The following is a 71,681-nucleotide window of genomic DNA, read 5'->3' as shown; positions in this document are numbered from 1 at the left end:
CATGGTGAGCAGGAACTTGACCAAGCCATTCCAGACTTAGGCGGACCCATGACAATATCTCGAGTGAAGGTAGGTTTGATGGGAAGACATTCTGTTACGATGTCACAAAATCTTAGTATAACAATCGCACAAAATCTTCCTCCTTGGAGTGCACTATCTTAACAACATGGTCGCCAGGGTACCAACTCATGTACCAACATCATGGGGCCCTTATGTCACTGTAGGCGCTCTAACCTTTACGTATCATGCATGCAACCTACCCCTGAAAACCCTAACACTCTTGGGCCTAGGCATCTCTAATGGGCTTTTACTTGTGCTAGACCTAAATGTACTATACACACCACATGCACTTTCGCTGGTTAGGCCTTATGGGTTTCAACCCTCGCATTCTTAGGCCCACTTACGTGGCTCATTATCTCGACCAGACCACTGAGTTGACCTGCTCCACACAGGTGCCGATGTCGGATCACCTGAACACTGAACCCAACACTCTGGTCCAGTACAAAAATATTCACATTAAATCAATAAAATATTTAAAGGTGTTTTTAGAAATATTTAACAAAACACATTGTATTTAATTATTTTAATGATTATATAATTTGATACTCACATTATAAGAGGAATGTCACTTTTGTGTATCAACATTTTGTAACAATAAATAATGTTACCAAATGGTGTAAGAACTTGGTTAATTGTTTAAGATTTAAAAATTGTTTAGCTAAGATTAATTATAAATATTTTATAATTTAAGTAAAAAATTTATAATTATGAAAGTTAATTATTCAAACTTCACTCCATAAAAACTATAATCTCTATAAAACACCTTGTTTTGAAAGGCCCAAGAGACTTTGCAGCACAAGGTGGCTAATATTTTGGAGGCCCAGTTGTTGAATTGCCCACAATTTAGAAAGACTTTGCTGATTACATGCACAACATGTTTGGTGAACTTTGATCTGTGAAAGGATGAATAACTACTTCATAAATTTAGAAAGAAGACAAAACAAGGTGTTTTATAGAGATTATAGTTTTTATGGAGTGAAGTTTGAATAATTAACTTTCATAATTATAATTATTTTACTTAAATTATAAAATATTTATAATTAATCTTAGCTAAACAATTTTTAAATCTTAAACAATTAACCAAGTTCTTACACCATTTGGTAACATTATTTATTGTTACAAAATGTTGATACACAAAAGTGACATTCCTCTTATAATGTGAGTATCAAATTATATAATCATTAAAATAATTAAATACAATGTGTTTTGTTAAATATTTCTAAAAACACCTTTAAATATTTTATTGATTTAATGTGAATATTTTTGTACTGGACCAGAGTGTTGGGTTCAGTGTTCAGGTGATCCGACATCGGCACCTGTGTGGAGCAGGTCAGCTCAGTGGTCTGGTCGAGATAATGGGCCACGTAAGTGGGCTCTAAGAATGTGAGGGTTGAAACCCATAAGGCCTAACCAGCGAAAGTGCATGTGGTGTGTATAGTACATTTGGATCTAGCACAAGTAAAAGCCCATTAGAGATGCCTAGGCCCAAGAGTGTTAGGGTTTTCAGGGGTAGGTTGCACGCATGATACGTAAAGGTTAGAGCGCCTACAGTGACATATGGGCCCCATGATGTTGGTACATGAGTTGGTACCCTGGCGACCATGTTGTTAAGATAGTGCACTCCAAGGAGGAAGATTCTGTGCGGTTGTTATACTAAGATTCTGTGACATCGTAACAGAATGTTTTCCCATCAAACCTACCTTCACTCGAGATAAGGTTCTCGTGAGGGAAGGGTTGTGATATGATTCCAATAACATGATAGGGATATGATATGAACATGTTATGGATTCAACAAGAGTTGGAATATGATTAGGCACTTTTTAAGAATTGGATCAATGTTCTTAACATTCAAGAACTCACCAAAACATAAGTAACCAAGCAAAACTCATATAGAAACCCATATTATGTCATATGAACCGATTAAAACAAGAAAGAACACAAATGAACCGATTAAAACACAAGGAAACACAACCAAAACCACAACAACAACAGACGAAAAGAAACTACCGAATAAAAACACAAAATAAACTAGTTCTATCGATTGAAAAGACAAGAAACATCAAAGACATGTTTTAGAGTTTGTTTTGGAATGGAAATGGATGAAGAAGATGAAAAGAACTAGGAAACATATGTGGTTGGAGCTCTTGGAGATGTGCACGCCACTTGAAGGATGAAAGGCTTCAAGATGAGTGTAATTGCCGCCACTTGAGAGTCCAAGAATGCACTCAAGATAAGACTAGAAGAGAAGAAGACACAAGTCTTTCTCAATTCACTCACCAATTTGGGAGAGGTTCTTTACTCACAAAATCAATTCTATTATTTCAAGGACCCAAGCCTTCCTTTTATAGGGAGGAGGATCGGTCACCTATTACAAAAGAAGCTTACAAGAGAAGCTTTATAAGGTAGCCTTCTAACTCTTCCAATTCTAGCTCCTAAATGGAGAGTGAAGAGGTACCTTCTAGATTTTTCCTAAAACTAACGCATATAGATGTTATACACAAGAGGTGTCTTAGGTTTCCCTCTTTAGCACCTTCCTAAACACTACTCTATGTATTTTAAATTTTATACAAAAGAAACTACAAAAAGAGAAAACATTTGAAGCCTACTTCCTAACTCTTTAGCTTTGCTCCTTGTAATCCTTTGATGTAAAAAGGATGATGAGCTAATATGTCTTTGAGCATCTTCAACTTCAACCTTATTCTCTTTTTCTTCTTGATCTCCATCATACTACCCGAGTTGGAGAGAATTCGACCACGAATTCTAAAGACCTATAGAAAAAGGAGTTAGATCACTAATATTAAAGGTATGACTACCAAAAAACGTATTAGGTATATCTAACTCATAAGCATTATCATTAATCCTCTTTAGGACTTGAAAAGGTCCATCACCACGAGGCATAAGTTTGGACTTCCTTTGATTAGGAAAACGATCCTTTCTCAAGTGAAGCCAAACCCAATCACCAACATCAAACAATAATGCTTTTCTCCTTTTGTTGGCCTGATCAACATACTTGCCAACTTTCTTCTCAATTCGTAACTTGATGTCATTATGCAAATCTTTTATAAAAGAAGCCTTTTCAAAACCATCCTTGCATAATACATCATCAAGTATAGAAATAGGAAGAAGATCAAGAGGTGTTAGGGGGTTGAACCCATAGACAACCTCAAAAGGAAAATGGGATATGGTAGAATTTACTACTCTATTATAAGCAAACTCAACATGTGGTAGTAAATTCTCCCAAACCCTTGGATTCCCGGAAATAAAGCATCACAACATTTGGCCCAAAGTTGACCACTTCAGTTTGACCATCAGTTTGGGGGTGGCAAGTAGTAGAAAATAAAAGTTTAGTGCCAAGTTTCCCCCACAAGGTCTTCCAAAAGTGACTCAAAGAACTTGGAATCCCTATCAGATACTATACTTCTAGGAAGTCCATGTAAACGAACACCTTCCTGAAAGAAGAGATTTGCAATATGACACGCATCATCCACTTTGTGGCAAGGAATAAAATGAGCCATTTTTTAAAAACGATCCACTACCACAAAGATGGAATCCTTACCCTTTGATGTCTTGGGTAATCCTAAGATGAAATCCATAGAAATATCAACCCAAGGCATTGTAGGGATAGGAAGAGGGGTATATAAACCATGGGGTTGCACTCTAGATTTAGCCTTATGACATGCAATACATTTATCACACAAGTTATGAACGAATTTTTGCATATGAGGCCAAAAGAAATGCTCATGTAAAACATCTAAAGTTTTGGCTACCCCAAAATGTCCCATTAATCCACCCTCATGTGCTTCTCTAACAAGAGATTGTCTAATAGAGCTTTGGGGCACACAAAGTCTTTTACCTTTAAAAAGAAATCCATCTTGTATAAAAAAATCTTTGTGTCCTCCCTTAACACACTCTTGATAGATAAGAGAAAAATCAAGGTCATCATGATAAAGTTCCTTGATGTGATCAAACCCAAGATATTGGGTACCTAAAATATTTAGCAAGGTATAGCGTCTAGAAAGTGCATCGGCCACAATATTAATTTTGCCTTGCTTGTGTTTGATCACATAAGGAAATTGCTCAAGGAATTCCACCCACTTAGCATGCCTCTTATTGAGTTTGTTTTGGCTTTTCAAATATTTGAGAGATTCATGATCACTATGAATCACAAATTCTTTAGGAAAAAGATAATGTTGCCAAGTATACAAAGCTCTAACAAGTGCATATAATTCTTTATCATAAGTGGAATAATTGAGATGACTACCTTTCAATTTCTCACTAAAATAAGCTATGGGGTGGCCCTCTTGAAGGAGAACAACCCCAATGCTTATATTCGAAGCATCACATTCTATCTCAAATGTTTTAGTAAAATTAGGAAGGGCTAAGATGGAAGCATTAGTTAATTTTTCTTTCAAAACGTCAAAAGCTTTTTGTTGCTCTTCTCCCCATTTAAAAACCACATCCTTTTTTACTATATCATTGAGAGGTGCGACAATTGTACCAAAGATAGGATTGTGAGAAACTATTACCTTGTTGACTGCCTGGCTAGATATAAGAAGGGCCTTCTTAGAGCTTTCTGTATTTTCACTCTCCCTCTTTTTCTTCATAAGAATTTGGTCCTCGTGGACTTCTCTTGGAGAGAGAGATTTTAATATGACCTTGTGTCCATGGAAGTCAAAAGAAAGTTTATTGGTAAAGCCATCATGAAAAACTTTTCTATCAAATTGACATGGCCTACCCAAAAGAACATGTGTAGCTTCCATTGGAACAACATCACACAAGACCTCATCTTTGTATTTACCAATAGAGAAATTTATGAGGACTTGTTTGTTAACAATGATCTCACCTACTTCACTTAACCATTGTAATTTGTAGGGCTTTGTATGAGAGATAGTAGACAATCCAAGCTTATCTACTACTCTTGTACTAGCCACATTGGCACAACTACCCCCATCCACTATCAAAGAACAAATGTTGTTTTGAATGAGACATCTTGTATGAAAAATATTTTCTCTTTGACTTTCATCAAAGGGTTGTAAAACTTGACCAAGAAGACGTCTCACAACCAACAAATCTCCTTCAAGTGGACTTTCGCTCTCATGCTCACTAACTACTATGCCATTATGCACATACATATTCCTTTTAGAAGGACAATTAGAAGCAATGTGACCATATCCCAAACATTTAAAGCATTTCTTACTAGACGATTTGATTCGTGATTTAGGAGTAGAAGTAGAAGGCTTAGACTCCTTAGGTTTGAAAGAAGAATCCTTAGAAGGAAGTTTTGAAAAAGATTTTTTATTTTTCCAAGAGTTGTTGTAGAAACCATAATTGGGAAAGTTTTTGAAAGCATTTTTCTTTGCAAATTGGGATTCAACCTTCATTGCAAGGTGAACCAAAGATCCCAAAAGATGAATACTCTTGAAGTTCAACAACATCTTGAATATCCCTTCTTAGACCACTCACAAACCTAGTTATCTTAGCTTTCTCACTCTCATCCATGTCTACTTTAAGTAAAAGTGTTTCTAACTCCTTAAAGTAAGCATCCACACTTAGCGTGCCTTGTTGAAACCATTGGAGCTTCAACAATAGGTCTTTCCTAAAGTGTGGTGGCACGAATCTAAGGCGCATACACTCTTTTAAATCGTTCCAAGAAACCACGGGAGGTCTCTTGTTGTATATAATGTCCATTACAAGTCTATGCCACCATTGCATGGCATAATCTATGAATTCTAAAGAGGCTATTTTCACCTTTTGGTCATCATTGACCTCATAGGCTAGGAAAATTTGTTCACATTTAACCTCCCAATCTAAATACACATTAGGATCACTATCACCACTAAAGCTAGGTACTTTTACAAAAGGACATTGAGGCTTGGCTTCTTAGTGATGTCTTTGGTCACGGTGATGACTATCTCCATGAGAATGATGGTGATGGCGCCTTCTTCTATGTTCGTCCCCATGGCCGTGAGCATTAGAAAAACCTTTGGAAGAATGTCTAGGAGAATGGTGTCTTCCATGGATAGTATGTGAGGACTTTTCTTGCTTCAATTCAACTTTTGCTAATCTTTCTTCCAACTTTTGCATAGTTTCATCTTTGATTTCTAATCTTTCTTCCAGCTTTTGCATAGCTTCATTTTTTAGAGCAAGGGCTCGTTTTGCCTCTTTTAATTCATTAAGAAAATAAGCTTTATGAGTAGAATGTGGTTTGGAAGATTCAGCACTTGAATATGTATCCATTGGACAAAGAAACTAGCAAATACAATAACAAACAATATTAAGAAAAACAAGGTTAGCAAATGGAACAATTATAGTGATGTACTGAAAATTAAAAGTCACTCAAGTCACTCCAAAAAAAGAATAATTCCCTCAACCAATCTTCTCTTGAGGTCTTGGTAACTCTCAAATGAAATATGTCAAAGCAAAAGCACTCTTTCTCAAAGCCAATACACCACAAAACTTAAAGAACAATAAAAGACAAGCAAGAAAAGGTGTAAACAAGAAAGGCTATATCAAAAGGAATACAAGATATAAGACAAACACAGAATAGTGAAGAAAAGACAATCAAGAAAATTAAGGTACTCAATTAAAGGATGGCACACAAAAGAAACCTAGAGAAAAGCACTAGAATAGATGAAGAAAACAAAAACAGAACTACTGAAAAAAAAAATTCTTATAAACTGTGTGTGACCTTACAGATTTATCTGGAACTGTATAATGCAAACTGGATTATGAAATTTAAACTACAAAAAGTTCAAGATCTTATCTCAACAATGGCACTCGAATTACACAAAAACAGTAAACCAATTAATTGTGATAAATTTTGCAAAATCACTGCCAGATTACCGTATTTTTTTGTGCCAGAATTACACACTGGGCGTATTTCATTTATCATTTTTTTTGTAGTTGGAATTTTGATGTACTTCTTTTTTATAATTTTTTATAACACTTTCAAGAATTCAAATCCAGAATTTCAGAAATTTCCAGTAAGCAAAGAAATTGCAATAAATCGAAACAGTCAGCACGTTTTCAAGAAAACAGCGGAAACCTAACTGGAATGAAAAACAAAATTAAGAACTTCAAAAGACATAATAGAAGTGATGTTTAAGAACTTGTATAGGTCTATTACACAAGTATGAACGCAAAACTAAAAAGAAAAAGCACCAAAGGATCAAGAAAACAAACACATAAAACTGTACTCAAAACAAAATCAAGAAACAAAAATTATCAACAAAAGGACTACATAGAATTGATAACATTTTTGGAGAAACATGACTTTGGCAAAACTTATAAGGATTAAAAAATCAAAATAACAGAAACACAATGTAATAAGAACAAGAAAATAGCAAGAAAACTCAAAAAACAAACCTAAAACAGAAAGGTAACAACAAGAATGTAAAGTTCTTGAATTAAAAGTGCCAAAACAACTCAAACACACATAAGAACAAACCTAAGACTCATGATACCACATGATATGATTCCAATAACATGATAGGGATATGATATGAACATGTTATGGATTCAATAAGAGTTGGAATATGATTAGGCACTTTTTAAGAATTGGATCAATGTTCTTAACATTCAAGAACTCACCAAAACATAAGTAATCAAGCCAAACTCATATAGAAACCCATATTATGGCATATGAACCGATTAAAACAAGAAAGAACACAAATGAACCGATTAAAACACAAGGAAACACAACCAAAACCACAAGAACAGCAAACTAAAAGAAACTACCGAATAAAAACACAAAACAAACTAGTTCTACCGATTGAAAAGACAAGAAACATCAAAGACATGTTTTAGAGTTTGTTTTGGAATGGAAATGGATGAAGAAGATGAAAAGAACTAGGAAACATATGTGGTTGGAGCTCTTGGAGATGTGCACGCCACTTGAAGGATGAAAGGCTTCAAGATGAGTGTAGTTGCCGCCACTTCAAGATGATGAATAGAACACTTTGGTTCAGCCTTTCCTGTAAATCAGGCCTGCACACTTATTACTTAATTATACAAATCCATAATTTCAATCCCTACATCTCAGTCCAACCTCCAGAAACTCGCATGCCCTTCTTCAATGCAAGCCGACAAGTGGTGACAGTGATGGCAATGTCCGGGGCCCTTCCAACTCCATCTATTACTCCAGCAAGGCAATACTTCCACTTTTCCAAGATAAACTTTCCTCCAGCACTGCATAACCTCTTCCATTGTGCATAAAACCAGATACACTTGCCCCTAGCTGGACCATATAGACATCTTTCACAGTCTCATTTAGCATATAGATTCTGTAACTACCATAAGACAGAGGAATCCGAGCCGACACCATAAGCACAAGTACAATCAGCAAACCATCCAGAGCCAAAAGCACTAGTAGCATTCACAGAACTTGCCAGACTCAGATTTATTACTCCTTCGTCTCTACTTCCCTCAACCACTACACCTAGACTCAGCCATGTCCTTCTTCCTCCAGTGACAGAAACTAGTGTACTAAGCACCCCTGCACCTGCAACAAAACTATGCCTACTTATAACCTCTAATGCATAGCATTGGGTTAAAAACCCAGTCGACATATGAGTAGGTAAAGGAATACACGTTATATTTTATCCAGAGCCAAGATTTAAGTTGTGCCTTCTGAAACACCTCTTCCGCATCAACTACCCCTTGCTTGAAGATAATGAGATTCCTTTGATCCCAAATACATCTAATGATAATTGCCCATACACCTTTCCATACCAGATTTTGCTTATTACTGGTTTGGCTCAGACAAAAGCTAGTGAAGTGCAGATTTAAGACATTTTGTTGAACAAAAGATATACCTATCCACTTGAGGCACAACAACCAGACCCTTTGAGCATGTTTGCACTCTAGAAAAAGATGTTGGCATGACTCCTCCTTTGACTGACACATTGCACAAAGCGTGGTATTCACCGTGACACCTCTCCTACTCAAATTCATCCTTGTTGGGCTTCTACCCAGCAACACCCTCCAAGCAGTCGTCACCACATTTGGGAATGCCTTAGCCTTCCAAAGGAGTTTGAAGACTTCTAAGCAAGGGCCTCTAGATTGCGGATGATGGAAGAGGCCCAAGCACAAGCCCACATGCAAGCCCACCAAAGGGTAGATTTGGGCCAACCATAGAGTTATGGCCAAGAGGATCCAAGAAGACGTTCTTTTACATGTTCAAATGCCATAAACTCTAGTGTAGAGTAGACTTTAATTTCTTGTCAAAATTAGCATAGGAACTTTATTTGTAATTTTCTTAGAATTAATTTTGGCACCTAAAACACCAACCTAGGCAAACTTATAGTTTCTAAAAAAACCTCTAAATTTACCAAGGCCGGTCTAGAAAGCTCATGGAGGGGGTGAGCATAAAAACTAGACACACCCCTCCCCATGTGCTCATTTGTGCACCCATGTGCCATGTGCACCCATGTGCTTCACATTTACATTTCATTTGGCTAGCATTAGGGTTGCATTATGGTCCTCCTTAGCCTATAAAAGGAGGAGCCTACACCTTGTATTTTCAAGTTTATTGTGAGTAAAGTTATGCTGCCATTTTGTGCCAAGCTTTGCTTCTCCCTAGAACTCTAGGCTCTAAACTTCACATCCTTCACCTTTCCTTGGGCTGGCCGAACCTCCCTATGTTCATACCTATCATGCACCTTCAATATCAACATCACTCTTAGGAGGATCTTGCACACACTCATACATAGCTTCCGCACCATATTTTACATGATTCAAGAAGACCTTCATGAAATTTGCCATCATTTGGTATCATGAGCTTGGGTTCTTCAAGATGAGTTGCTTTTGGACTTTTCATTTTTAGTGCTTCTTTATTTCATGTTGTTCATCTTATTTCCATAATTGTCTTGCTGTTTTTTACATTTTAATTTGTTTTGGTGTGCTACTTGGAAGATCCAAACGGTGCACTTTTGTTCAATTGATCTTGAACAATTTCTTGTGCAAATTGTGATAGGATTCCATACACCTTGAGTTGTTGTTTTTCTTTTAGGAATTTGAGTCTTTATTGCTTTCTTATTTTGGTTCATATTATGCTTTTGAGTCTTTAATTTCTGAATCCATATATGTTTTGTCAAGTCATGTTCATCCACAATGTCAACAATTCTTAGTAGTCCTTTATTTGGCTTGATTGTTTCTTGATTTTGGGTATCTTTAATTGCTTTGAATCTGCTGTTCTTTGATCTTTTGGTGCCTTTTTAATTTTAGTTTGAGTTCATATTGTGTTTAGATCCTACACAATTCTATTTCACAAATTCCATTGTGTTTAAATTTTGGTATCTTGCTGTTTTTTGTTTCCAGTTTCCAGAATCCCCTGTTTCACATTTTCTGTGCTGGCTGTTTTGTTCCAAAAAAATATTTTCACTCATAGGAAAATTTTGATTCTCTGTAATATGCAAGTTTGAAGTGTTATAGAAAGGACAAAAAAAGAATTATTCCAAAAGAATCAACAGAAAAAAAATGATAAATCTTTTAAAATCAGTGTGCAAATCTGAGGCGCTACAGCTGGCGTAACCGAACACCAAAATTGCAAAATTTATTAAAAAATTTGGTGCATGCGTTTTGAGTGATTCCAAAGCCAGATTTTAGCTAAGATCTTGAATATCTTGCATATCAAATTTCAGAATCATATCTTAAAAACACAGCTCAGCATAAATTGGGGAAAAACACGTTTCTGGCCCACAACATTTTCCAGTGGTGCTGTTTTTTTTATTTGGTCATCTAATTCTAGTGTTATTCTTAGGATTCTTTTGTGTGCCTACCTTTATTTTGGTACCTTTTATTTGCTTGCTTAATATTTCTTGGACCTCTTTCTAGTTGTCATAATCTAACTCCTTTTGGTGGTACTGTTTTATTCAATTAAATTGTTTCTTGCTTTTGTTCTTTGACCTCTAATTTGGTGCTGGAATTTATTTCTCCTTTGGTGCTTAATTGAATGGAAACTTGACTTGGGTAAGGTCTAGTCTTTTGATAGGTGCTGGAATTGGAGAATTAAAACCTTCATTCTAACGGGGAAACAAAGCCAAGGTCGAAACAAGCTTTCTTGAAAAACACTACAAACACTTGGAGGGCCAACAAGCAAAGACAACAAGGAAGTGCATTTAGCAAAAAGAGGATCAAAAAAGGGAGTTTTCTTAATTTCCTTGCAACTTAATTTGTGTTAATTACCTCTTAATTACGATTTAGATGGTGAGTGTGTCTTGAAGGGCTCAAAGTGTCCAAGAAGCCTCACCTAGGGCCGACTAGTATAGAATTCTTAATTAGCAATTGTTAATTGTTTGTAATTGTTTTTCTATTGCTTAGTTAGTGACGCTTTGCATGGTTATTTTGTTAAGTTTGTGTTAAACCGACTAGCTTTGTTGATTAGTAGCTTGCATTGTTTTCTTTCATTGAAAATTTGATTTCTCAACTTAATTGTGTTCTAAGTGGTTTACTAAGAGAAAGTTTTGTGTGAAGACATTGAGGGATAGTTTTTGGCTAAGGCAAAGGCTTGGTATTTAAGTAGTCCTTTGTGACTCACCTCCCTTACCTGGAAAACTACCTTCTTTGACTTTCCTAAATTTTCTCAAGGTAAAATACTTGTATACACAAAGCTTTAGCCATGTCTTCTTCTTCTCATTCTACAAAGTCTATTGGAAGTGAATTAAAATCTTTAAAAACTCTTTTGAAAGAAGTTTCACAAACTGTGCAATCAATTGCTTATAGACAATTGGAGAGTGAGACTAAACTTAATGTTTTGACTAAAGCAAAGAATGAGAAGTCTCAATTTTCAAAAAAATTACATTCTCATGCATCTAACTCTAAACATCATGATTATCTTGGGGAAGAAAGTCTTAGAAAAAATGAATATCATCAACAATTCCCTAGGAGAGCTAGGAAAGAGAGACAAGAAAACCTAACCAAGCATATCTCTCACACTCAAGCTAGAGAAATTCCATGTTTAGAATACCTTGGCAATGATCAATTAGCATCTCAATGTTTCAATGAAAGATCTATGATCTTAAGGGACAAAGATGAGAATAGTAGCCAAGAAAAAGAAGCTAGTGAGAGTGAAGAAAATGTAAAAATAGAAAACCAAGAGAAAACCCTTGGGAAACAAAAGACGTGGGAGAAGAGTGTTCCTTCCCACAAGGTCATTCAACAAGAAGGAAAAGTTGAAAATACATTTGAAAATATACCTCTTGTTGAACAACCTAGCCTTACCTTTTGTAAAGGAACACTTGGAAGCCTAGAAAAAAAAGAAGAATCCTTAAAAAAGGCTTGCATAGATAAAAATATAGTAGATTATTTTACATACATGCCGAGATATCACCAAGTGAAGGTCAAGTCATCTATAGGCATCTACAAAGACAATTTTTTATGTGAAGTAGTGCCTAAAGAAACTTGTCATGTCTTATTGAGACAACCTTTGCAAAGAATTGAAATTTCCATGAACAAAGGTTGTATCAACGAGACTACCTTCACACATAAAAGAGAAATTCTTCATGAAGGAGAACTCATGGGTCAAATTAGAGTTGATAAAATACTAGAGCTTTTAAAAGGAAAATTATTGTCACCCATGAGAAAAGATGTTCAAAGACATTACCCTAGATACATTCCGTGTTTTAAAAATACATCTAAGGCGATGTCTCATGAACTCTATACTCCTTCACCTTTTGCAAATGATCCTTGGGAAGACATAAGCCTAAATTTCATATTAGATCTTCCTAGGACAACAAAAGGTTTTGATTCCATTTTCATGGACATGGATAAACTCTTCCTTAAAGAAGTGACAAGTCTTCATGATTTCTGTTCAAACTTAGTGTTGGATAGAGCTCCAAAATTTGAAAACCATCATTTGAGGATTCTCTTGGAAAAACTTGCAACTAAGTTGTCCTTTTCAAATTCTTATCATCCTCAAAAGAATGGTCAAAATAAAATTGAAAACATAGCTCTTGTTACTATGCCTAGAGAAATCATGAAAGACAACCACAATTCTTGGGATGAGTATCCTTTTTCTATTGAGCATGCATACAATAGAGTAGTCCACAAGACTACTAATATTTCTACATTTGAAGTTGTATGTGAACATAGTCTTCTTTCTCTTTTTGCGTTGTTACCACTTCCTAAAGGAATTATGCCTAAGGAACAAGTAACCACTATTGAAAATTTTACAAAGCATGAGAGGATTAGAGAACACATGCAACCATCAAAAGAGAAATATTGTAAAAAGTTGCCAAAAACAAAAGAAAAACAAAAATGGCAACTTCATAAAATTGATTTGTATATAACTGCTTCAACTAACTCATTTGCTTTATTTGATAATTCCCCTAAGTGGACGTTTGATCCGGGAGGGCAAGCATAGTTGAAGAAGCAAGAGGCTGCTATCCGAGATCAAATCTCTAGATCTGAGGATAGATCTTCTCAAGGAAAAGGAGATGATGGACACCATCCAGCCACATCCATTCCCCTAGCCATGAAGAAGAAGAAGCAATGGATTTGAGGACAAATCCTTTTCAAGAGGGAGGGGATGATGGAAGAGGCCCAAGCACAAGCCCACATGCAAGCCCACCAAAGGGTAGATTTGGGCAAACCATAGAGTTATGGCCAAGAGGATCCAAGAAGACGTCTTTTACATGTTCAAATGCCATAAACTCTAGTGTAGAGTAGACTTTAATTTCTTGTCAAAATTAGCATAGGAACTTTATTTGTAATTTTCTTAGAATTAATTTTGGCACCTAAAACACCAACCTAGGTAAACTTAGAGTTTCTAAAAAAACCTCTAAATTTACCAAGGCCGGTCTAGAAAGCCCATGGAGGGGGTGAGCATAAAAACTAGACACACCCCTCCCCATGTGCTCATTTGTGCACCCATGTGCCATGTGCACCCATGTGCTTCACATTTACATTTCATTTGGCTAGCATTAGGGTTGCATTATGGTCCTCCTTAGCCTATAAAAGGAGGAGCCTACACCTTGTATTTTCAAGTTTATTGTGAGTAAAGTTATGCTGCCATTTTGTGCCAAGCTTTGCTTCTCCCTAGAATTCTAGGCTCTAAACTTCATCTCCTTCACCTCTCCTTGGGTTGGTCGAACCTCCCTAGCTTCATACACATCATGCACCTTCAAGATCAACACCACTCTTAGGAAGATCTTGCTCACACACCTTCATAGCTTCCGCACCATTTTCTTACATGATTCAAGAAGACCTTCATGAAAAATGCCATCGTTCTCCATGAAGTTGGGCTCGCTGCCTTCAACCACAGGAAGCACGACCGCCAAGGGTGTTGCTTTGACCGGCGGTGTTGGAGCTGGGGGAGAGGGCGGTGTTGGAGCTGGGGGAGAGGGCGGTGTTGGTGTTGGGAGAGCGGGTGGTGAAGAAGGTGCCACCCTTTTCCTTTTGGTGACAAGACCGTCCTCAGCTTGGCACAAAATGGCAGCATAACTTTACTCACAATAAACTTGAAAATACAAGGTGTAGGCTCCTCCTTTTATAGGCTAAGGAGGACCATAATGCAACCCTAATGCTAGCCAAATGAAATGTAAATGTGAAGCACATGGGTGCACATGGCACATGGGTGCACAAATGAGCACATGGGGAGGGGTGTGTCTAGTTTTTATGCTCACCTCATCCATTGCTTCCGCCCCTTTGCTCTACTTTGATTCAAGAAGAACTTCATGAAATGCCATCAAACTCTGTGCACCTTTCTCCCCGCTGTGACAACTGAGATGACCACGGGGTCATTGTCGTGCGGCACCACGTCTCGGAGATCCCCTCTCGTGAATACGATGTCCGACTCCCACGGCGCACCCGAGATTCTTTCTTCGATCGAGTTGACCCCCCTCGCGTATTTCTTTCGCTGGTAGGCGGTGGGTCCTCCGCCGGAAAATCCTCCAGCTATGGTTTGGACCTCGCCGAGAACCGGCGTCTCGTGTGCTTGTTCTTCCGCTGGCGGCGGCAAGGTGGCGGTCGTTGTGGGCTCCGCGACATAATCCTTCAAAAACCCGGTTCTCACCAGCTCATCCAGCTGGTAACCCAACGACAGACAGTTATCAATGTGGTGACCGAAAGCCTCGTGGAACTCACACCAAGAGTCTTTCTGAGGCCCCAACACCTTATCGGACTTCGCTGGTCGCCTCAATCTCTCAGTTATATTAGGCACGACGATCAGGTCCTTCAATTCCACCACAAAATTGTATCTCGCTGGCCTCGTTCTTTCTATGACCGGGCGATCGCCTCCTGCTGGACCCGGGGGCTGGGGCTTTCTGGCCTCGTAGGGGCGTCTCCCATCGGGCTTCTTCCTTCCCGTCGTGGTCTCATTGACCCTGGCGAGTTGAGCTCGCGCCGGTCCCCTCGTGCGTGAGGGTACGACGCTGGTGCGCTTCACGCACACCTCTCCTTTAGAAGCGATATGTTCTACCGCCCGACGGCGTAGCTCAGCAAAAGTCCTAGGGCGGTTGCGAATGATGGATTCTCCAAAAGGACCGGGGCATACGCCTTTCACGAACGCGTACACGATCATTGGTTCCTCTGTCGTACCAACCTTTACTACCTGGGCCCCGAAGCGATTGATGTACTCCTTTAGGGTCTCCCCTTGATACTGTTTCACATCAAACAAATCGTAGGAGACCGGCGGCGGGGCCTTGTTTGCTAGGTATTGTTCCCTGAACAATCGTGATAGTTGTCGGAAAGAGGTGATATGACCGTCCGGGAGGCTGATGAACCAGTCCATAGCCATCCCAGTTAAGGTGCTCATAAAGAGCTTGCACTTGGCAGCGTCAGAGCCGCCTACCAGGACCATCTGTGTGTGAAATGCAGCGAGGTGCGTCTCAGGGTCCTCCATCCCGGTGAAGATCACCTTGGGCCCCGCGAACGTGTTCGGGATCACTTCATCCAGAATCTCCTGCGAGAAGGGAGTGGAAAACTCCCTTGGCGGGGAATGGTTCTCCATCTCGTCATGTTCACGTTGCCCCCGATTATTTCGCAGGCCTCGGCGCAACTCCTCATTTACACGACGGAGCTCTTCATTCCTCTCATGTGAGGCTTCGAGATCTGCTTGCATGCGTTCCTGTTCCAGTTTCGACTCCGCCATGTCCTCCTGCAGCCCCCGCATTATCTCCAGGACCTATTGCATGGATAGTTCTGCTGGGGCCGCGCGTGCAGTACCCTGTCTTGTGGTGGTCATTGTCACGGTCTTTTCAAACCTCTTCCAACGTTACTATAACTTGGTAGATCTTCTCAAACTTGTGATGGGACTGATGTTTTATATCGGCCCCACGGTGGGCGCCAAATGTTCCGTCCGGTTGACCTGGGACGTCTTCGTGCGCGACCTCAACCGTCAGCTAGGGACTCCTTCCCACTGGTTACCTGTGGATTCCTGCAAAGAAGAAGGACAAAGGGCGCCCTAGCGGCCGTTTGCACTCCGACGCTCAAGTCAGCCAGCAAGAAACACCAAAAACTATGCACCTCTGTATCGGAGCGCCGCGTGTGGCACTCTGAAGGTGGTAAAAAGGAACTGTGTCTGGTGTATATTTTCTCGTTCTGGCCAAAATCCTTCCCTAGTCCCTTGTGCAAAACCTCAAGGCTCGAGCAAGCAACTAGAGTGTTTCTGGAAAATTAGCCAAAAGTCTGAACCCTGTTTCCAACATTCTCAGCGCTATTTAAACTACCCAAGCATTTAAAGCGCCTTAAAGCGCTTTTAATCATAAAACGTAACGCACTTAATTAGTGCGTCTAATTAGAAAACGTAGCGCATTTAAGACGTTGAAACGCTTGAGAGTCTTTATAGTACCTTAAACGCTCGAAACAGAAACTGTATTAAATAACTTTAATTACCTGGTACCTGACTAAATGGTGTTTCTATTCTGACCTGGCTGTCATACACGTGGAGGGCCTCACAGCGCCATGACCCCATCTGGGGACGTTTCTGCCCATCTGGGGACGTTTCTACGTGTGAGTCCTCCTGCTTGGGAGTGCTACTGCGCAAGGGGTGACTTTTTTGGGTGCCAACTCTAGTGTAGAGTAGACTTTAATTTCTTGTCAAAATTAGCATAGGAACTTTATTTGTAATTTTCTTAGAATTAATTTTGGCACCTAAAACACCAACCTAGGTAAACTTAGAGTTTCTAAAAAAACCTCTAAATTTACCAAGGCCGGTCTAGAAAGCCCATGGAGGGGGTGAGCATAAAAACTAGACACACCCCTCCCCATGTGCTCATTTGTGCACCCATGTGCCATGTGCACCCATGTGCTTCACATTTACATTTCATTTGGCTAGCATTAGGGTTGCATTATGGTCCTCCTTAGCCTATAAAAGGAGGAGCCTACACCTTGTATTTTCAAGTTTATTGTGAGTAAAGTTATGCTGCCATTTTGTGCCAAGCTTTGCTTCTCCCTAGAATTCTAGGCTCTAAACTTCATTTCCTTCACATCTCCTTGGGCTGGCCGAACCTCCCTATAATCATACCTTTCATGCACCTTTAAGATCAACACCACTCTTAGGAGGATCTTGCTCACACACCTTCATAGCTTCCGCACCACTTTTCTTACATGATTCAAGAAGACCTTCATGAAATGCCATCAGCTTGTCTAAGCATTCATAAGCATAATTCACTTAAAATAACCCTATTACTTCCTTCCCCCACACCTGTACATCCTTGACATTCTCTTTCATAATAGCCCCATTTAGAAGCATAAGAAGATCTGCTTCCTTTGCGGACTCCCACTCAAATCTGTTGCGTCTCCACTCCAGGTTCCACCTCCATATTGAATTAACCCAAACACCTACCTCGCCCACTGTTTGGCCTTTATTTAGGGATAGGGAGTACAATCTGGGAAACAAAGATTTGAGATCAGTACTTCCAACCCACACCTCCTCCCAAAATTTTACTTTGTCCCCACATCCTAATTCCCAACTTAATTCTTCCTGAAACCATCCCTTTCTTCCTCCCTCCTTACATAGTTTATTGAGGTCTCTCCACCACCACGATTGAAGTTTAATAGGAGTTTGAGTGCTTTCGGTCTCCAAACCATATTTTGATATCAAAGTGTCCTTCCACCTTCCTTCCTCCTGAGAGATAAAACGCCATTTCCACTTTGCTAGAAGAGCATAATTAAACTTTCGGATATCTCTTAAACCCAGGCCTCCCTCCTCCTTATTCCTACAAACATCTTTCCAACTTACCCAGGAGATTGGTTTATTTGCTTTACCCCAACCCCATAAGAATCTCCTTTGGATGCTAGTAATCTTTTTGCATACTATGTGCGGTGCTCTGAAGAGGGAGAGATAATACAAGGGTATGGCAGTACTGACAGATTTAATAAGACATATTCTCCCTGCCAAAGTCAAGAATCTACCTTTCCACACACTGAGCCTAGCTTTTATCTTGTTAATGACAGGTTCCCAGAACTGTTCCTTCCTTGGATTTCCTCCCACTTCAATTCCCAAATACTTAAACGGTATCCCCATTTGTGTACAGTTCAGAGTCTTTGTGTAGCAATCTAGAGAATAGCTTTGAACGTTGATGCCTACTAGTTTTGACTTGTGAAAGTTGATCCTCAATCCTGAGGCTAATTCAAAACCCCTTAGAATGGCCTTCAAGGTTATCACATTATTAAGAGAGTCTTCACACAGAAAAAGAGTATCATCTGCAAACTGAAGGATGCATACTTCCATCTCGTTCTGCCCAATCTTGAGGCCCGATAGCAATTTGGTTTTCATAGCTTGTCTTACCAATCCGGCAAGGCCTTCAGCTACAATATGAAAGAGAAAAGGCACTAGTGGGTCTCCCTGTCTCAACCCTCTTGTTGGCTTGAATTCCTCCGTAGGGCTCCCATTGACTAGCACAGACACAGTAGCGGATTCCAAGCATCCTCTGATCCATGCTATCCATAGGGGGTGAAAACCCATCTTGAGTAGCATATCATATAAGAACTCCTATCTTATCGAATCATATGCTTTTTTGAAGTCCACCTTCAGACACATACCTCTTCTCCCCTGCCTTCTAATTTCGTCTACCATTTCATTAGCCATAAGCACGCTGTCTAGGATCCCTCTTCCTTTTACAAAAGCATATTGGCTTTCATCTATCAAGACTGGCTTTCATCTATCAAGACTGGCAACACCTTCTTCATTCTACCGGCCAGCACCTTAGATATGATTTTGTACAAGGCTCCGACAAGAGAGATAGGTCTATACTGCTCTAACAAAGTGGGGTCCCTAACTTTAGGGATTAAAGCTATGAAGGAGGCATTACAACCCTTCGGGATACTCCCAGTCTCATGAAACAGGGTTAGTGCTGCCAAGATCTCATCTTTTAAAAACTCCCAGTGTTTCCGAATAAAATTGAAATTGAACCCATCTGGTCCGGGGCTTTTGGATCCGTCACATTGCCACACTGCGTCCCTAATCTCCTTCTCCGAAAACACAGCTATAAGACCCTCATTATCAGATGAGGATAAAGACTTGAACTCGACTTCATCCAGTCTTACCCCTAGATCTTTCGTTGCTCTGAATCTAGATTCGAATAAATTCTTTGCCTTTATCTAAACCGTACAAGGTTCCTCACACCATTGCTCCCCCACCTGGACGCCCTTCACTTCATTCCTCAACCTTCTCCACCTCAAAGATGAATGGAAGAATCTAGTACATGAGTCCCCACTCTTAAACCAGTTTGCTCTTGCCTTCTGACAACTAAGGGATTCAATTTTCTTTTCATTCTCTTTTAGGCAGCTTACCAACTCCAGTCTTCTCAACCTCTCACTTTCTGTTAATCCACCTGAGCAGTCGTGACTATCAAGAGCCTCCATCTCCTGTAGGATCCTCCTCTTGGAAGTCTCCAGGTTTCCAAGCACATCCTTGTTCCAAGATTTCAGATCGAGCTTGAGGAGTTTTAGTTTTTCTTTACATATAATTAACCCATTCCCCTGGATAGAATAAGACTGCCATTTGTCCTTCACCATCCTGCTGAAACCTCTCTCCAACAGCCATGCATCTATGGTTCTAAACGGTTTTGGACCCTAGTCCTTCTCCACTGACTTCACCACTAGTGCACAGTGGTCTGACACTTTCCTTCGAAGGACATATTGTTTACTCTTGGGCCATAGTAGTAACCAGTCTTCAGTAACAAGCACTCTATCAATTCTACTCTTGGCCGTTCCATCAGGTTTAAACCACGTAAACTTCTTGCCTACCAGAGGTAAATCTAATAAGAAGTTTGAATCAATGAAGCTATTAAAACCATTTACCTCGCTTTTTTGTTCACCCCTGTCTGTGATACCTTTCCTCTCGTTGCTACTTCTCACTGCATTAAAGTCTCCGCAGATGCACCATGCCAAAACATGTGATGACTGTCTTACTTTAGAGAGGTCCTCCCAAAGAGTCTTCTTACCTCTCAAGGAGCAAAAAGAATAAACATTGACCACAACACACCTATAAGAAGTTTTAATGTGTTGGCCGTAAACAGCAATATAACCAATTCCCATCACATGACTTTCATACTCAAAAACGTCCTTATGCCACATAGACAACAAACTTCCACTACCTTCATCTCCTTTATTGTGAATCCAACCCACTTTGTTATCCCCCCAAAACACAAAACATCTGGCATCCGAGAGCTCTTTGGATTTTGTTTCTTGTATACATACAAAGTCAGCTTCCTCCCTTCCTATAACATGTCTCATATACCTAGCTTTGGTACCTCCCCCCAACCCTCTGATATTTAAATTGACTATGATCATAAAAACCGATCCTTCCTTCCCTCCTCCGCACCCTTCAGAATCTCCAAATCTCTTGCTTCCATGTTTGAATATTCATTGACTACCTCCTTTTCATCCCCACGACACATGGTTCCAACACGTCTACTAATCTCCCATAGCTTAGTCGGTTCCTCCTCCGATTCAGAGACATTCAACTGTATGTTACAGTTGCCTATATCCCCATCAGAAAGCGATACTGAGGACAATCCCTGTCTTGGTTGAACACTAATTCCAGCTTGAGAGTATCTTGATATTAACCTTGCGGAACGCCTAGGATGAGAATGTGAGATCCCCAATTCCGTCAAGCCTTTCATCTTGCGCCGTCGTTGAGTTGTTTTTGTTGCCTTTCCCACTACCTCATCGTCATCTCCTGGACAGGGTGATTGGCCTTCACTTGCGATCAAAACCCCTGACCTAGATGCTTCTTTCCTGCAAACAGAATCGTTCCCAGCACTCTGTCGCCTTACAGGGTCCAATTGCAACTTACCCGATCCTCTCTCCTTTCCTGACTTATTGTAATTGCTAGCCTCCTTCTCGACATCCCACACCTCCTGAGTTAGGTGCAACTCTCGTTCTCCTTGTAAGCAATCACTTCCAACGGGATTATTTTCTTCCTCACAAACAAGCCTGAGTCCCTTTTGTGATGGTCCTAGCCCACATTCATTAGAAACATCTTCCTCGTTTTGGGCCTCCTTCTTTTTACGTAGGCCCAAACCTAATTTAACCTCCCTCTGAGAATTAAAGCTCTCTATGTCCACCACTATTCTTGCCAGGTCAGCATGTGCACAGGGTACGTTATTAGCAAAACCGCATGCTTGATCAAAAGCGCTGACAGTAGCAGGTTCCGCTAATGTCTTCTGCCCCTGTATTTCCTCATTCATGCAAAGCTTTTCACATTCCCTCTGACTCACTCTGCTTTTTGTAGAAGATTCCCCAAATAAGGCCTTTGACTTATACGTCTCCCCTCCTTCCCGCTTACCTACTTCGATCTCCTTTCCGATTGATCGTACATCTTCCCCAGCCCTCCGACCGAACTCCTCCTTACCACTCTTCACTGAAAACACAGATTCTTCAACATAGGTTTCCGATGAGGAAATACTATCAGAAGAATCGTAGTCATGATGATAACCGTTGCATCGACCTACTGTGCCACTGGGGACTCCTCTTCTATAGAGATGCTTAGCAAATGACCATTTATTCTCATCTTCTTTGCCATCCTAATATAACAATTGTTCTCAATACGAATTTGCAGCCGAGCGAACTGTAGGTTCTCCCACATCAGCGTTGCTTTGTCAATAGAGATCAGACTGACTGCTTCACCTATCACTCTTGCAAAGCAAGTGTTGTTCCAGAGAGATATCGGCAAGCCATAACATCTCATCCAAACTTTTTTGTGACTTGCAACCCGTGACTCCGTCCATGGCTCAATGCTCACAAAAAAGCTATCAAACCACTCTCTGTTTAACTTTATCACCTCCTCCATGTTCTCACCTTCCCTAGGTGTTAAGAGAGCTAAGTTGTCCCCCATAGATCTCACTTGAATCATGTTCATTCCTCCTCTAACAAATTCTTCTCCCAATTGATCAAAGTCCAGACCAGCATTGTATTTACCTACTGCACTCCTCACCATCCATGGAAGGTTTTGTATTTGTGTATTAAAAGCTGGTCCCTTCCACTCCTTCCGTGCTTGTCCTCTAACAGCATCCACATAAGATTTTTTCTCACTCTTTTCCACCCAGATCTCCTTCCCTTTCTTACGCATGTTTTCGTTAATGTTTTTTGACTCCTTCTTCTCATATATGGCCCTCTCCATGTTCGTATAGCCCGAAATAGTCTATAAAAGGGATTCACGATCCCTAGTAAAGGTACACCGTTTCTAAGATTGAAACTATTTACTTTCTCATTGTTTCTTAACCTAGTTCTGACTTGATCGTCGGAGTGCAATCAACAAGTAGGGCCCCCTTTGTTTCAAACGGAGGCGCGTTCCAACAATCTAGGGAAAGAGCAAAGACCAGGAGAGGCAGACGGAGTCGTAACCTATTTCCAGAGTCAACCGGCAACCAGATCAACCAGCAAGAACAATTTTAACTAATATAGTCATTAACATTATAAAAAAATTATTAAAAAAAACTAATTTTAGAAATCAAAATAATTAGTTACTCACTAAATTAGAAATCATTTTATAAAAAAAAAAATTATTGGCATTTAAAGTAGTTTCTATTATAAGAAAAATTATAAAGTAGTTTCTAAATTGGTATCTAACCATTAGTTTTAGTTACCATTAGTTTAAATCTTGGTAGTTAATTTAGATATCAATTTATAAATTATTTCATAATTTTTTATTAATAATAAAAATCACCTTAGATATAGTAATTTTGTAGTCTCTAAAATAAATATAACTTAGTGAATGTAGTGATTAATTATTTTTTATCTCTAGATTTGATTGTTATTTAATGATTTTCTTATAGTGTAAGTTAAATACATAATTATATATTAAATATAATGTAAGTGGTAAATGATATATTCATGAAATCCATTAAATACAGCGTTTTTATTAAAAAAAATTAATTACAACATTCATAGGAGTTGTAATAACAATATTGAAGGTAATGTATAAACAATTTTAAGAACATAATTAAATATTGTATTAATTTAATATGACTCATTTATTATATTTGATTTATTTATTTAATATATTGATTAAATGAAAAATATTTAAATTTTATTTCTAAAAATACAGTAAACATTTTAAATATATAAATTGTACATTTTTCACCTATATGTATACCAATTATTGTATTTCACCATTATTTATAACAATTATACTATGTGACCCACTATGTGATATATTATTTTGAGTTTTAAATTTAAAAATGTAAACTATTTTATTTTGACTCGTTAAAGTAAACAAACTTGATAAAGAAATAGGGATACAAATCAATTATTTATAATCCGGTGTTTATGTGATTTTTAGATATCCTTTGATTGTTTAAAAATATAAATTGTTGTTATTGAATAATTTACTTATGTGTAGTGTTAGATATGAATTATGTAAAAATGTGATCGAGACATATTATTTTTAGGAAAGAAAATATTGTGTTGAAATTGTTAGGATTTGTATTTATTAGGGATTCGTCTAGAAAGAAATATTCTTGATCTCTTGATATATTAGAAGTCATATAGATGAAGATTGTCATATGTTCGAAAGAAGTTCATATGATTGTGTCTGTGATTTGAAATATAATATGGTCTTGCAAGTCATATTAATTAACTTTATCATATGAGATGATATGATATTGAGATTATTATAAGTATAACTGTGTAAATTTCACAATACATATGCAAATATCTGAGTTTAAATCAATGCACGAGTCTTTCAGAAATAAAGTCAAGTGTATATTGGTAAGTAGATTTCGGACATGAGTAACATTGAGTATGGATTATTTCTAGACACTGACCGATTTGATACAATGAAATGTATGATAGAGATGGATTTTATGATGGTGATTTAAAGTTACAATTACATTGAAGTTTTAAAAATTCTAGTTTATCCTATTGTTTGTGTTTTGTTTGTTTTTTATGTATTATACGAGAGTAGATGCTGTTATAGGTGATAAAACTTCCTCCTAAACTAATGGGTTTTATTTTGTTTTGATATTTTATTTTTAAGATATGTAAATATTAAATTTTCTATAAAAAATATTGTATAAATTATTTAAATATATATATATATATGTTAATTGGTTAAATATTTGCAAGATATACTATTTAGATAATGTAATTAGGGATGTTACAAATTTACTATATTATATTATTTTAGTTGATAAATTTTGAAGGATATTTAATTAAGATTTAATTTTTAGAAAGTAAGATTATTAATTAATTAATAAATTATTTATAAAGTTGAATATTAGAAAAAAAACACTACAATAAACAATAAAAGTTATGAGTTTTTATCAATTATATAACTTTTTCTTTAGAAGATTTATTGGATTAAACATATCTGCTCTGAGTATGGAGGGCTTACTGGCTAGTTACATAATAATAATGTGGACATCATTGTGGTGTGTCCACTAAAAAATAAATAAATAAAGTAAAAAATAGGGATAAAAAGGTCACAGGAAAAGGAGTCGTGGCAGTTAATTTAAAAGATTAATTAAAAAAGTAGCGATGGACCATGGACATCCAAAAAAAAAAAAAGGACAGGGAAGTGGCAGTTTGGGATGTGTCCTATATATCCGAGGAAAGTGCTTGAATTGTGAACGCAGATCAGATCCTCTCTCTCTCTCTCTGTCTCAATTCATTTCAATTCAAGGTCTTCTCTTTTTCTTCTCTTCTGTCCTTTTATCTTTCTTCTTCCATTCAGCGACACTAAGGTTTCTATCTCTATCTCTATCTAGCTTCCTTTCTGTTTCCCAATTCCACCTTCACCTCTCTCTGTGCCGTTTCTTCCTCCTTCCCCCTTTATTTTTTTCGATTAAGGTTTTTATTTTGGGGCCTTCTCCCGTCAATTCAATTCATCGTCTCAAAACTTGAAGATGAAACCTTTATGCACCTTACGCATTAACCGCCTGTCTGAATTGTCCGAATCCAAGCATTGTTACGCTCATGATTTTTCACTTCTCGACAACTCTTTTGTCTGTTAGCTTTAGAATTTGAATGTTTTTTTTAAGTATCACGTTTTTAGGGTTAGGTTACTGCTTGCTTGTTATTCCTTTTCCGGTGGATGTTCTGAGACCGAGGAGTATCATCTTTTTTACTTGGAAATAAAATTGAAATTTTAGTTCAGGGTCCTGTGACATTGGGTGTTTGTCTGTTTATTTTCGTACGGGGTGAAATTGATGTGTTTTCCGCTTTTTACCTCACACACTTTGTTTGGCAGGAATAAATAACATAGGGAATCATGGCTCAACAACAGGGGGACGGAATGGAGTATGTCGCTGACGATAACGAAATGGCGGAAGCAGAAGATGATATATATTTTCGGGGCAGAGTGTTTGGCGATTCAGAGTCCGAATCCGATGATGATGATTATGACTCAATGGTTGGTTTCTCCTCATAAGTAAATTTGTCATGCCTTGTGGTTTTGTCTTATGCGTTTAATTTACAATTACATGAGTAAAATGTTATGAAATGGCTTTGACATAATATTTCCTTTCTGATTGCCCTTGTTGGGATGTGGGTTCTTTCTTCTTTGTTGCAGGAAAATCGAATGACAGATACCACTGCTGCAGAAGCTAGGAAAGGAAAGGATATACAAGGTATACCTTGGGATAGACTGAGCATTAGTCGTGAGAAGTATAGACAAACTAGACTAGAGCAGTATAAGAATTATGAAAATATACCGCAATCAGGCGAACTGTCAGAAAAGGTATACTGTGTTTTTTACTCGAGTTCTGTGGCATTTGAGTAATGCTTTTTAGGGGATTTTTATCTTTTTCTCATCTATTCCATCTCTTGCCTACAGGAATGCTCACTAGCATATAGAGGAGGAAAGTATTATGATTTCTGGCAAAACACTAGATCTGTGAAATCAACAATACTTCATTTCCAAGTACGTTTATATAGTAATGAATTATATTGAATCATTTCAGATGATGCGATGCAATAAGTTAGATTATTATTACCTTCTAGAAATTCAGTGTGCCATGTTCGATGAGTTAACTAATGTTAATGTGATACCTCCAATCTCTCATTTGTAGTTGAGGAACTTGGTGTGGTCAACATCTAAGCATGATGTGTATCTTGTTTCGGGTTACTCAATTATACACTGGTCTTCTTTAAGTTCCAAGAAATCAGAAATCCTGAATGTATCAGGGCATGTGGCTCCATGTGAGGTAATAATTTTTGCACTCCTTTGTTATCAAAAGGATCACTTAGAATCTACAAATGAAATTAAGCCTTTTATGTGCCTGTTGGTGATAGAAACATCCTGGAAGCCTTTTGGAAGGATTTACTCAGACACAGATTAGTACACTGGCTGTGCGGGATAATTTGTTGATTGCTGGGGGTTTTCAAGGGGAACTTATTTGCAAGGTACTTCTATTATTATGGGGATTGTACTTGTCATTTTTCTTCCCTATATTAGTATTTGCCATTATTTATTGGATGTACTATTACTACACACCATGCAAGATACTTGGTCACTAAGATTTATTGTGCTCAATATTTCATTTCTTGCTTTGGATGTTCAAACAAAATTATGAATTTATACTCGATATATTTGTTAGATTTCTACATTGTTTTTAAATGGTAAAGAGATTATTTTGCCTTAAAATGGATCTGATTAATTGAACAATTACTGATTAGCCAAACTGAATAATATGAATTCATTCTCAATTATTTGAACTTTATTGATTCATTCCACATAATTGATAATTCTTGACTGATTAAATGATACGTATTGTCTTGCAGTACATAGATCGACCAGGGGTTAGTTTCTGTTCAAGAACTACTTATGATGACAATGCAATAACAAATGCTGTTGAGATATATGAGCATCCAAGGTCTTGATTCTCTGATCTACTGTTTTTCTTTTATTTTCTCTATATGGTGCTAGCAATTATTGCTTACAAAGGATACTAACAATTAATTGATATCTCAGTGGAGCTGTTCATTTCATGGCTTCGAATAATGATTGTGGACTTCGAGACTTTGATATGGAAAAATTTCAGCTTTCCAAGCATTTCTCCTTCTCTTGGCCTGTAAATGTAAGTCTTTAAATGGTTAAATTTTTAATTCTTTGTAAAAATCCATGTGGATTTGTTTTCTATTATTGAATGCAGTTTAGTATGTCTGTCAACCTGCAGTCCATTAATGGTGGGGGTGTCAAGCCAATCCATGTGGGATTTGTTTTTTATTATTGAAAGTAGTTTAGTATGTCTATTAATCTGCAGTCCATTAATGGTGGGGATGTCAAAAGCCAGCGCACTAACTACACAGTCAGTTAACTAACCTGGCCAGCCTGAAAATAAAGCTATACCAAGACACAAATAAAAACAAAGGGAGCTACTGAAAATCCAAGAGTTCCCCTTCTAAACAGGACAGCTGAAATACTAATTCACAAACCATACAAACTATATATAGATGATATACACGTGTGTATGCATGTATATGTATGTCTCCAAACCAGCAATCAAGTGTCAATACACATCATAAGTTTAGGCCCTTGGCATAAACATTTTTTAATAGTTCATCTAGGAGTCATATAATTCATAGATAGTAGTTACCGTAACTTTTTAACATCACAATTGTATAGCTAGAATATCCAATGGTAGTATTACTATTACCTACAACTCTAAATAAAGAGATTATTGCTCTTATCTTTATCCCTACAGCTTCACTATAGTAGATAGACATCAAAGAAAATCACAAATTCCCCAATTTATAGGGCTTAGGAGTTTAAGGAAATCACAAGAATCCTACTATTTAAATTTTCAGCACCCCATGCAAAACCCATTACTAATCTAAGTTGTAAATAATCACTTCGATTTATGGGTTTACTTTGGAAGAGCTTCTAATAGAGATTTTTGAGGGATGGGTGTTCCTCTCAACTCAAATCACCTTTCCCATACTTATGTGCCTCATGGGTGTAGGGAGTTTTGAAACACTGGAAAGAAAAGAGTGGAGAGAATGGAAGGTAGGAAAAAGAGACAAAATAGGGTGGAGAAAGGAGGTTATGTGAAGGGTGGGTGGGTTCATTGGGAGACACCAAATGGAACTTTAACTTGATAAACCTCGCTTTTGAGCTCTACTATTAAGGAAACTTCAAACAGAATAGTAGAATAGTAATGGGGAAATTTTAAAGCTTAAAAAGGAGAGAGAATTGAGAGTATGTCTAAATATATATATGTTTTCTCTCTGCATGCTCATTACTGTGCACACTGCCAATGTCGGGAAATATTATATCAGTCTTCTGATAGATAGAATAAATGATCTGAATTTGTTCCCTTTCTGTCCGCAGCATACTTCATTGAGCCCAGATGGAAAACTGCTTGTGATTGTCGGAGACAACCCAGAAGGATTACTTGTGGATTCTCAAACTGGAAAGGTGGTGTATTCTTTTGATTTATGTTATAAATTCCTTATGTGCAGTGTATGGGTAAATTATAAATGAATTAAATTTTGGTTCTTTGTAGACTGTGAAGCCTTTATCTGGACACTTGGATTACTCATTTGCATCTGCATGGCATCCTGATGGCCACATTTTTGCTACTGGTAACCAAGACAAAACATGTCGTGTTTGGGATGTTAGGAACTTGTCAAAGTCTGTTGCTGTGCTTAAGGGCAACCTGGGAGCTATACGTTCTATAAGGTTCACATCTGATGGGCGATTCATGGCAATGGCTGAGCCAGCTGACTTTGTGCATGTGTATGATGCAAAGAGTGGGTTTGAGAAGGAGCAGGAGATCGATTTTTTTGGGGAGATCTCTGGTGTATCTTTTAGCCCCGACACAGAATCACTTTTCATTGGTGTTTGGGATCGCACCTATGGAAGCCTTCTTCAATACAATCGGCGGAGAAACTATAAATATCTGGACTGCATGTAAATTTGACTGCATACCCCGTGTCTATAAGTACCTACAGTTTATGTTCTTCTGTCTAGGAATTGTTGCACCACCTAACTAAAAAAAATGATCGGTGGCATGCTTCATCATACAATGTAGGATGATATGGTCATTACATAAACTCCTTCTAAATAACCTTGATTTCCTATCTCTTATCTTTTTATTTTTTATTTATTTTTAATAGCTTTTGCCAAAGATGGAAGAATGTGTGCTAAGTTTGTACTAGTGACATTTGCGGTACTCATTTTCCACAGATCCGTCTCCTCTAGGTGGGCTTATTCGTGGTTACTTTAAAATTACAATCAAGTTCTTTGGTTAAAAACATTTGTTAATATTAGGATTTACGTGCTCATAAAATGCCTCAGTTGCCATGGGTTGAATTAGCAACAGAACATTCGATGCTTCCGCCACCCTGCTAATTTAACTGTTTTCCCGGTTATATTCTATGAAAGTTAGCCTCTTCTAATGTTAATTAAAAAGAGTAAATAGCTACCAGATTAACCAATCATAAATCACTATTATCCTAACAACTACTTTAAAAGCCAGCGAGTGTGTGTATAAAGAAATATATTGACAATATGAAAATTAAAACTCGACTAAAAATTTAACGAGTACTATTTTTATAGAAAAACTCAAGTATATTAGAAAGTAGGTTAGAATAGAATTATGGTCTCTTGTCTACGTTTTATATTTTAGTTTAGTGTCTTAAGTTAAAAAAAATGTCATTTAGGTCCCTTACAATGTTTGTTATATTAAATTATTTTTTCCATAAGATTTCCAATATTAATAACGAAAATTTTATTAATGTCACATATTTCAGAATTTGTTAAATGGCACCTTGACTAAGGTAGCTAAATTAGTGTAAAAAGTTAACGAAAAATCAATTTGGTCTAAGAAAAATTATAAAATATCAAAGTGAATTTTTTTGAATTTGAGAGACCCAACTGAAAACTAAAATGTAGAAAAGGGACATTATATTTTAGCTTAGAAATTATGTTAAAAATGTATTGATAATATTTTTTAATAAAACTTTATTGTCTTTATCTTTTATCTATTATAAATATGGCTAAAATTTATATAGGTAAGAAATGTTATTCATCCAATACAAAATCAATATATCTAATACTACAAATAAAAAATTGTCCATGATAGAATTGCATTTATGAATAATACCTTCTCTCATCTTCAATACAATTATTTATAAGAAAATTTTTAAATTAAACAATGTTACTTATCATTGTAGTAAATGACATGACATTATGTAAGCAATCTTTTAAATATTATGTTTAGAATGAAAGAAGTTAATGGAAAATCTTTTACGTATTACTAATATCGAATTAATTATAAGACTGGTATACGGTTTGTTTTTTCATAAATTTTTTTCTTTTTCCAAGTTTTTCTCTCTCTACTATCTCTCTAAATTTCTTAAGCATATTCTCATGCTTTTCTTTAACAGATTCGAGGAGTTAAAAGGTGACTAAATATACATTTTATCCAACTGATAAAAATTTGAACTAGAGTAAGTTTCTTTATTACTTTAAAATCTCCATATCTTTACTCTTTTGACTTCATTTAAAAGTATTTCAAGTTTTCACCAATTTTGTTAATTGAGATAATATTGGTCCATCTTGTTATAAATGTTTTGGTTAATTTGATGGTGTCAGGTTCCTAGGAGTTTTGATGTGTTTTTAACTTCTCTTTTTAGTATGATTAAGAAAAAATCACGGTTAGATAAGAGAAATTATTTTGAATTATAGATGAGTATCGTTTTGAGTATTTGAAATTTGTTGAATATTATAGTTGCGGGAATGATTGAGATTGTAATTGTGAAGTGTGGGTTGATTAGATTATGAATGCAATTATTATGTTTTGAATTTGAATGGTTAAATTATGTCATAATAGTTATGTTTTGAATTTGAATGGTTAAATTATGTCATAATGGTTATGTTTTGTTGATGGTAAAATTAAGTCATATTAGTTATATTGAAAAAGTTGTTTTTATGAAACTTTAAATAATTGTCGGTTTGCTTATTTTGAGTGTCATTATGACTTGAACAATGTTTAAGCGAGGAGTGTCAATCTAGATGTAGAACATTATTACTTGGCACCAAACGAGCACTCGAATGATAATACTTCTCACTCAAGTTGCGGTTTAGGGTTGGAGTCATAGAAATGTTAAAATAATTCTCTTTCCTTTAGAACTCTCACTTATGCATGGTTGCTCAGAAGAGGAAGTATTGATGAGGCGATGAAGTTCTCTAAAGTCTTTTAATGTAAATAAGCATTTTATGTTAAATGTTATATTTGTCACTTAAATAATGTGTTATCATTGAAGTGAGTCATTTGTAATTTAAGCGAAGATGAAGTGAACCTGATTTTCTCTTATCCAAAAACATATAGTTGAAGCTTAGTATGACGCTTAAATGACAACATTATGCCTCAAGTGAGAAAAAGTTAGTGAACATTCCACTGTTTCAACTAACATCTGCGAGCTATTAGGGATCTATTCTCAAGAAGAAATGATGATGGTCGTTCAATTATTTGCATAAACATCATTATAGTGATAGTTAATGTGTATGTGACTTTACTCACCTAAACTTTATTATGGAATAATTGATGCAATTTGCAACATGTTGTCCTCAATAATTATTTCATTACGAATCAAATTTGGACTTTAACTTAAATACTAATTGTTATATCAAACACTTACCATGATCAAAAGCTAATTTTGTATCTGATACTAAAGGTTCGATCCAACAATATTGAAATCGTAGTGTTAAGTATAGAAACTTGTTATTGAAATATATCATTGTTCCTGTGATATAAATTACACAAATTAATACATTGGGTGATGATAATAAGGTAATGAGAGTTCTTGTAATAATAATATTATTATTTATCAAATAAATTTACTTTTATAAATTAAGATATTTGGTGGTGATAAGATGATCAAAGTTAGTACCATTGTTACAATTAGTTATAAAATAAATTTACCATCATTTACAGGTAAATCAGAGTTTGTGTAACTAAAAAAAGTACTTAAAATGAATAAGATGATAGTATTTAATATTTAAAATTAGTAAGATCATAATATTTAACCAAATATACTTAATATTAAGTTTTTTGAAAGTATTTATTATTTTATATTAATTGAAGTTGATATTTTTTGACCAATTATATTTTAAGATGAAAAAGAGAAATTTTGTATATACATTAAATTGTTTGAAATCATATATGCATTAGTTATAAATTCTTAATAACTTACCATTTTTATGATTTGTTTGTGTTCTCCTAGTGTATTTTTATCTAATATTCAATAATATTAAATGTCCAAATAACACTTCTAACCAAGCAATGTATACATATGTAATGTTGTTAGGACACAACATAAGGAAAATAAGGAGAGAGTGTGGAAAGTGTATCAGGGAAGAAATAAAGGGTAGGTGGCAATTAGCGGTTAGGAATGGTTGGTCTTTAAATAAAGACCAACCGGTTTGGGGAAGGGGTTGTTTTTGGTAAATTCAGTTTGTTAAGAGGTTCATTCCTGTGGAGAAGGAAAACTTTTTTCCTTGGTTGTTTCCCAATACAGTGTACATTTCTAGTCTTTCAGTAATTCTATCTGTGTCTTTGTGTGTGAGTTCTGGGTACGTAACAAATGTATACGCGTATTTTGAATTAATTCAACAATGTTTGAATCAAAACATGCAAACTAACACTTCAGAATTTGTGACCATAACTAGACTACAAGTTTGTTTGAATTTTTTTTATCTACAAACATTTTTAAAAAATAAAATAATTTTTTATAAGCTAGCACTAGGAATGTGTTATATAAAAATTATTTTATAATAATTTAATTATAAAGAGTAATTTAACTTTGTCTTGGCTTTCTGCCCTAAAGCTTGATACGTTGGGTAAACTACTATCTGTTGATTGAATACCACAACCACAACGCTATCATCACTACTTCTGTTGTTACATACACCAAAACACTGTTTCAGTAAGCTACGCAATCTATTCCACCCGCTTCCTCACGTAATCGCCGTCCACCTCCACTCTCTTTACCATCTCCTGCTCCACTGCCATAAAGAAATATTTAGAAAAAACAATTCAAATATTTAACAATTCAATTTTCTTTAAATTTTAAAACTCCTCTTCTAAGAACACAACATTGGACATAATCCTTAATAAGCTGTTTTAGCCAACTTTGGTTAGAACTTCTAAATTCGCCTTTTATTTTAATGGGCAGAACTTTCATAAACTTGGCATTACAGTCCAAAATGTTTGGGCCACTTGTTACATTCTTTAAATAAAAGTTCATGAACATTAATACTTCATACAGACTGTTTCTTCCTGCCCCTCCATATCTTCTTCTCTCAACTCCATATATTTTTAAATTTCCAAAAGTGCCCCTCTATATTATTTCGGATTATGTAATCTGGAAGTCATTTTTTAAATTTGTAATTAACTTTTGGATTGTAATCTAGAAGCCTTTTTTCATATGCATTGATTAATTTCCAGATTACATAATCCGAAAGTCTTATTTAGACTCCGGATCATGTAATGCAGAAACTACTATATGGGATGACATAAAAAGGATAAAAATGTATTTTCATGTTGTGTATGGAGGTGGCAGAAGAATATATATGGGAGGTGCAGGAAGAAACAGTCCTTCATACATTATATTCATTAGACTTGTTACAAGACTAGTACAATCGGCCAGCATAAATAAATAAAATAAGTACAAGGTAACATGAACTTTTTGAATACAATTATGCCAGGACTGTTGTTGAAAACTATTTCAAACTCGAATGAATTTATAGCATAATTGAAACATTTTCGTATTTCTCTCTATCATCCTCACTTGTACTACTTGCATATTCTCTCGATCTTTTCGACAACTGCAAAGAACAAATAACGCGAATATTTTATATGAAGATCATGTGCTTGCCTAATCTTGGACTACCGATATTAGAGTGAGTAAACACGTATGTGGTTAGATCAAGTTTATAAATCCCCAGCTTGGTGAAAGAACCATAGTCATCAACTTGAAACCATAGAATACTAATGCTGCAGACAAGATGTCTGTCTTCCAACCTAATCTTCCTACTTGACGTAAGTTTCTGAATCCTGTGAGTTGGAAACTTGGAATGATCATCCTTCTATGGCAATTCCTTCAAGTTATCAATAAATTGCATGTGACTCAAGGTGTGTACAAAAAGGAACCTTCATAGGATTATTGAGTACGTTGTTCCAAAAATATCATGACGAGTAATTGTCAAGGTCATCCAATCCCATGTTCTCCGAAGTCAGGGGCATAGCTGTTAAAACCAAGACCAGGACCAAGTTGGGCAAATAAGAGATCAACAAATTCATTCACACTAAGCCTAAAATTAATTCATAAAGTTCAAACAAGTATAGTGCACGCCAATATCAAAGAAGAAGAAATCATGTCAGAATCGCAATTTCACGAAAAACTTGCATTCGTATAAAGGAGGAATTTATGACTTACTAAGAAGTATACGTGTATAATATGAATCAAATACTGCAATGTAAGTTTGACAGCCACAAAACAAGATTTTAAAGGTTAAAAAATAGTTGGTTTCCAAATGCCGAAAATATGGTCATAAACGCTTGAAAAACAATAATAACTACTGCTGCTTACTCATTAACGGGATAGAATTGTACTTGTGAGCAGATAAATGTAAGCGAGGGAAATACATCCGAGAAATCTCCGATTCGAAAATAAGGTAATTCATATTCAGAATGTAAGACGATAACTTAGCTTTTTGAACTAGTAAGACGCATAAAACAGCATTTTAAAAAGCAAAAAGTCAGATAGTATTGATTAGAAATTAATGCCAAGTCAAACATACCTTCATCTTCATTTTGACTAGTGAAGAATGGGGTGAGGTAGTTTTTATCTAATGCTGTAAAAGATGCAGCACTGCAACAGAAATGCAAAGAAAAATAAAACATAGAAATTTCAGTAATGTAAACATATATTTAGAATATCTTAAATTTCAGAGCACAAATGATACCTTCTTTGGAATTCTTGTAGCTTCATCTTGATTTTGTTCCCCGATGATGGTTCTTCATCATCAGGAGAAAAATAACCATTGTTGCCCTCGAAATTCTTGTGGATGAAACAAGTAGATTCATTATAATGGTCATATCTTTTGCAAGAATAAAATGCACAGTCCCAGTTCAAATATTTAATTTAGAAGTTAACATATAATTCCACAACAAAGTTCATAAAAAATGTAATTTCTTTGAATTTAAATTGCATTCAGAGTTTTACATATATCCTAACACTTAATCTTGATTAGGTATTTAGAACTCCTATTTGGTTATAGATCATAGTCTACCACTGCATAGCTCTGGACTATTTAAATTTGTTGGAGATCCTACATTTACTAAAGATATGACCAAATTATAATAGGTGCAAATCTCACTTGCAAACTAGTTTTATAGGGTTGAGTTTAGATCCAAGAGATTTGTTTTCCCTAATGGAATGACTCGTAACTTCAGTTTTAGATGCAATTTAAGAGCATAATCACAACACGTCAATTTTCATGGTTCTGTTAATTTCAGCAACAAATATAGCCTAGTTACATACAGAAGATTTAAATAAAACTTTTTACTAGCTTTCTGAGGTAGATTTTGATAAAAATAAACAATTATTTTCCCCAGAAAATCCCAAACAGGTGTAAAGTATTTTTCAATTTAGCTAGTTCCCCAGCCACATCTCACTCGAGGAGAAGTCAGCTATGTGCTACCTGCTATATTCCACAGGGAAAAAACAATTACGTGGAAACAACAATGAAAATATGCTTCTACTGTTTGATAAGCAAGAGAACCTCATCTAGCAAAACATACCGTTCTGGTAAGTGAAGCCAAAGGACTCTCGATGATAGGACTGTCGCTACCTACAACTTGTAAAGCTTCCAGCATGGTGCCTGTTGAACCACCAATCAGTAATACCTGAAATAAAGTAACCAAACTTTATTGTCGAATAATTAGCCAGGTAGAGTGACTGTGAAAAGGTGGCAAAAAGAATAGGTAGCTGCTAGTAACTTAAAGAAGAAAAATAATTATGGACCAAACTTTCAAGTAGTTTTTTAGAAGTTCGCTATATTCACGATAGAACTAGTACACTTTTTGACAGATAATCAGGCCCAGTATTTTCCATTGGAAATGTCCAAATTTCTGTCTCTCCCACTCTGAGATTCTTGGATGGTACATTTATCTTTCATATCAGTAAGCTGACAGTGTTTCCTTAACATTGGATTCAAATCTTGCACATTTTTATCAAGATTCGTCCAGAGAGTTCAAGAATATGCTAACTTAATACTTTCTTTTAAATAAACTTTAAGTTTACTACTCATTCTTCCGGATATTTTATCCCTGCAGTTTCTTTTCATGTTTTATTGTAATACAATCCTCAAGTTTCTTGGTGCCTTCCTACTCTAAAGGTTGATTTCCTTCTCTACCTTCTTTGCCCCTCTTGAATCTGAAGATGGAGCTAATAATAGTCCAACAGCTAAGATTGACTTTTCATGACAGATCCTTCATAGACAATCAAATCGTATGTTGAATGGAGAAACCCAAATTAGATGGTAACAGTCAGAAATTTTGAAGCATTTATGAGAATTCCTCCCCAAGCCTAGACAAAACCACATTTGCACCATAGAAATGCTAGCGAAACACCCTTTTAGAACCACTTTTTTTTAGTTTCATTTCTTAATTAACAAGTTTCACTCGTGATTTTGTAATTTTCAATAAATTTCAAGTAGAAATAGAGTGTTAGAGAGGGTGCAACTACAGTCCTCCTTAAACAATAGAAAGCCAAAAAGTAGGGTGGCGTATTGCACCAAATGAATTTTAGTTGGAATAACAATTTCTTGTATCTGGCATGGCAGTGAAATACTTATCCAATCTATGAAGGCAAGAAAAAAAAGATGCACACAATGACAATTTAAAAAAGGAAAAAAATGGCATACCATGCTTTACATAGTTTTTTATCCCCATATAGCCTTTTAAATAGGAATATAGATATGAAATATCAGAAACAGAATAGTGTGAAAATAACATTCAAAAGAGTGACATAGAAAAGGACCTTACACTGCTTTCATATGAATTTATTTTTAATGTAATGACTAATGATTAGCTTAAAATATTATATGACAAGCATGAGCACGCCTACCGTCAAAACAACTATTGCAGTAGTTGCAGTTAAGATGGTCTGTCCATGTCCATCTGGCAGATCATGAATTGATTGCAGTGCAAGGGCAAACGCCATTGCCCCTCTAAGTCCTGTACATGTTCATAAAGTACAAAACTTAACATAACAGACAAGGAACTAAAGAACACGTCAAAATCAAGCAGTTTTTTTTATTGACAGAATCAAGAAAACTTTCCAGGTTATAGTCAAGGATTTGCAACATTCTGAAACCTTACCACTATACCAAAGAGCTTTCTGGTGTTTTCGCGGAATTTGTCGATAGGCAGGTCTGACCAAGTTGACCAAATAAGCACATGAGAACACATTGACGGCCCTGCACAAAGTGACCAAACAGTGTAGTTTAAATTTTCATGAAGAAATATGAAAGCTAAGGATAGAAGTGTCAAAGTGCACGCATGTCTTTATATTTTACCAAACTAGCTAAAAGCCTGACAAGCTCATATGTCACTCATCAATAACTCATGACGATAGAAATTACAACATAGGTACCTTGCAATTCCAATGAATATCTGAAGTGGTTACCAAGCAAGTTGAGGAAGAGGATAAATATGAAACATTAGGCTAGTACAGATCATATAAATTGAAATTTATAGGATCAAGGAAAGGATACAATGGAAAAGAATATAAATCCAACATGCGACCAGCTATGTTTCTCCATAGCAATATCAAAGCCCATGTAGATAAATCTGTAGATTATTAGATAAAATGATTCACGTGCATCATTTAGAGGTAATGTTGAACTAGAAGGGAAATACTGTCATTAAATCCTCCTTACACAAATGTCTCAGCTAATGATGATATCAACTCAAAAAAAGAAGAGACGAATCTTTGAGAACTACGTGACAAATTTGAAAATGTGTAATGCTTCATGACCTAAAACAAACACAAAAATACATGTAAGAATGCTTTAAACACATGAAATGACCAATAAAAAATATAAGATGCAATTACCATTCCTGTGAACAATATTGATACAATACCAGACAGTCCAAGACCTTCAGCAAGCATGTACCTGAGAAATAAAATAATTTGCACCAGCATATAAAAATTTATAGAAATTTTACAATAAAGTTATGTGGAAATGGTAGAAGGAGTTTTCTTACGAGAAATACGGGAAAAGAACAAAAAGACAGCTCTCCAAGTTCTGAAGACTAAATTGAAAATTGTTATGATCAGTAATTTCCAGATAAGACCTGGTTATATTCAACCAAGAAATTAAATATAAATACTTACTTGTCAATATCCAACCCTGAATACTTAAATAGGTATTCATAGTTAAGGTTTCACTATATTTTGATTTTTAAATCTCCAAAGAGTTATTATGCTGTATATATATAAATATGTGTGTGTGTATGTATATGTATGTATAGGACAACCATTAATTTAAAAGGATATTAAAGCAGATATAAATCCAACTCCAATACTTAAATAGGTATTCATAGTTAAGGTTTCACTATATTTTGATTTTTAAATCTCCAAAGAGTTATTATGCTGTATATATATATAAATATGTGTGTGTATATGTATGTATAGGACAACCATTAATTTAAAAGGATATTAAAGCAGATATAAATCCAACTCCAACACCTGCAGAACCACCAAAGAAATGGCACATCAGGAACATTGAAAATATAACAATTTTTAATTAAATTCTTTTTCTAGCCTCTTCTGCGAGAAGAGTTGTATTATTAACTGAGTAACAGCAGCATAAAAGGCATATCATGACAGAAGATACAACACAAAGTGTAATGGTGAAGACAGTTGATGCCATTTTTCTTTGCAGAATATCTTTTACCCTCCTCCAGTTTACCGCTTTCTCAACCTACCTTGTAACTTCTATCGTGTCACTTAACCCCTGCCTACTAGACCAAATTGAAATTGACATGTTCTTCAGTCATTTTACTGTTCCTTCCACAAAATCTTATTTCTTTAAGAAAAATTGTCTCTCTATGCTTTGTTTGCTTCAGGGTGTCTACTGCGCAACACATGGAAAGGAGTGGATTAGAGATTATTGTGGTGGTTTGAGTCACTTGATTTGTGAAGAAAAGGGGCCAGAGGAGGGGATGCGAGGAATAAGTTTCTATCCACGCTGAGTGAATATTTGCATCGAAAGTATGACATACATTATCAATTATCACACAAAATAATAGGTGTTTTATTGTGTTTTTCAATTACATAATCAATTATGGGACACCTATAAAAAATTATGGGTGTTAATAATTACAAATAAAAGCAATCTACTTATTTTTTCATTTCTACTCTTAACTAATTCAAACAATCTCACTTTTCACTAAAAATAATACGGAAGGGTGGATAGGGAGAGATTGACTATACTCTTCCGTGTCTTGCAATGTAAAAACTCATACATATTCACATCCAGTGGTACCCGACGGATATGAAATTTTTTTCTCATCCACATCCTATACCCATACCCACCCAAATATTTATTAAATATCTTTTTCACAAAAAAAATAAAAACAAAGGAATCCTAGGACACATTTTCATGTCAAATAATAATAAAAAATTATAATTATATAAATTTCAAAATATAGTACAAAATAAACCAAGGGTGATTTAGTAATTTAAAAAGAGACGGGTATTACCCATTTTCATGCTCTCTGAGTTCAAACAATGCCCCTAGTAGAGGTTTATTTGTCATCCCTACCTTTCACTCTAATTCTCTTTCTTTCTTTCTTCACTCCCTCTCTTTCCATCACCTCATCCAAACAAAGTTAAGAGATTATTTAACAACCATTGAGGTACTAACCATAGCAAGTATAACGGACCAATTTGTTTAAGAAAAACTAATAAGGACTTGAGTATTATGGGGTGCCTAAATTTCACATCGAGTAGGATGAAATGTTTGATAGAGTATTAAAGTATTTGGTTCTCCCCCGTTAATAGTTAGCTTTTGAGGATGGGTTCTCCAAGTGATTGGTTACTTACCTCTTGATAAAGAGTTGGTTAATCAGTTCCTTAAAATGTTTTATCCCCCAAAATAACTAGCTTTTGAGGATGGGTTCTTTAAGTTTTTGGATACTTAACATTGACCTAGCACCCAGATTGGCCCAAAGGCACCAATCAATGTTGTTCAACAAAAGGTGGCACAATGACCTATCTTATCCTGCACCGCATGTACAGTAGCTCAATCCCCAAAATGATCACATAACTGCTAGTAGGAAACAAAGAGTATGAAGATATAAATCAATCCTTATCATGAGGATTTGCATGATCATGACCAGGGTGATAAATCTGGTATATATAGGGGAGGATAAACCCTAACCAAGTATGAAACATTCTCCGTTTTCTCACCTTTTGACCTCATTGACTTGTGTATCATAACCCACCTTAGCTAATTCTTGGAGAAATGTAAATGGACAAGCATACCCACAAAAGTCACCACAAGAAAGGATTAAACCATCTCGGGCTCGTGAAGAACGCAATATATTCTACATTGGCCAGTCAAAATGATCTCAAAGAAAAGGAATGATAGTTTCTCATGTCTGTCGCACAAAGGACATTGCATCCTCCACCAAGTGTCAACATTTTCTATTATTATTCATCAGTAAAGCATTACAACAATCTTCCACAGGTAGATCCAAATTTGTTAAGTACCACTATAATTATGTGTGTTTCTGCTAACTAGGACAAGTGGAATATCAATCTGCATCTAATTTTTATCATAAAAGTGGTATTCATCTAGTTTTGATAATATGTGATTTCATTAAGTGGTACAAATAAAAAATACTTTCGGAAGCCTCCTTGTGCGAGATTGAACATGTTCTAATAAATTGACACCAACAAGATTATTTTCACCGAATATAAGAATTTTATGTAACTGCATTAAAATTGATAAGAAACTTAGTTTCATTTTAATCTAAATCGCAAGGGTAAGTGACACAAAAATTGGGGGGGAGTAGGTAGAGAAAGTACGACAGCAGATGGGAGTAATCATCTTTAAAGCCCATAAACACTGCATAAAGAGAGCATCATGTAAGATTTATAAAACTAACCAGCAGACATTGACCCAACAAAAGTCTCTAAAAATCTAACAACCACCATGAAGAAATTTTGTCCAGATGGATGAGTTTTAATCACTGTCATTGTCCTGCAAAGTGAATATTTGAGTCAAAATAATGATACGTGGGTTATTTTTTATAAACGTAGAAATTTCCATATACCTGTACAAAGAAATAGCCATCTGCCAACGTAGATTAGGGGTGAGAAAGGACAGACGTAAAAGAGGGGGAAAAGATCAGCAAGTAGTACCATCCATACTTAAATCACAATTGATTCACTTTTACGAGTAAAAAAGAAAAGTTGTAGTAATAGAAAATTACTGCATCATTCAAAACAGATTCTCCAAAAACCAAGGCATATAGATTGACATCCGTGCCAAGCTCCTGCAATAAGGCAGGCAAAAGCGCCCATCAGGAGCAAATCGAATCAGAATGTAAGGTGAATACCGTGATTGAAATTAGGAAAGCCTAAACCTTCATAAGTTCATAAAATGCAAGTGGAAGGCATTGGTTAAGGGAGCAGAAGAGCTCTAGAAAGAGGTTACCCAAAATGATTCTTCACAACTTGACACCACGTTGCATTCAAGAGCAATTGGCATAACCTTAGAAGCGAGAAGACTCGGAACAAGTATATGCAGCATGTAGTAGAGTACAATGCAAATAGAAGGAAAACAAAAATTAAAGCAATATGTAAATCACATCACCTGAAATATGGACAAAACAGTGACAGGATCGGTTGCGGATATCAGTGCACCAAACATTAGACACTCAACAAAAGGTAATCTGTACATGAGGTACATCAATCCACCAAGATAACTGTGGGCAGAGGAGCAAACCGTGGAAATGAATCACAAGGTAACAAACCGGTATGGAACAAATGAAAAATGCCAAAGAAAAACTTACACCAAGACACCCGTCACAATGGAAGCCAGAAAGGTGCCGAATATAGCAAATGTAACAATAGCTCCAAAATTAGAGAAAAAAGGTTTCTGCAAAGAGCGAAAATGCAAAGTGAAGAGGCCAATTTGAAATGAAAGAACGAAACAAGAGTGAAAGGGCAAGAAGAAGAACTTACAGGCGAGAGACTGAAGCCAGACTGAGTAAAGCGAAAGCGGAAGGTCAAGGAATGAAAGCAATGAGTAATTGTGATGAAATGAAGGAAAAGCAAACAAGAATAGAAGAATGCGAGTGGTTAAGGATATAATATTATAGGAGGTAAAAGGAAGAGGAAGAAAAACTCCTCGTGAAAGTTGAACCACGCCCTGTTTGGCAGAAAGTGAGGAAGTGAGGTTTCTTGAGAAACAGAAAAAAAAAATGAGAGAATTGGCATGTGAATAGAAAGTGAATTGAGACCTGATACTAGTTTGAGTGTGAGAAATGTTAGCGAGTGTACCAACGAGCAAGCCAATGAGAAGAGAAGCGCTGGCTTCGGGAAGAACGTAAATCTTCTTGCGACGAAGGACGTGACCTAACACAAAAGACAAAACCAACATCATTATCTGAAGGAGAATCCCCACTCCCGCCGCCTGCTGCTCTTTGCTTCCGCCGCTCACGTCCACGCCGTCCGCCGGAGATATTTGATTGTTACCCTTCGTCATCAGTTCAATCGACACAATTCCCTTTCGCTGTCTCTCCCACGCTCCCCTTCTTATAAAAAAATAAGAATACCATTAATTAAATATCAAATAATCGTAATTTATAGTTTCTGCATTGGTTGCTATGGCAGGTTTCAGTTTGGGTTGCGCACGTGGAACCCAACGCCTTCGCCATCTGTCCTTTCACACACAAAGTGCATTTTTGACTCTATCCTAAATCCTATTTTAAATTATTTATTATATTCGCTTATATATCCGCGTGTCACTGCCATTATCACGTCCACTTCAAAATCTCATATCACTTCTCTTCAAATAATAAAATAACTAGTCCGAGACCCCTGTTTTTTTTAATTTGATCAGGAATATTATTTTGATTTATTACTATATTTTAATTGGTAATTTATTTAAATAATCACATTTTTTAATGAATTAATTTATTTTTTAATTTATACTTGAAAAAATATCTGTAAAAATAAAGTTTGATTGTGTGTGAAGAATATTGTAAATTGATAAATCCATTTCAAATTTTATAATATAGAAATATTAAAAAACATTCGGACTCTTAGATCTACAACATTGAATTTTTAAATTTTCAACTTTCAAGATTGTTGTAATACATAAAAACTGGTTTATTATGTTGATAATGTACATTAACTGTTGAGATTAAATTTTTTTTCAATTCTATCTAATGTATAAGCTGTGTTTATAGAAAAAAAAATACTATGAATGCAAAAAAATTAGGAGCATCCAAGAGAATGTTAAAATCACAATTTATATTGAAAAATAATTAATACATTTGCTTTTAATTTACTCAATACATCTATACATAATACAAATGGAGAGGACTCTCAAGGTAAGTTTAAACATGTGTCCTCTCCAGACAATTTAAAAAAAAAAAACATGTTTCTGTAGGTTGACCGATGAGATCTTCGTGCGTGGCTTTGACTCGCGATCAAGGACTCCTTTGTCACCAACTCATATCTTCACCCTCCTCCGTCTTGAATACCTGAAACAAGGAAGAACAAATGAGCGCCTTCGCGGCCGTTTGCACTCAGACGGTCAAGTCAGCAAGTAAGAACACTAACCACCTCCGTATCGGAGCACCGTAACTGAATGCTCTGAAGGTGGTAACTAACTCGTAACTAACTTTCCTCTCTCTATCTCTAATCACTTGACGCACAGTGGGTAAGTGAGCAAGTAACTAGAGTGCGTGAAATGAGTAAAACATACCTTATTGAGCTTTCAGAGAAGCTTATATACCTTGGGTTTCAGTGCTTACTGCCACGTGTACTTCTGACTCAACCGCAATTCCACGTGGAAGAACTTACAGCGCTATAACCCAACTTAGAGAAATTCCAGCGTGTAAGTCTTCCTTCCTCGAAGTGCATCTGGCGTGAGGGGTGACTGTCTGGGTGCCAACTCATGTGCCCCAGCTTCTAGTCACTCGCCCTAGGAGTGTATCTGCCTTCCTCTCGTACTACGCACATGGTTCGCCCCAGGGCGTGGCCCTCTCCTGGGTTGTATCTATCCTAGGGACTCTCTAGAGGTGGTGTGGGTACTTCGTGAGTCAGGTTACCCCCTACTGGTACTGAGACTATGGCCTTGGAGCCACCTTTCTCTTATCTTTATTACTGTTCTGAGGTACCGGGGCCCGAGGCCTCCTCGTCCGTACCGTGGCCTCTTACTGTGTCGCCCCCTCCACGGTCTTCCCTACCCGTGGGTATCGGGATGTGACATCATCGACGCCTTAACCCCTTGGTGGGTCCCACCATGTGTTTGACTTTGACCTTGACTTTGACTTTGGTCAACGCCCGGGGACGGGTCGGTACACAAGCCCCCCAGTCTTGAGCTGACACTTGCTTTCAGCGAAAAGACTAAGGCCTCGCCCTACTGTCCACGTGGCACTTCTGATGATGTGACATTCTCTTGCACAGTTTGACATGACACTTCCTGCACTGGTGACGTGACACTTTCTGTGCCGGTGACGTGACACTTTAAGTTATTCCTTAATCTCTCGCCACGGGGCTCAATTACACGGCCACAACTTAGCGCTTCTCGCGCTTCTTAAGTTAACGTTATACCTTTCAAGCACACTGTTTCATTCGCTCTTCGCATTCCCTCTACTGTTCATCTTCTCAAACTTTCTCTGCAATCTTTGCTCTCTTCTTCGCACCTTCAACCTCCACCAAACTAGATATTCAAAGGTATGATTTTTCTCCTTCGATGGCTCTTCCCTTTAACTTTTGCACTGATATAACTGTCTGGGCCTGTTTATTTCCTTTGCATTCGCGTTCTTCTTCCCCATTTCTCTGTTTCTCCCTTTCTGAACTTCCCGCGTGGGTAGGGGTTTTCTTAGGGTTTCTTTCCCCTTTATGCCTTAACCCCATTTGCTAAAACTTTCTTCTTCTTCACTCTTCAGCTTTCTCAATGGCGCGTACTAAAACGACGGCCAACCCTCCACCCCCAAAGGTCAACTATAGGGCCCTTTACTCCTGGGCCCCCGACGAGCTGCTCACTGAGTGCTCTAGCCTGACCACCATGAAGGCTTGGAGGGATCATATCGAAGGATCAGGTGTCTATCAGCATCGCGCCTTTGCTAGGAGGCTTGATGAAGATATAGCTGTGCTTCCCTGTACTCCAGGCGAGCCTATCTGTGGGGATGAGAGGGCCAACAATGGAGTTCCCTTCTTCTACTTCTACCAGATGGTGTTCAAGTGCATTGGGGTGTGCTTGCCTTTCTCTGGGTTTGAAAGGGAGCTCCTAACGGAGATCAATGTTGCCCCCGCCCAGCTTCACCCCAACAGTTGGGCCTTCGTCAAGGCCTTCGGGATCCTTTGCGGATACTTTGGCCAACCGCCCTCAGTCGACATCTTCCTTCATTTCTTTGAGGTGAAGAAGCAGGGAAAGAGCTTGTGGGTGAGCCTGAGCAACATCACTGGGAGGATCATCCTCTCCCTATTCCAGCAATCATACAAAGGATGGAAAGGGAAATTCTTCAAGGTGTGATGCTCCGACCGCGCGGCCTTTGACGACTTTCCCCTATACTGGGTGGAAGAGGTCAAGCTGACAAAGCCCAAATCCTTAGACGAGCGACCCTCGACTGATCGAGAGGTTTGCCAAATCCTGGCCGGTGTGGGGGTTCTTGACACCTCTATCCTGATAAGCCGTGAGTACGATGCTGAGGGCCTCACCCGCTACATAAGTATGAGAACTACCTTCTTTAACCATTTACTTTCTGCTTCTGCTTGCTTTGGCTTTGCGCATGAATTATCTGCTCTTCTTATGTAGTAACTTAGCTTGTGCCTAACCCCTACTGTGTTTGTCTTCTTGGTGCAAATTCAAAGATGGACAAACAAAGGAGATAGAAGCTTGCCCAAGCTTTGAAGTCCAAAGGCGAGGCTTCATCAAAAGGGGTTGGGGATTCCATGCCTCCAACCTCTGAAACTACTCCTACCTCCCCAAACCTTCACCCCCAACACCCACCTACGACAACATCTCCTCCAGCTATTCCCTCTCCAAACCACCCCCCAAACTCACCACCCCCCATAACAGCCATTCCACTTGCTTTGGTTGAGACTCCTGCTGAACCAGCCCCCCTTGATAAAGGCAAAGGGGTGGTGGTGGTGGTGCCTTATGAAGACGAGGAAGACTCTGCTGAAGGGCAAGTCTTCAAGAGAAGAAGGACTACCTTGGCTGCTCCTCAGGCTGCTACCTCCACCACTTCCCCCTCCCACAGGGCTGAGTCTCTTAGGGAGAACCCTCCAAGCGCCACCTCACCCCCACAACCAATGGCCTTGGAGGGCGGGGTTGAGTTAGAACCTGCTGAACCTGCTCAACCTACACCTGCACCAGAGCTTCCCCTACCAATCCAAGAAACTCTCAGGGGCTACTTGGAGAAGATGTCTTCAAGCAGCCAAACTGAAGGGCCCAAGAAGGAAGGCATGAATTACTATATGGGCGCCTTCATTGCCTGTGCCAATACCTGGCGTGCCCAAGCTAAAACCAGAGTGGTCGAAGCCTCTGCTTTCCAAGCTTTGGAGAAGGAGAATGCCTCGCTGAAAGAGGAGAAAGAGAGCTTGGCCCGTCGGTGGGAGCGCCAAGAGGAGGCCTACAAGGTCTCTTTGAAGGTGGCACAAAAGGCTAAGGAGGAGGCCAGTAAACGACTGCATGAGGCGGGGCAAGCCCATGCTGAGCTTCTTAATCAGGTCGTGCCCCTCCGCGTTAAAGCTGTGGAGCTTGAAGGCGAGGTGGAAGCTTCCAAGATACAACAGAAGAAGCTTGAAGCCCACTACATTGACCGGGAGCAGAAACTGGGAAAAACTGAGGCAGCCCTGGAGGCCAAAACCAACGATTGCAACTTGCTAACTGCCGAAAACACCACTCTGCAGGCCAAAGTTCAGGAGCTAGTTGCTGCTTTGGCGGCCAAAGACCAAGAGATGGCCTCTCAAGCTGAGAACTTCAAGGCCACAGAGGAAAAGTTAATCGAAGAGGCTGCGACGGGGTTCGCTGATGGATTTGCTGAGGCCCTTGTCAAAGCATCTTGTGCAAACCCTGGGATCAATATTTCAAAGTGCAGCCCCTTCAGCGAAGTGGTCGAAGGCAAAATTGTGCCCTTGATGGCTCCTGAAGATTAGCTTTTCCTTTGTAACACTTTGTAAACTTGCACAAAATTGCTCTTTTTGTAATTGCTATGAACATCTTTGTTCCCTATATTTCTTAATATAACTAATCTTTGGTTTCATCATCTGTTGTGAACTCTTTTTTCTGCACACTTTGCATATAATTGATTGCTCTGGCCTTACACCCTTGTATATTCTTTTCTGCACTTAATGCCTTGGATGACTTGTATTTTCTATGCTTCTTCTTCTCGCTCTTCGAATTTCTCTTGCCCTTTTGACTTATAAAAAATCTTCAACTTGCTCTTTTACTTACTTCTCTTGAGCCCTAAGGCGCTTACTGCCAAAGGCGCCACTGGTCTCATCTCTTCTATGGCCTCGACGTTGCTCAAGGGCGAGGGAGGACTTTATCTCTTCTTCTGTGGCCTCGACATCGCTCGAGGGCGAGGAGGGCTTATCTTATCTGTACTGGGTGCCCACGCTCGAGGAGAGACCCGCTGAACGCGAGGTCGTATCGTCCTCAGCGTGTCTAAACACTTGGGACAAAGTCACGCTTTGGCGCCCACGCCCGTGGAGAGGCCTATTACAGCAACGCTGTATCGTCCACGGGGTGTCTAAACACCAAGGCGACTTAGCCCTTATCTCTGCACGCTTGGTGCCTACGCCCAGGGAGAGGCGTGTCGGAAACATCGCCGTATCGTCCCTGGTGTGTCTAAACACCAAGATGACCAGGGATTTTGATGATTACGCCTAAGGAGAAGGTTTCCCGAAGGATGGCGTTTCTCCTTAATTGTGTGTATCTGCACCAAGTGACCTGGTTCTCCACTGCTCCGAAACTTCTTACTGTCTGATGCCCACGCTCGAAGGAAGTGCCCCCCGCCACTTCCTTGCGAGGTGTCTAAACATCAGACACCGGGACTAGCCGTTCTCACCTGAGGAGGGGGCGTCCCGAAGGAATCCCTTAACCCCTGCTCAGGGACTAGACGCCCGGATTTTAACTTATACTATGCGTACCTTTCAACTTGACGCCCGCGCCTGAGAGTGTGCTCCCGCCACTCGCTTTGGGGTGTCGGCCCGTTCAAACTGGTTTAGGCACTCAACGTCCGCTCCCTTATTTGGCGATGCCTACGCCTGGTGACGCCTACGCCTGGTGACGCCTACGCCTGGCGACGCCTATGCCTGGCAACTCCTACCCCTAGCGACGCCTCGAGCCTTTGTTTTTGTTTCTTAATCTTTGCTTTTACGTTGTGAGAGAAGGAAAAACTGAGACAAAGTTTTCTTGAACTTCTTCTTTTTTTTACTTGGGTGACCTCATTAAAATATCCTCGCAAGGGAAAAAGAGTGTCCCCTTTTAAACTGTGTACTACATAATGTTTTTAGCTGAAATAAAACTTTAAATTGGTTGCGTTCCAGCTACGTGGGATGGGGCCTCCTTCTAGAGTCTCAGGCTTGTAAGAACCGTTCCCCTTGGCTTCGGTTACTCTGAAGGGTCCAGTTCACTTGGGAGACAACTTGTTCTCCAACTCATAGGGATGAGCCTTTCGCATAACCAGGTCAGCCACTTGGAACTGCCGTGGCTTCACCTTGGAGTTGTACTGATGTTCCACTCTTCTCTTCACAGCTTCAGCCTTTATCCTTGCCTCTTCTCTGGCCTCGTCCAACAGGTCTAGATTTACCCTTCTTTCCTTGTTGGACTCCTCTGCCACAAAGCTCAAAAAGCAAGGTGAGCTTTCGTGAATCTCTACTGGGATCATGGCGTCTGACCCGTATACTAGGCTGAACGGCGTCTCCATGGTGGAAGATTGAGGCGTGGTGTGGTAAGCCCACACAATCCTTGGTACTTCTTCTGCCCACGCCCCTTTAGCTTTCTCTAGTCTTCGCTTCAGCCCCCTCAGTAAAATTCTATTCGCGGACTCTACCTGCCCATTTGTCTAGGGGTGTTCGACTGATGCGAACACTTGCTTGATTCCTACCTTGGCACACCAAAGCGACATACAATGTTCTTCCAAACAAAGTGTTGTACCTTGTGCGTAGTGATTTGGGCCACTGGTTCTGCCTCTATCCACTTCGTGAAGTACTCGATGGCGACTATCAAGTACTTCATCTGCCTTATCGCCAGAGGGAAAGGCCCCAGAATATTGATTCCCCATGTGTGGAAAGGCCACGGGCTGTAAATCGATCTCAGCTCTTCTGGAGGCGCCTTGTGCCAGTCAGCATGCATCTGACACTACTTGCATCGCTGGCCGTACCTCACACAATCTTCCCTCACCGATGGCCAATAAAACCCTGCGCGAATCACCTTGGAAGCTAATGATCTTCCCCCCCACGTGGCTTCCACAAATCCCCTCGTGGAGTTCTGACATGACCCTCGTACACTCATCGCCACTCACACATGTCAGAATTGGGTGCGTGAACCCATGCCTAAACAGCACTCCATCAACGAGAGTGTACCTTGCAAAGTTCTTCTTTATCCTCTTTCCCTCTCCAGGCTCTGTTGGGAGAATCCCATCTGCAATGTATCGCCTATAAGGCATCATCCACGTGTCCCTTTCTTCCATGGCACATACTTGCACACACTTCTCTTCCTCGGGCGAGGCCGCATAGGTGCTGATGCGGGGTGTCCTCGCCGTATCTTGAATCAAAGAGCGATGGCTCCTTGGCTTTCCCTTCGCCGTACTGATGTGAAGAACATCCACCCTGTTGTCTGCCACAAACTTTCGCAGCGTTTTGAGCGTCTCTTGAATGACTGTCCTCTGCCTTCCCCCCTTGCCTGAGCTGGCCAGCTTGGCGAGCAGGTCAGCTCTGGCATTTTGTTCTCTAGGGACATGCACAAGCTCGAACGTAGCGAAAGCTCCCCTCAACACTTGGACATATTTCAGATACACCGCCATCTGTGGGTCCTTTTCCTGATACTTCCCAGTCACCTGCCTTGTGACCAACTGCGAATCACTCTTTGCTAAGAGGCTCTGCGCACCCATTTCTTTGGCCAAGAGCATTCTAGCGATTAAAACCTCATACTCAGTTTGGTTATTACTTGCCTTGAAGGCGAAACGTAGGGCTTGCTCGATCAACACCCAATTAGGCCCCTCCAAGACTATTCCCGCGCCGCTCCCCTGTTGATTGGAGGACCCATCCACTGAAAGCATCCACTGTAATCCTAACTCCACCTCTTGGGGGGCACCTCCTGGTGAGAGCTCTGCAACGAAATCTGCGTAGACTTGCACTTTGATGGATCCCCTGGGCTCGTACTAGATATCAAACTCTGACAGCTCCACTGCCCAGCGAACCATCCTCCCAGCGATATCTGGCTTTTGAAGTACCTTCTGAATGGGGAGGTCCGTCATCACCACCACTGTGAAGCTATGAAAATAGTGGCGGAGCCTCCTGGCCGAGAACATCACTGCCAGCGTCGCCTTCTCCAACGACTAGTACCTCGACTCTGGGCCTTGCAAAGCCTTGATTACAAAGTAGATGGGCCTCTACACTTGATCCTGCTCCTGGACCAGCACAGAGCTGATAGCCCACTAAGTCACAGCAAAATAAAAGCGAAGGGGGACGCCTGCCCGTGGCTTGCACAACACCGGAGGCGTCGCCAAGTACTCCTTTAGCTTGAGGAATGCTGCTTCGCACTCATCTGTCCATGCAAAACGGCTATTCCTCCTGAGGCACTGAAAGTAGGGGTGGCCCTTCTCACCTCCAGCAGACACGAACCTTGACAAAGCTGCCATCCGTCCCGTAAGTTGCTGCACTTCTTTCACTGAGGTTGGACTCCTCATGGCAATGATAGCTGCACACTTATTAATGTTCGCCTCTATCCCCCTCTCTGTAAGCATAAAGCCCAAGAAATTACCCGCCTCAACCCCGAAGACGCACTTCTTGGGGTTCAGCTTGAGGCGGTACTTTGATATGGTGGCAAACAGCTCTTCTAGATTCGTTGTGTGCCACCCCCTCTCCTGCGAGGTCACCACCATGTCGTCTACGTAGGCTTGCACGTTCCTTCCCAGCATGGGTGCAAGGACCTTATCCATTAGTCTCTGGTAGGTGGCGCCCGCAATATAGCAGTAACTGCACGTCTCCGTCATGAACGTCGTCTTGCTCTCATCCCTTGGATGCATCTTTATCTGATTGTACCTCAAGAATGCGTCCAAGAAGCTCAACATCTTACACCCTGAAGCGTTGTCCACCAACGCGTCGATGCTAGGTAAGGGGTACGAATCTTTAGGGCACACCTTATTCAAATCCGTGAAGTCGATGCACATTCTCCATTTTCCGTTCGCCTTCTTTACCAAGACGACATTGGCCAGCCACTCAGGGTACTGGATCTCCCTGATGTGCCCAACACTTAGCAATTTTTTCGTCTCTTCCTGCACGACGAGTGATGTGATTCCAATAGCCACTTAGAACAAGATTCTTGACACTTTGAGGAATCACCTTGAGCTGGAAAATATAGAGGCACTTTCTTAGAAGTTGGATCATGGTTCTAAAATCAAGAACTCACCAAAACAAGTACCAATTCTCAAACTCATTTGGATGAACCAAATATTGTCAAATTGAATCAACAAAGGAGAAGGAAAAGAAGAAACCGAACAGAATTGAACTTAAAACAAAAGAGCCGAACAGAATTTAAAAACAAAACAGAATATAGGTGCTGAAAATAGAAAAACCGAAAGCTAGACAACTCAAAACACAAGATAACATGAACAAATTGAAGAAGAAGAAAGGAAGGAGAAGAGAATGCTCATGAAGATGGAGGAATGGTTGGATGATCACGCCACTAGAAGAATGGATGCTCCTAGATGAGTGTGGAAGCCGCCACTTGAGGAAACCATGGTCCTTCAAGATAAGACTAGAGAAGAAGCTCAAAGCTCTCCAAATGCTCACTCCAATTTTGAGTATAGTTTCTTTAGATAAAATTCAAATCTGAATTTTACAAAGGAAGCACCTCTATTTATAGCCTAAGGTGCTGAAAAATAGGTGGGAAATTTCAAATAAACTCATTTGAAATTCCCACCAAAAACAAGTCACATGGGAGGTGTGACCTTTTTTCTACTATGACACCTCCCAAAAACTACACCTACACCTATCTACTAATACACCCCCCTAAAGGTCCTATTTAAAACCTAAAAGATGCTATAACAAAAGAGGTTTCTAAGGTTTCCCTCTAAGCACCTTCAACTAAAGACACTACAAAAAGAGAAAATAAATGTCCTCTTGCTCCCAAGGCTTTGAACATGCTTCTTGTAATCCTTTGAGGTGGACTTTGACCTCCATGGGCATCCTCCATTTGTGCCTCCACCTCTTCTTGAGCTTGATGAGTGGCCTCCATGTTCTCTTGGGCTTGATCTCCATCATACTCCCCGAGTTGGAGAGAATTCGACCACGAATTCTGGAGACCTACAGAAAAAGGAGTTAGATCGCTGACATTAAAAGTATGACTACCTAAGAATGTATCAGGCATATCTAACTCATAAGCATTGTCATTAATCCTCTTGAGGACTTGGAAAGGTCCATCCCCTCGAGGCATTAGTTTGGACTTCCTTTGAGTAGGAAAACGATCCTTCCTCAAGTGAAGCCAAACCCAATCGCCCTCATCAAACAACAATGCTTTTCTCCTCTTATTGGCAAGTTCAGCATACTTGCCAACCTTCTTCTCAATTCTCTTCTTGATGTCTTTATGCAAAGTTTTCACAAAAGAAGCCTTTTCATCCCCATCTTTGCACAAGACATCGTCAAGAAGGGGAATAGGAAGAAGATCAAGAGGTGTTAGGGGATTAAACCCATAGACCACCTCAAAAGGAGAATGGGAGGTGGTAGAATTTACTACTCGGTTATATGCAAACTCAACATGGGGTAGTAAATTCTCCCACACTCTAGGATTCCCCGAAATAAAGCATCTCAATAGTTGTCCCAAAGTTCTATTTACCACCTCGGTTTGACCATCGGTTTGTGGGTGGCAAGTGGTAGAAAATAAAAGCTTAGTTCCAAGCTTGCCCCACAAGGTCTTCCAAAAGTGACTCAAGAACTTAGGATCTCTATCGGACACTATAGACCTAGGAATCCCATGCAAGCGAACCACTTCTTGGAAGAAGAGGTTTGCAATGTGGCATGCATCATCCACTTTGTGGCAAGGAATAAAGTGAGCCATTTTTGAAAAACGATCCACTACCACAAAAATGGAGTCCTTTCCCTTTGATGTCTTGGGTAAGCCTAAGATGAAATCCATAGATATATCTACCCAAGGCATTGAAGGGATAGGAAGAGGAGTATAAAGACCATGGGGATGCATTTTAGATTTAGCTTTGCGGCAAGCTATGCATTTATCACACAAACTATGAACATGTTTATGCATATGAGGCCAAAAGAAATGTTCATGCAACACATCCAAAGTTTTAGCAACCCCAAAATGTCCCATTAAGCCCCCCTCATGAGCTTCTCTAACAAGAGATAATCTAATAGAGCATTGGGGAACACAAAGACGTTTTCCTTTAAAAAGAAAGCCATCTTGAATAAAAAAATCTTTGTGTCCTCCCTTAAGACACTCTTGATAGAGGAGAGAAAAATCAAGGTCATCATGATAAAGTTCCTTAATGTGATCAAAACCAAGATATTGAGAGGTTAAAAGATTTAGCAAGGTGTATCTTCTAGAAAGAGCATCCGCCACAATATTTATTTTGCCTTGCTTGTGTTTGATCACATAAGGAAATTGCTCAATGAATTCCACCCACTTAGCATGCCTCTTGTTAAGTTTGTTTTGGCTTTTCAAATATTTAAGAGATTCATGATCACTATGTATCACAAACTCTTTGGGAAAAAGATAGTGTTGCCAAGTAAACAAAGCCCTAACAAGTGCATATAATTCCTTATCATAGGTGGAATAGTTGAGATGACTTCCCTTTAATTTCTCACTAAAATAGGCTATGGGGTGGCCCTCTTGAAGGAGAACAGCCCCAATACCTATGCTTGAAGCATCACACTCAATCTCAAATGTCTTAGTGAAATTAGGAAGGGCCAAGATGGGAGCATTAGTCAATTTTTCTTTCAAAGTATCAAAAGCATTTTGTTGTGCTTCTCCCCAATGAAAGACCACATCCTTTTTCACTATGTCATTGAGTGGTGCGGCAATGGTACCAAAGTTTGGGACAAATCTTCTATAGAAAGAAGCAAGCCCATGAAAACTTCGGACCTCATTCAAAGATTTCGGTGTAGGCCAATTTTGAATGGCCACCACCTTGGTTTTGTCCACATGGACCCCTTTACAACTCACAACAAACCCTAGGAATTCTATATGATCAAGAGCAAACATACATTTAGCAAGGTTAGCATACAAATGTTCCTTCCTAAGGGTTTCCAAAACTTGCCTAACATGCAATCTATGGTCATTCAAAGATAAGCTATAAATGAGAATGTCATCAAAGTAAACCACAACAAACTTACCAATGAAAGGTCTAAGAACATGATGCATGAGGCGCATGAAGGTACTTGGTGCATTAGTTAAACCAAAAGGCATAACTAACCACTCATATAAACCAAAGTTGGTCTTAAAAGCCGTCTTCCATTCATCACCCGGTTTGATACGGATTTGATTGTAGCCGCTTTTAAGATCAATCTTTGAAAAGATTTTTGAACCATGTAATTCATCCAACAAATCATCTAATCTAGGTATGGGATGCCTATACTTAATGGTTATGTTATTTATGGCCCTACAATCCGAACACATTCGCCATGTGCCATCCTTTTTTGGCACTAAGATGATAGGCATAGCACAAGGACTCATGCTATCTTGCACCCACCCTTTTTCAATCAAAGCCTCAACTTGTTGGCGAATTTCCTTGGTTTCACTTGGATTGGTCCTATATGCGGGACGATTTGGTAAAGAAGAGCCCGGTATCAAATCAATTTGGTGCTCAATCCCTCTCAAAGGTGGAAGTCCATTTGGAGGATCTTGAAACACATCTTTGAACTCTTCTACCAAATTTTCCAAGCAATGAGGACTATCAACAAGTGTTTCTATGCTAAGAGTTCTAGGGATGGCTAAAAAAAGAGGATGATGAGCCACTATTTCCCTTTCAATGTCACGCCTAGACACAAGGAGTGTAGGCTTAGAACTCTTATCTTTTTTATCTTTTTTATCTTTTTCACTCTCCCTCTTTTTCTTCATGATAACTTGGTCCTCATGGACTTCTCTTGGAGAGAGAGATTTTAAAGTAACCTTGTGACCATGGAATTCAAAAGATAATTTGTTGGTAAAGCCATCATGTAAAACTTTTCTATCAAATTGCCAAGGCCTTCCCAAAAGAACATGAGTGGCTTCCATGGGCACAACATCACATAATACCTCATCTTTGTATTTTCCAATGGAGAAATGGATGAGGACTTGTTTATTAACAATTATTTCTCCTACTTCACTAAGCCATTGTAATTTGTAGGGCTTTGTATGAGAGATAGTAGGCAATCCAAGCTTATCTACTACTCTTGTACTAGCCACATTTGCACAACTACCCCCATCCACTATCAAGGAACAAATGTTGTTTTGAATAAGACATCTTGTATGGAAAATATTTTCCCTTTGACTTTCATCAAAAGGTTGTGAAACTTGTCCAAGAAGTCTTCTCACAACTAACAAGTCCCCTTCAAGTGGACATTCACTCTCTTCCTCACTAGATGCATGAGAATGCAATGAATGTTTTGAAGAATCCGAATCATGCTCACTAACTACAATGCCCTCATGCATGTACATACTTCGTTTTGAAGGACAATTTGCAGCAATATGACCATAACCCATACATTTAAAGCATTTAGTGTTAGATGTTCTAGTGGGAGACTTAGGTCTAGATGTTGATGGCTTAGATTCCTTGGGTTTGAAAGAAGAATCTTTGGAAGGATGTTTTGAAAAAGAAGTTTTGTTTCTCCAAGACTTGGAGTAGTATCCATTATTGGAAGCATTTTTAAAAGAGTTTTTCTTAGCAAGTTGGGCTTCCACCTTCATTGCAAGATGAACTAAAGAGCCCAATGATGAATACTCTTGTAACTCAACAATGTCTTGGATATCCTTCCTAAGACCACTCACAAACCTAGCAACCATGGCTTCTTCACTTTCTTCTAATTCAATTTTAAGCACAAGCGTCTCAAGCTCCTTATAATATTCATCCACATTTAGCGTGCCTTGTTGAAACCGTTGGAGTCTCAACATGAGGTCTTTCCTAAAATGTGGGGGCACAAACCTAGCGCGCATATGATCCTTTAAAGAGTTCCAAGAGTCCACGGGAGGACCCTTGTGATAGATAATGTCCTTTACAATCCCATGCCACCATTTCATGGCATAATCACTAAACTCTAGGGTGGCTAGCTTGAGCTTATGCTCATCTTGGATCTCATGGATCTCAAAAATTTGTTCACACTTAGCCTCCCAATCTAAATACACATTTGGATCACTAGAACCATTAAAACAAGGTAGTTTGACCGAAGGAAGCTTGGACTTTGCATCATGGTAGAAGCCATTGCCGTAGTGAATTCTTTCCCCTTGGTGATGATGTCTTTGTCCATGGACTTGGGGTGGAGGTCTCCTTCTCCTATGCTCATCTTCACGGCCAACATCATTTGAAGAAGCTCTTGAAGATGGTCTATGAGAATGATGTCCATCATGGATAGAAGGAGATGGTCTAGTTTGTTTGACCTCCATCTTTTGCAATTTCTCTTCCAACCTTCTAATTGTTCTTTGAGCTTCATGTAATTCACCAAGAATTGAAGCTTTGGAAGGAGAATTCTGCTTAGAGGATGCATCACTTGAAGATCCAGCCATTTGTAATTAAAAAACAGCAAACACACAAAACAGCAAACAAGTTAAAAATTAGCAAAAACAGTGAGCTTTCCAATTGAAACTGCCGAAGTGAATTTAAGGCTGAAAAGATATCACTCTCAAAGAAATAATGTTCTTGCACCAATCTGATCTTGAGGCCTTGGAATCCTCAAATGAAATATGTCAAAGCAAGCACACCAATCTTAAGAGCAAACCACCACAAAACCAATGAAACAATAAAGACAAACAAGAAAAGGTATAAGCAAGGAAAGGTAATTGCAAAAGGAAAACTATGTGTAAGACAAACTCAAAGAGTAAGAATGAAAGACAATCAAGAAAATAAAGAACTCAATGAGAAAAGTAGGCACACAAAAGAATACCTAAGGAAAAGCACTAGAGTAGATGAAGAAAACAAAAAAAATTTAGCTACTGGAAATTTTTTTTTAATGCAAACTGTGTTTGATATTCACTGATTTAACTGGAACGTTGTAGAGCGAACTGGATTATGAAATTTATACCACAGAAACTTCAAGATGTTAACTCAAAAATGGCACTGGAATCAATTAAAAACAGTAAGCCAATTGAGAGAAATAAATGTTTTAAAATCACTGCCAGATTACCGTATTTTTTTCGGCAGGAATGTACACTTTTTTTATTTTATTTATCATTTTTTGTGTACTTCATATTTTTGAATGATTCTTTTTTCTATTCTTTTCTAACACTTTCAATATCTCAAATCCAGAATTTCAGAATTTTACAGTACGTAAATCAATTGCAATAAGGAAAAACAGTAAGCACTTTTTTCAGAAATAGAGGAATCCTAATAGGAATAAAAAAACAGGATGATGAACTAGCAAAAACATAATAGAAAATGATGTATTGGAACTTGTATAGGTCTAGAATACAAGTATGAACTCAATGCTAAAAAGAAAATGCTCAAAGGATCAACATCAATTCAGAAAAAATATATGACACCAAAGCAAGAAACAATCAAAACAATAAAAGTACTACTAGAAGTAATGACATATATGGAATAACATGACTAAGACAAAACTTAACAAGATTCAAAAATTAAAAGACACAACACAAATTGTAACAAGTGGAAGGAAGCTTAAGGTAAACTCTAGGAAGGATAATGCCATTCCAAAAGAGCAACCATACTCATAAGAATTATGAGTGCCATAAACCTTTCCACAAACACTTGGAGCAAAAGAAAAACAGCAAGAATACTCAATTAAAATTCTAAAACAGAAACTTAAATTGCAAGAAAAATTAAAGAGCTCTTGAAATAAAGTGCACACAACTCAACAATTAAACAAGAATGAACCTAAGACTCATGATACCACATGATGTGATTCCAATAGCCACTTAGAACAAGATTCTTGACACTTTGAGGAATCACCTTGAGCTGGAAAATATAGAGGCACTTTCTTAGAAGTTGGATCATGGTTCTAAAATCAAGAACTCACCAAAACAAGTACCAATTCTCAAACTCATTTGGATGAACCAAATATTGTCAAATTGAATCAACAAAGGAGAAGGAAAAGAAGAAACCGAACAGAATTGAACTTAAAACAAAAGAGCCGAACAGAATTTAAAAACAAAACAGAATATAGGTGCTGAAAATAGAAAAACCGAAAGCTAGACAACTCAAAACACAAGATAACATGAACAAATTGAAGAAGAAGAAAGGAAGGAGAAGAGAATGCTCATGAAGATGGAGGAATGGTTGGATGATCACGCCACTAGAAGAATGGATGCTCCTAGATGAGTGTGGAAGCCGCCACTTGAGGAAACCATGGTCCTTCAAGATAAGACTAGAGAAGAAGCTCAAAGCTCTCCAAATGCTCACTCCAATTTTGAGTATAGTTTCTTTAGATAAAATTCAAATCTGAATTTTACAAAGGAAGCACCTCTATTTATAGCCTAAGGTGCTGAAAAATAGGTGGGAAATTTCAAATAAACTCATTTGAAATTCCCACCAAAAACAAGTCACATGGGAGGTGTGACCTTTTTTCTACTATGACACCTCCCAAAAACTACACCTACACCTATCTACTAATACACCCCCCTAAAGGTCCTATTTAAAACCTAAAAGATGCTATAACAAAAGAGGTTTCTAAGGTTTCCCTCTAAGCACCTTCAACTAAAGACACTACAAAAAGAGAAAATAAATGTCCTCTTGCTCCCAAGGCTTTGAACATGCTTCTTGTAATCCTTTGAGGTGGACTTTGACCTCCATGGGCATCCTCCATTTGTGCCTCCACCTCTTCTTGAGCTTGATGAGTGGCCTCCATGTTCTCTTGGGCTTGATCTCCATCAACGAGGCTCCTCTCCTCGTTGATCTTCCTCCTCCTCTGTCGTACAGGGCGAACCTTGGGATCCATGGTGAGGTGGTAGCATAGGAAGTCTGGGTCGATGCCTGGCATGTCCGAGGCGGACCATGCGAACGCCTCTAGGTGGCGTGAAATCACCGCCGCCACTTCGTCCTGTTCCTCCTGGCTCAGCAAACGTCCTAACTTGAATACCTTGCCACCTATCTGCCTCTCCACCACGTTGTCTACTGGTTGGGGTCGCCTGTCTCGCGCACTTTCCGTACGAGACTCGCTTCTGCTGCCTTCTCTTATAGGCGTCGCCCCATCAGGTGCTTCAGGCGTCGCCTCCTCTGACGCATCTTCCCTTGGCGTCGCCTCCGCGGGTGAAGCCTCGACAGGCGTTGACTCCGCGGGCGTCGCCTCTTCCAAGGGCTCTACCTCCATTGGTGTATCTGAAACGGGCGGGCGTTCCATCACCATGACCATGCCCCTTTTAGTTTTTAAGCTGTTCTCGTAGCATTTTCGGGCCTCTTCTTGATCAGACTTGATCACGATCACCTTGCCACTAAGGTCTGGCAGCTTCATCTTCATGTGGCGCGTGGAGGCCACTGCTCTTAGCCTATTCAGTGCTGGCCTACCCAACATAATATTGTAAGTTGAATTGGCATTAACTACAAGTATCAAATGCTCTCTGTACGGGATGCCGTTCCATCCGTAAACGTCGTCCTTAGCTCTAAGTAGCCTCGTACTTCCACTTGGTCCCCTGCAAACCCATATAAGCATCCAGTGTAGGGCCTCAGCAGGTCAGGGGACAACTGCAACTTGTTGAAGGTCGACCAAAACATGACATCTGCAAAACTGCCCTGGTCGACGAGAACTCTATGCACCTTTCTCCCAGTTGTGACAACCGAAATGACCACGGGGTCATTGTCATGTGGGACGACATCACGTAGATCATCTTTCGTGAACACCAGGTCTGTCTCCCACGGGTCGTCCGAACCCTCTCCAACAACTAAATTCATCGACCTCACATACCTCTTGTGCTGAGAGGCAGTGGGCCCCCCTCCTGAGAAGCCACCAGAGATGGTGTGTACTTCTCCATGGATTGGCATTTCGTGCGCCTGATCTTCCTCTGGTACTGCCAAGGCCGCGACCGTAGCAGACCCGGCCAGGTAATCTTTCAGAAAACCATTCTTCAACAGTTCGTCTAATTGATGGCCCAACGCCAAGCAGTTGTTGATGTGGTGCCCAAATGCCTCGTGGAACTCGCACCACGAGTCTTTGTGAGGTCCCAACACTTTATCTGTCTTCACTGGTGGCCTAAGTCTGTCAGCTATGTTTGGCACAACAATAAGATCTTTAAGCTCCACCATGAAATTGTGCCTTATCAGCCTATTTCCTTCCCTCGCCGGCCTGTTTCCCTCTGCTCGACCCCTAGCTTGGGGCCTCCTCGCCTCGTATGGGCGTTTCCTCTCCTAGTTCTTCCTTCCCGTCGCAGCCTCGTTGACCCTGGCAGGTTGTGCACGCGACGGTGCTCTCGGGCGTGTGGATGCAACGCTTGTGCGCTTCTCCAACACCTCGCCCTCAGTGGCGATGTGTTCCACAACACGACGCCATATCTCAGCAAAAGTTCGGGGGCGGTTGCGAATGATTGACTCGCAGAAAGGCCCAGGCACACCCCCTTTCTGAATGTGTAGACAATCATGGGCTCCTCAGTGGTGCCAACCTTCACCACCTGAACCCCGAAGCGATTGATATACTTCTTCAAGGTCTCGCCTTGATATTGCTTCACATCAAACAAGTCATACGAAACTGGTGGTGGAGCCTTGTTTGCTGCTCCCTAAATAGCCGGGAGAGCTATGCGAAAGATGTGATATGGCCATTTGTAAGGCTGATGAACCAATCCATGGCCATCCCAGTAAACGTGCTCATAAAGAGCTTGCACCTTACGGCGTCGAAGCCGCCTACCAGCATCATCTGCGTGTGGAACGCAGTGAGAAGTGCTTCGGGATCTTCCATCCTAGTGAAGGTCACCTTAGGACCTACGAACGTGTTAGGAATTACCGCCTCCAGAATCGACTGTGAGAATGGCGTAGAGAATTCCCTTGGTGGAGTGAAACACCCGCGCTCATCTGCATCGCGTATCCCTGAGTTGTTGCGCAACCCGCGACACAACTCCTCATTCGTACGAAAGAGCTCTTCGTTTCTCGCCTGAGACGCCGCGAGATCCGCCTGCATGCGTTCTTGTTCAACCTTCGATGCCGCCATTGCCTCCTGCAAGCCCTGCATCATATCCATGACCTGTTGCATGGTCATGTCTCCACTCTCAGCGCGCGTCGAACTTTGCCTGGTGGTTCTCATTTTCAGCGATTTCTTGAAACTCTACTAACTGTTACGGCGGTTCTAACAAACTCTCCAGTGGAATCGAACGAGATTGCGAACGAACGGTGAAAACTTGATGAAACTAAAGAACGAACGATTGAAACCTCAAGAAGATGAAGAAAACAATGGGAACTCGAACTGGACTGACGAACAACCAGTGAAAACTGAATTCGATCGGAAAACGATTGGTGGAAACAGAGGAAACCACCAACTATCCACGAACAATGGTGGATCTTCAACAAACTTCAAGCGAACTGCGACCAACGGTGCGAACTGAACGAACTTCCGCGTTGAAACGGTGAAACGATCTGAACTGCAACAATGAACAACGAAAACTGAAATTGCACCGAAGGCGATCGGTGAAACTGCGCAATCTTGACGATGAACTGTGAATCTTGAGAAATCTTGAAGAACTTCTTTCACGAAAACTGCAACTAAACTCTTGAACACTTGCGGTGGGACTGATGTTTTAAATCGGGCCCCACGGTGGGCGCCAAATGTTCCTGCCGGTTGACCGATGAGATCTTCGTCCGTGGCTTTGACTCGGGATCAAGGACTCCTTCGTCACCAACTCAGATCTCCACCCTCCTTTGTCGTGAATACCTGAAACAAGGAAGAACAAAGGGGTGCCCTCACGGCTGTTTGCACTCCGACGGTCAAGTCAGCAAGCAAGAACACTAAGCACCTCCGTATTGGAGCACCGTAACTGAATGCTCTGAGGGTGGTAACTAACTCGTAACTAACTTTCCTCTCTCTCTATCTCTAATCACTTGACACACAGTGAGTAAGTGAGCAAGTAACTAGAGTGTGTGTGAAATGAGTAAAACGTACCTTACTAAGCTTTCAGAGAAGCTTATATACCTTGGATTTCACTGCTTACTGCCATGTGTCCTTCTGACTCAACCACAATTCCACGTGGAAGAACTTACAGCACTATAACCCAACTTAGAGAAATTCCAGCATGTAAGTCTTTCTTCCTCGAAGTGCATCTAGCGTGAGGGGTGACTGTTTGGGTGCCAACTCATGCGCCCCAGCTTCTAGTCACTCGCCCTGGGAGTGTACCGGGGCCCGAGGCCTTCTCGTCCGTACCGTGGCCTCTTACTGTGTTGCCCCCTCCACGGTCTTCCCTAGCCGTGGGTATCGGGGGGTGACATCATCGACGCCCTAACCTGGCGACGCCTTAACCTTGCGACGCCCACACCTGGCGATGACTCAAAAAAGGTCAACCTATTGACTTTCTCCCTTGGGCCCCTTGGTGGGTCCCACCATGTGTTTGACTTTGACATTGACTTTGACTTTGGTCAATGCACAGGGACGGGTCGGTACAAAACCAAAAAGATTTAATACTAAAAGTAGAAAAACTTCCACCAATCAACACAACACATTTGGGCAAACGAAAACGCGCCACGTGCCACATTTTAAAACTCACTTTGCCGTTTGGTTTTCCCATTCTCTCTCATTTCTCTTTCTGGGTTCTCTCTCTTTAACACTTTTTTTTCTCTCTCATCATGTTTTTCTCTGAAACCCTAAACTCCTTTCAATCTTTTGCCCCCTTCTCTCCTTTTTTCCTTTACTCTTTTCACAATTTCGGCAACTACAGAGTTGCTCTATTGGAAAGTAGTTTTGCCTAAAAACACCATTACCCATCTGCAGAAATGGTGCGTTGGGGAAATTATTATCCGCTGTTTATTGCTCTCGTTGAGATATTAAATTTTATTGTGTTGAATTTCCCATCAAAGTGGTATCAAAGCTCCTTGGTTGGAGCTATTTGACTGTTTGAATGATGGAGGCAAATACAAATAAAATGGTATGTTTGAACGACACTAACTGTCACTTATATAAGGGAAAAATGAAGGACCTGTTATTTGTGAAGAAATTGCATCTTCCTGTTTTTGCTACTGAAAATCCAAAAGACAAGACTGGTGAGGAATGAAAGTTTGAGCATCAGAAGGTTTGTGGTTTTATTCGTCAGTATGTTGAAGACAATGTTTATAATCACATTGCTAATGAGAAAGATGCAAAATCCCTGTGGAAGAAGATTGAGACTTTGTATGCTTCTAGTACAGGAAACAACAAATTATATTTGTTAAATTCCTTGATGAATTTGAGGTACAAGGAGGGGATTTCTATTTCAGATCACTTAAATGACTTTCAAGGGCTCCAAGATCAATTGTCACAAATGGGCATCAAATTTGATGATGAAGTGTTGGGATTATAGCTACTGAATACTCTACCAGACTCTTGGGAAACATTTCGGGTTTCAATTACAAACTCATCTCCTGATGGTGTTGTCTGCTTTGAAAATGTTAAGAGTAGTGTTCTTAATAAGGAGATGAGAAGGAAGGCTCATGGTACTTCATCGCATTCTGAGGTACTTGTCACTGAAAATAGGGGGAGAAGACAGAAAAAGGAACCGAAAGGGAGTAAATAGAACAATAGAAGTAAGTCCAAGTCTAAATACCAAAATGTGGAGTGTCATTATTGTCACAAAACATGGCACATTCAGAGAAACTGTTTTCTTTGGAAAAAGGACAATAAGGATAAGAAAGGGAAGCAGAAAGAGAAGCATCATGACAATGATGACCGTGTTATTACTTCTATTTGTGACGATGATCTTATTATTCTCCGTGACCATGATTCAGTTAATCTTATATCAAATGAGAGCATGTGGATAATTGACAGTGGTGCTACATTGCATGTTACACCAAGGAAGGGGTTTTTCATATCTTACACTTCTGATGATTTTGGAGTGTTGAAGATGGGTAATGATGGTGTGTCTAAGGTAATTGGTATTGGTGATGTTTGCTTGCAAACCAATATGGGAATGCAGTTGTTGCTTAGAGGAGTCAAACATGCTCCAGATATCCGCTTTAATTTGATCTTTGTGCAGATGCTTGATGATAATGGTTATGAAAATCACTTTGGTTCAGGAAAGTGGAAACTCTCCAGAGGTAATCTAATTGTGGCCAAAGGGGAGAGAATTAGTAAACTGTATTGGCCAAAAGCATTGGTTGTTAAAGACAGTGTGAATGCCATGGATATGGATGCTTCTTTGTGGCACTGAAGGCTCAATCGTATAAGTGAGAAGAGGCTGAATTGTTTAGCTAAAAAGGATGTGCTTCCGGGATTGAAGAGTGCAGAGTTGGAGAAATGTTCTCATTGCATGGCTGGTAAGCAGACCAGAGTATCCTTCAAGAAGCATCCTCCCTCAAAGAAGTCAGAGTTGCTTGAATTGGTGCATTTTGATGTTTGTGGCCCATTGAAGGTAAAGTCATTTACTGGTGCACTTTATTTTGTTACCTTTATTGATGATTGTTCCAGAAAGCTTTGGGTTTATCGTTTGAAGACAAAGGACCAAGCTTTAGAGAAATTCAAAGAATTTCATGTTTTGGTTGAGAGACAGTCAGGCAAGAAGCTTAAATGCATTCGTACTGACAATGGTGGTGAGTATTGTGGACCGTTAGATTTTTATTGCAAGCAATACGGTATTAAACATGAAAAGACTCTTCCTAAAACTCCTCAGCTGAATTGTTTAGCATAAACGATGAGCAGAACATTGATCGAAAGAGTTAGGTGTATGCTTTCTGAAGCAAAGTTGCCTAAGCATATTTGGGGTGAGGCATGTTACACTGTGGTGCATGTTATTAATTTGAGTCCTGTAGTTGCTTTGAATGGTGAGGTGCCAGACAAGATTTGGTTTGGCAAGAATGTCAGGTATGATCATTTGCGAGTCTTCGGTTGTAATGCATATGTACATGTTCCAAAGGATGAGAGATCCAAGTTGGATGCGAAGATAAGGCAGTGTGTCTTTATTGGTTATGGTCAAGATGAATTTGGTTGCAAGTTCTTTGATCCTGTTGAGAGGAAGTGATGGAAGAGGGCCAGGCACAACCTTCCATGAAAGGCAAGAGCCAAGTCAAGAGCGTCTAGACCCCAAGCCAAGAGCGTCTAGACCCAAGCCAAGCGTCTAAGACCAAGCTAGGAGCATCTAAGATCAAGTTAGGAGCGTCTAAGACCAAGCCAAGAGCGTCTAGAACAAGAAGACTTGGATCAAGCTATGAATGGGAAAAGGCCTAATAGCACATATTCCGTGAAGGCCCATCAAGTGTAGTTTAGCTTTAAATGAGGTGTAAATAGCATAACCATGTGAACAATTGTTTAATTTTCTGCACATTAGAATTAAGGAAGCATTAACCTTGATTAGCTAAAGGTTTCTAGAAGCTTTTACTAATAAAGGACCATGTGCACCCATGTGCCATGTGCACCCATGTGCTTCACATTTACATTACATTTAGCTAGCATTTCTGTACCGTCCCGTATCCGGGCGTTGACAAAGTCAAGGTCAAAGTCAACGTCGAAGTCAAAGTCAACATAAGGCGCCGCCTAGGTGAGGAGACGCCAAGTGCAAGCATCGCCGAGGCAGGGCATCGCCGAAAGGAAGCATCGCCAAGGTAAGGCGTCGCCTAGGTGAAGGCATCGCCAAGTCAAGGCGTCGCCAAGGCCAAATGTCACAAAAGCAAGGCAATCACAGTGTCGCTCCCTGATACCCATGGGTAGGAAAGACCATGGAGGGAGCGACGCCGTGGGAAGGCCTCAAATCCCGATAATCCGGGGCAGTAATAAAGAAAAGAGAAAGGTGGCTTCAAGGCCATAGTAATAGCGCTAGTGTAGAGCAATCTGACTTGTGAAGTGCCCCTGCCGCCCCAGAGACGCCCTTGGGATAGATACGACTCATGAGGAGGGTCACGCCCAGGGTAGCCAGGTGCAGGGTACGAGAGGAAGGTAGATACGCTCTCAAAGTGAGTGACTAGATGTTTGGGGGCATGAGTTGGCACCCAAAGGGTCACCCCTTGCGCAGATGCACTCCCAGGTAGGAGGACTCACACGAGGAAATACCCTTAGAGTGAAAGAAATATACCAGAGAAGTAATGGCAGTGGAGTCAAAGGAGTCAGACCAATCCCCTGAGCCCGATCTCTTCTTCACGAAGGCCGACCTACAAGATGTGGTCCCACATGATAACGACCCAGTGGTGATCTCAATGGTAACGATAGGGAGAAGAGTGCATTAAGTCCTTGTCGACCAGGGGAGTTCGACAGATGTGATGTTCTGGTCGACCTTCAATAAACTGCAGTTGTCGCCTGACCAGCTGAGACCTTATGAAGGCTGCCTATACGATTTCGTTGGGGACCAGGTGGAGGTGAGAGGGCATGTGGAGCTGAGGACGACTTTCACAGACGACGCCACATCCCGCACTGTTAACATAAGGTACCTCGTTGTCAACGCTCCTTCGACTTACAACATCCTTTTAGGTAGACCTGCCCTAAACAAGATAGGAGCAGTGGCCTCTACGAGGCATATGAAGATGAAGTTGCCCTCCCTTGAGGGAACAATAATTACCATCATGCCTGACCAGAAGGCGGCGAAGAAGTGCTATGAGAATAGCCTAAAGACAAAGAGAGGGGTGTGCACCGTCATCAGCCAGCCTCGAAGGGGAGAAGGGGTTGCCCGAGCCGAGATGGCCCGGGAAAGACGACCCGAGCCTGCAGAGGAGGTACTGGAGAGGGAGATCGAGGGTAAGAAGTTCAAGATCGGCAGGTCCCTAGGCCAGGAAGTAAAGACGAGATCATCGAGGTGATAACACGACATCTAGACGCCTTCGCGTGGTCTGCCTCAGACATGCCTGACATCAACCTTGATTTCTTATGCCATCGTCTCACCACGGATCCGTAGGTCCGACCTTTAAGCTAGAGGCAGAGGAAGTTTAATGACGAAAGGCGACTGGTCATTAGGTAGGAGACTCAGAAGTTGTAGGATGCTGGTCACATAAGTGAGATCCAATATCCTGAGTGGTGTGAAAACGTAGTGTTGGTCAAGAAGGCCAATGGGAAGTGGAAGATGTGCGTCGACTTTACAGACCTAAACAAAGCCTGCCCAAAGGAATTGTATCTGTTACCTAGCATCGACGCCCTAGTGCAGAGCGCGCCAGGCTGCAAACTTCTCAGTTTTCTGGATGCCTTCTCCGGATACAACCAGATCCTGATGCATCCCAGAGATGAATGCAATACGAAATTCATGACGAAACTCTCCAGTTACTGCTACAAGGTGATGCCCTTTGGGCTCAAGAACGTTGGCGCAACCTACCAGAGGTTGATGGACAGGGTACTTGCCCCTATGATTGGGCGGAACGTTCAGGCGTATTTGGACGACATGGTCATTACCTCCAAGGTGAAGGACCAACACGTTGCCGACTTAGAGGAGCTATTCACCACAATAGTCAAGTATAGGTTGAAGCTGAACCTCGAAAAGTGTGTGTTTGGGGTAGAGGCGGGGAATTTTTTAGGGTTCTTACTCACCGAGTGAGGAATAGAGGCAAACCCTGAGAAGTGTGTGGCCATTATAGCTATGAGGAGCCCGATCTCGGTGAAAGAGGTGCAACAATTGACGGGACAAATGGTCGCCCGGTCCCGATTTGTATCGACAGGAGGGGATAGAGGACATCCCTATTTCCAGTGTTTGAAGAGGAACAATAGGTTCGTATGGACAAACGAGTGTGAAGAAGCGTTCCTCAATCTGAAAGAATATCTAGCCAGTGCCCCAGTGTTGTGCAAGCCGCTGCCAGGCACTCCGCTCCGCCTATACTTTCCATTACGAAGCGGGCGATTAGTTTGGTCATCGTACAAGAGCAGGACCACGCGCAAAGACCTATATACTTTGTCAGCAAAGTCTTGCAAGGGCCCGAGGTGCACTACCAGGCCATCGAAAAAGCATCTCTAGCGGTAGTGTTTGCAACACGAAGGCTCCGTCACTACTTGTAGAGTTTCACGGTGATTGAGATGACAAACCTTCCTATTCGCAAGGTCTTACAGAAGCCTGACGTGGCAGGACGGTTGGTGCGATGGGCGATCGAGAAGGCCCTACGGTTTGCCTTCAAGGCCAGTAACAACCAAGCTGAATATGAGGCTTGGTCCCAGGAATGTTGCTATCCAAGGAGATAGGTGCTAGAAGTCCGTTACTGAAAAGTGACTCACTGTTGATAATGAGGCAGGTTACGGGTGAGTACCAGGCCAAGGAACCTCAAATGGCTGCATACTTGGAGTACGTCAGACTCTTAAAAGAAGTTTTTGTGGTGTTCGAGCTGGTACACGTTCCCAGAGTGCAAAATGCCCGACCTGACTTACTAGCAAAGCTCGCCAGCTCGGGCAAGGGGGGCAGACAGAGGATAGTCATTCAGGAAACCATGAAGACACTCAGAACCACCACAGGCTGCACAGAAGAGGTCTAGCAGGTAAGTATCTCGAAGGGCGAAAGAAGAGGTCATCGGTCGTTGACTCAGGAAACGCTGAGGGCATCCAAGATAAGTGCATACGACTTATTAAGGGGAGAGGCATTGCACGTTTGCCTGGTCGACGAGGGGGAAACCTGGATGACACCTTGTAGACGCTACTTGGCGGATGGTTTGCTCCCATTGAAGCTAGTGGAAGCCAGGATCGTCAAGAAGAACGCAAGTAGGTATACCCTGTGATCCTGCCTGTTGACCGGAGCGCTGGAGAATGCCTCGTCAAAGGATCGACGTGCGCGCCGCTTCTCACCTCCGTTCCTCCTCTGGATCTATCTCAAGAACCTGCAAAGAAACGATACGGCGCCGCTGCGGCCGATCGCACTCCGACGCTCAAGTCAGTGACGGTATCACCAAATACTAAGAACTGGAGCCGTGCAAATCTCTCTCACAAACAACTCTGTCACTCGCAAGCGTAAAGTGTATGAACTGAACGTGCGTACCTTAGAAAATCTGTTAGGAACTCTTATATACCTGGTGGTTTTCTCTCTCCTGGCAGTTACAGACTTGGACACGTGGCTCGTATCCAACTGTACACGTGCCATCATCTGGGGCTCTCTGACTTGGCGCTGCTTCTACTCTCATTTTGGCTAAGTTACCTATGCATGGTACTGCCCAGTGCATAGCTAACTCAGGAGTGCGATCTCTACTGAAACTGGCGAGGTAGGGCCTTCATACACCTTCCCTGTGGTCTCGCCGGCCGCCTTCATAATCTGCTTCTCCTTCATCTTCGACGATGTGCTGGTTCTGGCGATCTCCGACTGCCTGGTCGCCTGAGTCTGCATCTGGCGACTTCATCCCAACCTGGCGATTGCCTATTCTGGTAAGCTGGAGATCGGAACACGCCAACTTAACTATCGGCGACTACACGTGCCTCCCGACTTCCTTCCCAACTGTCAACCTGGCGCCTTGTCAACACGCCTATACTGTAGCAGGATGCCACGTCATCGCACCCGACCACCAGGGCGGTACACAAGCCCCCCAGTCTTAAGCGAAGACTTGTCTAGCGAAAAGACTGAAAAAGCCTTCGTTAACACCGGTCTACGTGGCATGGGCGCAGAATTCCAAGCGATAGTATTTTCTGCTGCTCTGACGCTCCACCAAACCCTTCGCGCATCGTTCGACACGTGGCTCTCATCAACGGCTATCTTCATCTGCCGTTAGCGCTTCCCAAAACCGTTTCGAAAACCCTTAAACCCCTTACGCTCCTACTGTTCCATCACTTTCTTCACACTTGCATACGCTCTCATTTCCCTCTGCGAAAGCTCTCGACGTTCCTCGACGCTCTAGATCACCACCTCCCTTCAACATTCTCCCGATCATCGAAAGGTAACTACTTTCCTTCATCTGTTAGGTTTTCTTGCATTTTCACCGATTTGCATCATCCTGTAACTGTCTGGTGCATACGCTGTGGGCTGTTTTTCCATTTCTCCTTCTGCGTGACTTAGGGCTTTGTCGATCGTCGCAACGAACTCACATTCGTTCGTCTTTCACCTTCCTTTCATGATCGAGTCAGCCTTTGTAACCCTCCTGATTATTTTTTCTTCCTCCTTCGTTTGCAGTTGCTACCATGACTCGCACGAAGATCACCCCGAACCCCCCTCCATCAGCGCGAAACCCTCCTTCACAAGCACACGACTCTACGCAAGTTCGTGGTGCTCCCTCTTTGCAGGCTGTGAGGCCTGCGTCTTCTCAAACCGCTCTGGCCCAGGCGACTCCACCAAACGCTGGAGGAGCCCCCATCCCACTGCCAGACTTCAAGACGTTATACCCATGGGCTAACTCAACCCTCTTAAAGGAAACGTCGTCGGTGAACACCGCGGGAGCGGTTCTGCGATTGACCAATGGGGACGAGGCCCACCAATCGTTCCACAAGGAGCACGATGAGAGAATGATGGTGCTGCCTTGCCCTGCCACTCTGCCAGTGTGCGCCGATGATAAAGTGAGCGCCGACGGGCCCTTCTGCTTCGTCTACACCACTTTCTTCAAGAAGGTCAAACT

At 40.0% G+C, this 71,681-nt stretch overlaps 4 protein-coding genes across 13 annotated transcripts; 2 read left to right on the top strand and 2 right to left on the bottom strand.

Annotated features, from left to right (window-relative positions):
• Positions 1–20,073: 20,073 nt before the first annotated feature.
• On the bottom strand, positions 20,074–20,736 carry LOC137839356 (uncharacterized). Its single transcript, XM_068648475.1, has one exon. The coding sequence runs from the start codon at positions 20,734–20,736 to the stop codon at positions 20,074–20,076; it is 663 nt and encodes a 220-aa protein (XP_068504576.1).
• A 4,247-nt stretch (positions 20,737–24,983) lies between these two features.
• LOC137806878 (putative WD repeat-containing protein C2A9.03) lies at positions 24,984–29,526 on the top strand. 2 transcript variants are annotated; one of them, XM_068607226.2, is made up of 10 exons: positions 24,984–25,126; positions 25,694–25,855; positions 26,015–26,182; positions 26,279–26,365; positions 26,514–26,648; positions 26,737–26,847; positions 27,226–27,317; positions 27,416–27,521; positions 28,775–28,861; positions 28,950–29,526. In XM_068607226.2, exons 2-10 carry the CDS (start codon positions 25,715–25,717, stop codon positions 29,358–29,360), a joined length of 1,338 nt encoding a protein of 445 aa, XP_068463327.1. In that variant the 5' UTR covers positions 24,984–25,126; positions 25,694–25,714; the 3' UTR covers positions 29,361–29,526. The 2 variants fall into 2 exon arrangements, with proteins under 2 accessions (XP_068463327.1, XP_068463326.1); XM_068607225.1 differs by having other exon boundaries at positions 25,054–25,187.
• Positions 29,527–34,029: 4,503 nt separating this feature from the next.
• On the bottom strand, positions 34,030–43,313 carry LOC137806879 (sodium/hydrogen exchanger 6). 9 transcript variants are annotated; one of them, XM_068607228.2, is made up of 22 exons: positions 42,993–43,307; positions 42,842–42,901; positions 42,715–42,739; positions 42,543–42,628; positions 42,344–42,455; positions 41,961–42,023; positions 41,802–41,821; positions 41,634–41,728; positions 39,179–39,207; positions 38,854–38,885; positions 38,724–38,771; positions 38,572–38,632; positions 38,396–38,493; positions 38,231–38,306; positions 38,110–38,129; positions 37,836–37,933; positions 37,582–37,691; positions 36,255–36,359; positions 35,417–35,511; positions 35,252–35,322; positions 34,602–34,696; positions 34,030–34,505 (listed from the first exon to the last, which is right to left on the bottom strand). In XM_068607228.2, the coding sequence occupies exons 1-21, from the start codon at positions 43,235–43,237 to the stop codon at positions 34,638–34,640; spliced, it is 1,608 nt and encodes a 535-aa protein (XP_068463329.1). In that variant the 5' UTR covers positions 43,238–43,307; the 3' UTR covers positions 34,030–34,505; positions 34,602–34,637. The 9 variants fall into 9 exon arrangements, 8 of the variants coding, with proteins under 8 accessions (XP_068463329.1, XP_068463328.1, XP_068463330.1 ...); XM_068607227.2 differs by having other exon boundaries at positions 34,030–34,696; XM_068607229.2 differs by having other exon boundaries at positions 34,030–34,696; positions 43,033–43,216.
• A 23,958-nt stretch (positions 43,314–67,271) lies between these two features.
• Positions 67,272–69,626, top strand: LOC150028734 (uncharacterized). Its single transcript, XM_090300084.1, has 4 exons — positions 67,272–67,385; positions 67,476–67,917; positions 68,208–68,662; positions 69,390–69,626. The coding sequence occupies exons 1-4, from the start codon at positions 67,272–67,274 to the stop codon at positions 69,624–69,626; spliced, it is 1,248 nt and encodes a 415-aa protein (XP_090156210.1).
• The last annotated feature ends 2,055 nt before the right edge of the window (positions 69,627–71,681 follow it).

Source organism: Phaseolus vulgaris, chromosome 3, assembly GCF_051622355.1.
Source record: "Phaseolus vulgaris cultivar YP4 chromosome 3, ASM5162235v1, whole genome shotgun sequence".
NCBI lineage: Eukaryota > Viridiplantae > Streptophyta > Magnoliopsida > Fabales > Fabaceae > Phaseolus > Phaseolus vulgaris.
This window is presented reverse-complemented; position numbering and strand designations above follow the sequence as displayed.

Excerpts from the sequence above, each read along its gene's own strand:
- LOC137806879 (XM_068607227.2), bottom strand. The coding sequence starts at position 43,237 with ATGACGAAGGGTAACAATCAAATATCTCCGGCGGACGGCGTGGACGTG. Across the intron at positions 38,307-38,395 it reads TCATTAGCTGAGACATTTGT|ATTTATCTACATGGGCTTTG; the intron begins GTAAGGAGGATT and ends AATAATCTACAG. Across the intron at positions 36,360-37,581 it reads CTGCAATAGTTGTTTTGACG|GTATTACTGATTGGTGGTTC; the intron begins GTAGGCGTGCTC and ends ACTTTATTTCAG.
- LOC137839356 (XM_068648475.1), bottom strand. The coding sequence starts at position 20,736 with ATGAGACATGTTATAGGAAGGGAGGAAGCTGACTTTGTATGTATACAA.
- LOC137806878 (XM_068607226.2), top strand. The coding sequence starts at position 25,715 with ATGGCTCAACAACAGGGGGACGGAATGGAGTATGTCGCTGACGATAAC. Across the intron at positions 27,522-28,774 it reads CCTTCTCTTGGCCTGTAAAT|CATACTTCATTGAGCCCAGA; the intron begins GTAAGTCTTTAA and ends TTCTGTCCGCAG. Across the intron at positions 28,862-28,949 it reads TGGATTCTCAAACTGGAAAG|ACTGTGAAGCCTTTATCTGG; the intron begins GTGGTGTATTCT and ends GGTTCTTTGTAG.
- LOC150028734 (XM_090300084.1), top strand. The coding sequence starts at position 67,272 with ATGGCAGTGGAGTCAAAGGAGTCAGACCAATCCCCTGAGCCCGATCTC. Across the intron at positions 67,386-67,475 it reads ACCCAGTGGTGATCTCAATG|TTGTCGCCTGACCAGCTGAG; the intron begins GTAACGATAGGG and ends AATAAACTGCAG. Across the intron at positions 67,918-68,207 it reads ACTGGAGAGGGAGATCGAGG|TGTTGGTCAAGAAGGCCAAT; the intron begins GTAAGAAGTTCA and ends GTGAAAACGTAG.